At 40.2% G+C, this 68979-nt stretch overlaps 15 protein-coding genes across 15 annotated transcripts; 6 read left to right on the top strand and 9 right to left on the bottom strand.

Moving 5' to 3' along the window:
* Positions 1-16574: 16574 nt before the first annotated feature.
* Positions 16575-20329, top strand: BO82DRAFT_284204 (SacI domain and endonuclease/exonuclease/phosphatase family protein; the record flags this gene model as incomplete). The annotated part of the gene is made up of 7 exons (XM_025631447.1): positions 16575-16896; positions 16944-17148; positions 17203-18841; positions 18901-19200; positions 19257-19366; positions 19424-19758; positions 19851-20329. 7 exons carry the CDS (start codon positions 16575-16577, stop codon positions 20327-20329), a joined length of 3390 nt encoding a protein of 1129 aa, XP_025491613.1.
* Positions 20330-21097: 768 nt separating this feature from the next.
* Positions 21098-23114, bottom strand: BO82DRAFT_365067 (uncharacterized protein; the record flags this gene model as incomplete). Its single annotated transcript, XM_025636984.1, has 4 exons — positions 21098-21246; positions 21330-21642; positions 21695-23060; positions 23110-23114. The coding sequence occupies 4 exons, from the start codon at positions 23112-23114 to the stop codon at positions 21098-21100; spliced, it is 1833 nt and encodes a 610-aa protein (XP_025491612.1).
* Positions 23115-24389: 1275 nt separating this feature from the next.
* BO82DRAFT_336111 (uncharacterized protein) lies at positions 24390-25646 on the bottom strand (the record flags this gene model as incomplete). Its single annotated transcript, XM_025633331.1, has 4 exons — positions 25150-25646; positions 24889-25095; positions 24679-24831; positions 24390-24617 (listed from the first exon to the last, which is right to left on the bottom strand). The coding sequence occupies exons 1-4, from the start codon at positions 25528-25530 to the stop codon at positions 24390-24392; spliced, it is 969 nt and encodes a 322-aa protein (XP_025491611.1). The 5' UTR covers positions 25531-25646.
* A 99-nt stretch (positions 25647-25745) lies between these two features.
* Positions 25746-29103, top strand: BO82DRAFT_374824 (putative AP-3 complex subunit delta; the record flags this gene model as incomplete). The annotated part of the gene is made up of 6 exons (XM_025637441.1): positions 25746-25792; positions 25943-26061; positions 26112-26308; positions 26362-26745; positions 26816-27044; positions 27098-29103. The coding sequence occupies 6 exons, from the start codon at positions 25746-25748 to the stop codon at positions 29101-29103; spliced, it is 2982 nt and encodes a 993-aa protein (XP_025491610.1).
* A 248-nt stretch (positions 29104-29351) lies between these two features.
* On the bottom strand, positions 29352-29677 carry BO82DRAFT_284142 (RAMP4 family protein; the record flags this gene model as incomplete). The annotated part of the gene is made up of 2 exons (XM_025631446.1): positions 29352-29458; positions 29518-29677. The coding sequence occupies 2 exons, from the start codon at positions 29675-29677 to the stop codon at positions 29352-29354; spliced, it is 267 nt and encodes an 88-aa protein (XP_025491609.1).
* Positions 29678-30256: 579 nt separating this feature from the next.
* Positions 30257-31724, top strand: pxr1 (telomerase inhibitor/ribosome biogenesis protein PXR1). The gene is made up of 2 exons (XM_025632392.1): positions 30257-30476; positions 30529-31724. The coding sequence occupies exons 1-2, from the start codon at positions 30454-30456 to the stop codon at positions 31412-31414; spliced, it is 909 nt and encodes a 302-aa protein (XP_025491608.1). The 5' UTR covers positions 30257-30453; the 3' UTR covers positions 31415-31724.
* Positions 31725-32327: 603 nt separating this feature from the next.
* Positions 32328-33878, top strand: BO82DRAFT_354647 (diacylglycerol acyltransferase type 2A). Its single transcript, XM_025635254.1, has 2 exons — positions 32328-32626; positions 32700-33878. Exons 1-2 carry the CDS (start codon positions 32454-32456, stop codon positions 33724-33726), a joined length of 1200 nt encoding a protein of 399 aa, XP_025491607.1. The 5' UTR covers positions 32328-32453; the 3' UTR covers positions 33727-33878.
* Positions 33879-34712: 834 nt separating this feature from the next.
* On the bottom strand, positions 34713-37596 carry BO82DRAFT_284298 (putative kinesin family protein (KipA); the record flags this gene model as incomplete). Its single annotated transcript, XM_025631455.1, has 2 exons — positions 34713-36760; positions 36819-37596. 2 exons carry the CDS (start codon positions 37594-37596, stop codon positions 34713-34715), a joined length of 2826 nt encoding a protein of 941 aa, XP_025491606.1.
* Positions 37597-39772: 2176 nt separating this feature from the next.
* Positions 39773-40992, bottom strand: kin28 (TFIIH complex serine/threonine-protein kinase subunit KIN28; the record flags this gene model as incomplete). The annotated part of the gene is made up of 2 exons (XM_025633330.1): positions 39773-40794; positions 40911-40992. 2 exons carry the CDS (start codon positions 40990-40992, stop codon positions 39773-39775), a joined length of 1104 nt encoding a protein of 367 aa, XP_025491605.1.
* A 279-nt stretch (positions 40993-41271) lies between these two features.
* BO82DRAFT_354644 (mitochondrial 37S ribosomal protein mS41) lies at positions 41272-42413 on the top strand. The gene has a single exon (XM_025635253.1). It carries the CDS (start codon positions 41492-41494, stop codon positions 42227-42229), a length of 738 nt encoding a protein of 245 aa, XP_025491604.1. The 5' UTR covers positions 41272-41491; the 3' UTR covers positions 42230-42413.
* Positions 42414-42503: 90 nt separating this feature from the next.
* Positions 42504-44649, bottom strand: BO82DRAFT_336088 (cytochrome P450). Its single transcript, XM_025633329.1, has 4 exons — positions 44170-44649; positions 43918-44115; positions 42804-43862; positions 42504-42750 (listed from the first exon to the last, which is right to left on the bottom strand). The coding sequence occupies exons 1-4, from the start codon at positions 44413-44415 to the stop codon at positions 42682-42684; spliced, it is 1572 nt and encodes a 523-aa protein (XP_025491603.1). The 5' UTR covers positions 44416-44649; the 3' UTR covers positions 42504-42681.
* A 1203-nt stretch (positions 44650-45852) lies between these two features.
* On the bottom strand, positions 45853-48488 carry BO82DRAFT_392355 (CAMK family serine/threonine-protein kinase; the record flags this gene model as incomplete). The annotated part of the gene is made up of 6 exons (XM_025638612.1): positions 48054-48488; positions 47470-47983; positions 46820-47412; positions 46626-46756; positions 46542-46558; positions 45853-46499 (listed from the first exon to the last, which is right to left on the bottom strand). Exons 1-6 carry the CDS (start codon positions 48093-48095, stop codon positions 45853-45855), a joined length of 1944 nt encoding a protein of 647 aa, XP_025491602.1. The 5' UTR covers positions 48096-48488.
* Positions 48489-49260: 772 nt separating this feature from the next.
* stt4 (1-phosphatidylinositol 4-kinase STT4) lies at positions 49261-56128 on the top strand. The gene is made up of 11 exons (XM_025632391.1): positions 49261-49416; positions 49469-49652; positions 49712-52417; positions 52473-52581; positions 52665-52805; positions 52858-53224; positions 53282-53653; positions 53709-53964; positions 54027-54230; positions 54281-54568; positions 54627-56128. The coding sequence occupies exons 1-11, from the start codon at positions 49406-49408 to the stop codon at positions 55917-55919; spliced, it is 5931 nt and encodes a 1976-aa protein (XP_025491601.1). The 5' UTR covers positions 49261-49405; the 3' UTR covers positions 55920-56128.
* A 577-nt stretch (positions 56129-56705) lies between these two features.
* Positions 56706-57398, bottom strand: BO82DRAFT_336076 (uncharacterized protein; the record flags this gene model as incomplete). Its single annotated transcript, XM_025633328.1, has 1 exon — positions 56706-57398. The coding sequence occupies one exon, from the start codon at positions 57396-57398 to the stop codon at positions 56706-56708; it is 693 nt and encodes a 230-aa protein (XP_025491600.1).
* Positions 57399-59121: 1723 nt separating this feature from the next.
* Positions 59122-60939, bottom strand: BO82DRAFT_284251 (putative YT521-B-like splicing factor; the record flags this gene model as incomplete). Its single annotated transcript, XM_025631450.1, has 3 exons — positions 59122-59625; positions 59706-60280; positions 60354-60939. Coding segments are annotated over 3 exons (1665 nt in total), but the record flags the coding sequence as incomplete, so codon positions are not given.
* Positions 60940-68979: the final 8040 nt, after the last annotated feature.

Here is a 68979-nt window from a genome sequence, read left to right as displayed (position 1 = left end):
ATAATTAAGTTGAAATTAAAATTTTAATAAATAGAATTTTAACAACTTTAATAAACTTATTAGTAGTTATAATATCTTTAGATTAAGTATCTTTAGACTAAGTATTCTTTAACTAAGTATTTTTTAACTAAGTATCTTTTAACTAAGTATTTTTTAACTAAGTATTTTTTAACTAAATAGATATAGTATTTTTTAGCTAGATAGATATAGTATCTTTTAGCTGGGAGATAAAAGTAGGGATTAAGAAAATAATTAAAAAATAAATAAAAAAAATAGTAGAGATTATTTTTTTTAAAAGCAAATATAGCATCTGGTATAGCTATTTATTTATTTAAAAGTATTACTTTTATCTACAGGCTGCTAGATATAAAAATATAACTTATTATTTTATTAAAATTTAAATCCTTAGCTAAAACAAATTTTAAAAAAAGACTTACTTTAATAGTTTTTAAAATATTATAATTTTAGCTTTTTTATTATAGTAGAGTATACAGTCTTTTTTACAGCCTATTTATACTAATATAAAAAAATTCTATTTTAAAATAGTATATAAAATATGTAAAATAATATTTAAAATAATATTAGATTTATTAATTATAAAGATATATACAGTTACTATATTTATTTTAACTATAATTATAATTATCTAATTAATAGTATTTATAAAATACTATATATTAAATAATTAAAGTTTATATAGTATACTGGACTGTTTATATAAAATATAAATATAGTAATAAATAAAAAAAAACTTTTATATATATAAAAAATAAAAATATCGCCGGCTGGAATATATAATTAATATAGATTTTTTTATTTATTAAAATTAGTAAAATAATAAAAGTTTTATTCTACTGTTAATAGCTTATAAATAGCTAGAAGAATCTATATATTACTAAAATAAATATTAGATAGAAACTACTAATATTATTTTAATTTTATTATTTAAAGTATAATTATAGTAGACTAGTTCTTTTACAGTAGGTTAAAATTAGGATTTTTATTATTTAAAAACTAGATAATAAAAGTTTTAGATTTAATAAAAGCTTTTTTACAGGCTATTATATATTTAAAACAGTTAAAAAAAATTATTAACATAAATATTAAATACTTTTAAATAAAATGTGGATAGAAAAGGTTTATAAAATATAGTATAATCTAAAAAGATAAAATAATAATTAAAAGTAATTAAAAAAGTAAAGATTAAAAGTATAAAAGTAGTATAAAAAAAGCTGGGGTTAAAAAAATATAAGTAAATACTTAAAAGTTAAAAGTAAAAGATAGAAAGGTATAAAATAGAATAAAATATTATAAAAAATCTTAATATTATAAAAAAAACTTTTTATATTAAAATATTTTTAATTAATTTATTTATTATACTCTGGCCTATAGCTAGTATATTATACTAAATATTTAATTAACTATATATTATTTTTATATATATAACTGTATATAAATCTAAAAGTAAAAATATAGTTAATTTTATACTTTTTATCTATATCAAGCTGGATATTTTTTTTAACTAAAAAAAATTTAGTATACTAATATTTATATAGATTAGCTTTATTTAGTACAGGCTTTAGTTAGATAATTAATACTATAAAATAAATAAATTAAAAAATTAAAAACTTTAAACAGTAGGCTAAGCAACTAATTTTTTTAAATATAATTAAAAAACTAATATATTAATAATTTAATTTATTTTTTAGTACTTTTATAAAGCTTATTAGAATTATATACTTTTTATAAAGCTGGAGGTAGACCTTATTTTTTTTATTAAACTATATTAGCTTATAATTTTAATTATAAGTTTTTTTTATATTAATTATAATAAAATTATATATATTTATAATATTAAAGTAAATTAAAAAGTCTTATCTTTATAGTAGTTATCTTATAAAATTCTATAGGTTTAAAAGCTTTAATCTAAATATAAGCTTATAAAGGGACGCTTTAGTAGCTGTATTTAATAAATTATTTATTATATTAATAAGTAAAAAAAATAGTTAATCTAATTAGTATATAAATATAGTAGATATATATAGTAGAGTATTATTTTAAGAATTTAATTTATATACTTTATTTAACTATTTATTTAGGGGTGCTATACAGTTAAATATAATTAAAAAATATTAAGTTTTTAAAAAATACCTTTTTAAAATATACTTATAAAATAGGTATTTTAGTTTAAAATAAAAACTTAGGGTATTTTCTAGTTATATTTTTATAAATAAAGTACTAGATACTCTGCCTATTACTCTACTAACTATTTAATATTATTAAAAACTAAATTAGTATATTTTATAAACTTATTAATAAAAACTATTAATTAGTTATACTTATCTATATTCTTTATATTAGTTATTTTTTAATTAAGATGTTTTAAACAGACGGTTAATTAATAATAAAATCTATTATTATAGTATAAAAAAATAGTAGAAAAAATAATTAGCTAAAAATCTTTATAGGATTTATATTAGTATACTTTATTTATTAGATAAAAAAAATAGTATTTAATATATTACTAAAATAAATATCTTTTTTAATATATAGCTAGTCTATTTATTATTTAAAAGTATATATTAAGATTTTAGTAACTATAATTATTATAAATTATAATAAAAATATTTTTAACTATTAATCTTAGTATATAGATTTATTTATTTTTAATAATAATTATATTCTGTTTTTTAGCTTAAGATTTAGTAATATATCTAAATATATAAAAAATACTATTTTTAAAAATATATACAGCTTCCTATTAGAATTATTTTATAAAATTTAAATAATATAGAAGATATAGTAGTTATTAAAATATTTTTAATATAATTTAGCTTTAAATTCTTTTAATATTTTAAAATTTAATATTTTAAAAAAGATAGTTTTATAAATATAAATTAAAATATAATTTTAAAATAGTATATCTAAAAGCAATTCTACTGTATTAACTATAATATAGTCTAAATTAATTAGTTTATTAAAATTAAAAAGAGTAAAGAATATATTTTTTAATAATAGGCAGCTTAAAATATTAGGTAGATTATTTATTTTACCTATATAATAATATATTACTAGATAATATTACTAAATAAAGTAAAAAAGCAGATATTAGATATAGATTTAAATATTTAAATATTATTATATTAAATATAGTTTTTTAAATAAGACTAAGAGTACTAGTATAATTAGTATAAATAATAAAAAATATATAAACTACTTTAATTATACTATAAATTTTTTTAATTATCTAAACTAAATAAAAGACTTTAAATTTAATTAGCTAGTAGTTATATTCTATAAAAGTTAAAGTTTAATTTAAAAATATAATTAATAATATTTATATATAAAATAGTAGTTTAAAAAAATTCTTATATATATAAATACTATCTATAGATATATAGTATAAAACTGTACTATATTTTTTTAATATATTAAAATTAATATATAGTTAATATTTAGAATAATAATATACTAGTATAATATTTATATTAAACTTACTTTATAAGTTAATAAATAAGTCTAATTTTTACTATATAATATTTTAACTAGCTGTAGTTATATAGGCCTTATAATTATAGTTTTTATTACTAAATAATTATTTAAATAGTTATACTTTATACTTTTAAAATAGCTGTATATATTCTATATAATAAAAAATACAGTATTTTAAATAGCTAGTAAGTTTTAAATAATACTTTAAAAAAATAAAAGTTTTAAAAAATTTAAAACTATATATAGCTGTAAGCTTATTTTTTAATATAGTAAGTTCTAAACTACTAACTTTTTAATTAAATAGCTAAACAGAGGGAAAACTAATAAATACTTTATATAATTCTAATTTTATATTTAAATACTATAGATATTAAAATATAAGATAAAAATATTTAATATACTAGTTTAAATTAATAGATATAATTATTAAATTATTAATATATATATAGTAAAATATCTTATACTTTTACAGATTAAAATCTATTTACTATTATATATAAAATACTATATTAATAAATCCTATTATTATTATATAAAATTTTTTTAACTATAATATATAATAACTATTAAATAATTATATTTATTTTTTTAACTAGCTATTAATAAAAGTATATATATATATTAAGAATAGTAATATAAATATATTCAGCAAATATTTAAATAATATTTTTTAATATTATAACTAGATATAAGTTAAAAATAAAAAGTTTATTTATATTTTTAAAGTTAACTACTACTCTACTTTTTATAGTTTACTGGCTGGTTTGTAGATCTGTTATTATTTTTTATATAATAAATACTAAATATATTATTAAAATATGTTTTATTATATAAAATATTTTTTTATATATAAAAATTATTAAATATTTTATCTATTCCCTTTTAATCCTTTTTAAAGACTTAATAAATATATAGTTTAAATTAATTTTTATTTTATTTTTTTATAGAAATATCAAGCTACTAATTCTTAAATAGATTAATAAAACTAATATTTAAATTATTTAGATTTATCTATATATAATATTAAATAAAACCCTTTTTAAAACATCTAGCTGTATTAAAAATATCTATATAAATTATAATACTATTAAATAATCTATTTATTTTTAGTAAATTATTTTATATAGCAGTATTTATAGTAGCGGCCTTAAGTTGGTTATTAATATATATATAATAAAAGTTATATTTTAAAAAATAATATAAATAGTAATACTATTATCTATTAAAAAGTAAATTATTTAAAAAGTTAAAATTATTTTATATCTTTTAAAAAATATAGTTAAAATCAGTTGGGGACTATACTAAATATTATATATATTTTTTAGTTTTATAGCAACTGTTGTAGTTATTATTAAAAATACTATCTAATTTAAAATATTAAAAAACTACTAGATTTTTAGTATTTTTATTTATAATCTAAATAAAAAAGAAATTAGTATCTACCAGATAGATATATTTTATAAGGCTGTTATTACAAATTATTAACTAATTTCTTTTTAGTTTTAACAGATATACTTGCAGTTGTATTGTATAATATTATTATATAATTAGATAAATAAAAATATTAATATATTTTTTTATTTAAATTTTTATATTTATTAATAAGTTTTTATATTTTTTAAAATATACTTTCTATTTAGTTAATTAAAATTCCTTTATAATTTATAATATTTATATTTATAAGTAGATTTATAGTAAAGTTTAGATTATTTACTATAAATATATATATAATAATATATCTAACTGTATAATTAGTAAAGTATTTAATTAATAATAATATAATCCAAAAAAAATAAAGAAAGTATATATTAAAAATAATAAATTCATTTACAAATAGTATAAATTAATGCTATTAATATATATAAATTTATTAATAAATTTAATATTATATTTTTTATATTAGTTATTAATATTTTACTAATTAGTATTAAACTGTAACTTATATTAAAATATATTTTATATAAGTTACTGGTTTTATTTATATTGGTAAATATAATAGTACTTTATTAGATATACAGTATATTAATATTAAGATCCTTTTTATATTAAGTAAAAATTAGAATGTCTTTAGGTCTGATTGGAAACATTAGATAATTTAGAAATATTTAAAATAGTAGATAAAAATATATTATTTTTAAATAAAATATTTTTAATTTTTTTCTTAATATTAAGTTTTATAATACGGGGTATAGAAGTCTTTAAAATAAAAAATATTAAAAATATAGTCTGCAAAACTAAAACTATTAAAGGTATAGTTTATTATAGTTTAGATATTAGTACTAATATTTCAAAGGGTTTTTTTCTACTGTATATATTTTTATACTATATAGTATATACTTATACAACTGGTTTTATAATATAAAAATTATAGAATATTTATTATATAATATAATTATTTCTTCTTTTTTAATAAATAGAAAAGTAAAATATATATAATTATTTTTAGTTTTATAAGTAGTATAATTATACTAATTATAATCTTTATACTAAGTATTTTTATATTTTATAGGTATTATAGCTGTTATAATTATTATAAGCTTTAATATTATTATATTTAATATATTTTCTATTAGTTTTTTATTATTTATTATAATTATTATTTAGTAAAGTAGGGTTGGTTATAGCAGTATATCTAGTATACTACTAAATATTAGTAGTAGATATATTATTTTAAATAAATATTTAATTAGTTTATTAGTACTAGTGCTAATAGTTTTAAAGCTGTTTATTTTTATTAGTATTGACATTACTATTATTACTTTTTATTTTATTTTATAGATAGTTAGCTAATAGAAACTAGTCTAGATATAGCTACTATATTTACTAATTTTAATAGTTTTAAAAAAAATATCTATTAATATTACTGTTATAATTATTATTATAGTTAGTATTATTTTTATAATTATAGTTAAAATTATTTTAGTTAAAATTATTATTTAAATTACTGTTTTAAATTTAATTATTTTAGTTATATCTAAATCTACAGCTGTATCTGTATTTATAATAAAAACTAAATCTATAATTAAAATTAAAATTAGAATTAGAATTAAAATAATTATCTTGCTTTTTACTGAAACTGTTTTTTTGGTTTTTTTATAGGACTTTTATTTAAAATCTAATTTATATTGCTATAATATTATTTTTATATTAAGTTTATTTAAAAAGTTAATTATTTTGGTTGCAGATATAGACTGATTAATATTAGATATAAAATAAAAATATAAATATATTTATATAATAGATATTTAGTTATATAGTTTAATAATTAAAAATACTTAATAATTATAAATAATATTTTAAATAAAAGTTTAAATAAATTTACTATTTTATATCTCAGCCCAGCCATATTAGCTCCTGTTTTATAAATAGTTTAAAGCTTAAATAAAATCTGCTTTAAAATAAAGTTTTAATTTTTTAAAAGTTCCAGTAGTAATAGAAAGTTGTATATATATATATTTTTAATAATTAAATAAAAATAAATACCAGTTAAGGGCGGCTTTATATAGATATCTTTAAATATTAGTTTTTACTGCTAGTTTTCTGTAATAGTATATAGTATTATTAACTCTGTTAACAAATATATTAATATTTTTAAATTATATAGTATTTTCTATCTGTTTTAAATTTAACTTTTTTTTATATCTGGATGGAAGAATCTAATTTTTTTAAATTAGATACTTAACTGTAGATAATTTAATTAGTATTATTAATATTATTATTTTTAGTATTATTTATATTAGTATTATTTTTTTATTATTTCTGTTAACATCTTATTTTTTATTTTATATAAAAATATTAATATATTATTTAATATCTGCTATATATTCTGTAACACCGGCTATTTATTTAATTAAATTATTAATTATAGTAAGTAACTGCTAAAGATCCGGCTGTTTTTAGATACTTATTTTAGCTATATAAAACAGTTTATATTATAGTAAAGAAATAGAAAAAAATAAAAAAATAAATAGCAGTTTAAGTACTTTAAAAAAAATATAAAATACTATTTTTAAATAGGATAAAAAAAAGTATAAGATAAAGTATTTTTAGCTTTACTAATTATAAAAAAGTCTAAGATAATAAAGATATATTTTAATAAATAAATATCTAAAAAACTAAATATATTCAAAAAATAAAGTATATTAATTAATAGATTAAAGTTCTAAGATTTTTTAATACTAGACAGTCTGTTTAGTAATATAATTAGTATAGAAACAGTAGATAGTAGGTTTATTAATAAATCAGCTTTTATAGTAGATATATAGTATAGTAAAATAATTTCTATAAAAGATACAGTAGATATAGATATAGTAAATATAAATATAATAAATATATATAAAATAAGTATAAATATTAGAAGTACTGTTTCTAAATCTATAGTAAAAATAATAAAAAATTGTTAGTATATTAAGTCTGATTTAAATAGTATAGATATTTAGAAAGGTATTTGGGAAAATATTTAAAAAAATATTTAGAAAAAAAAATATATATCTAATACTGCCTGTATTTTTTATATAGGCAGTATATAATTAGTATAGTTTTATTAGTAATAGCTTAGATTTATATACTATAAATATTTATAAAATTTATTTTTATTATTTAGATTATTTAGAATTTTTAATACTAGATACTCTGCTTATAGATCTAAATATAGTATATTTTAGCAGTTTCTTTAGTTTTTTTAGTCTGGTTTAATTAGGCATTTAGTTTTATAGCTATTACTAAAAGTACTATATAATTAATAAATACTTTATAATATAGTAAATTTTTTAAACTATTTTAATTAGTACTAATTAATTAATATTTTAGTTTAGAAAATAAAAATAATTTAAAGTATTTACAGTAAGTATTATAGTATATAAAATATAAATTATTTAATTAACTGTATTATAATTAAACTATAAAATAAAATTATTTGGGAAGGTATATATAAAAAAAGTAATTTAGTAGCCTAACTTAATATACTATATATTTTAATATATATAAATAGATATTTATATAAGCAGTAGATATTTAATAAATCTAAAAATCTAAAATTAATATTACTAAGTACTAATATTGCTAAATATTATAAAGTATAATATAAAATATTAAGTAATAAAAAATATTAGAATATATTTTTTTACTGTAAAATATAATATTTATTTTTTAATAAAAGTAATTTTTTAACTGCCAGACTCTCCGGAGGCCCAGGAGTAAAAAAATTAATATTTTAAAAATATAATTTAAAATATACTACTATTGTTGGAGTCTTTATATAATATAATATCTTATAATTTTGATTATTGTTTTTTTTAGTTAAAAGTAGCTAGTATATATTAAAGAGTGCCCGGAGGCAGACTGTTATAGCAGAACTACCCACACCGCGCCGCAACAGTCAATTATTTTTTAACAATTTTAGATTTTTATTATATATATTACAGACTTTTTACTTAAAGTCCTTATAAAATATATAAAAAACTATTATTTTATTTTATAATATATCTAAATAAAAGTTATTGTTATCGGTGGTGTCTTTAGTAAATAATAGTAGTCTAAATAAAACATGTATAATAAAATAAAGTTTTTTTAGTTTATATATTATAAAAAGTTAAAATAGTTGCAGGTACTATGCTGCTCTGATAAAATAAAAATTTAATTATACTATTAATATTAATATTAAGAAAACTTATTTAATATAGATTTAATAATCTAGTGATAAATATATACTACAGCTTACTTTACTACTTATTTAAGATATCTATATTTTTTAACTGTTTAAAACAGCCTGGATATTTTAAGTTTTATTAGTCAGTAGTTTCTTTTGGTACTACTAAGTTTACAGCTAAAAAAAGAATTAGTTATATTATATATATAAAAAAAACATCTGTTAGCGCCTACTTGGCACTATATTTCAGGCTGGATGGGTCATCTATGGACGTATAGAAAAGTAAACTCCTGTTCTTAAAGTGAGTCAGAACTGGCTTCTGATAAACAATATTCTTAATTGCTTAAAAGCTTAGATCTCTGTATTAGTTGGTTCTGTAACTGATGCTTTTACTGTATGATTTTTTAAATAGTTTTACTAAGGCTGTCTGGAATTATTTTAGTTAGTAAAGTCTTTTTTTACTGTAAGAAACAGATTGCTTTGGTATAAAATAGTATATAATCCTTTAACTAATTAATAAACTAATAAAATAATTTAACTTAGTTAAAATTCAAAAAAAATTATTTTTAAAATCACAGTAAGTTTTATATTAGTAGTAATTATACTAAAGGTATTTATATTCTATTTTAAAAATCTCAATAAATAGAAAATTAAAAAAAACCTTGTCTGTAGATAGGGTGATTTATATTTTTTATATTTATTATAAAATTACTCTAAGTAATTTACGTAATCTTAAAACATACCAGAAAAAAGATAAAATTATCTATATGAATATAAAAAAAATTATATATTTAATAAAAAATTTCTTTATCTGTTGTTAGATATAAGAAATTAAGTTAAAATAGCCTATAAAGTAAACTTTTAACTATATTAAAAATAACTTTTATAAATCTCCAACTGTTAGGATATACTGGCTATTAATAAAATATTTTAATTATATTTAATATAAAAAAGTATACTGTACTAATTAATATAATAATAATACTTATTTAGATTAGTACTAGATATATATTAAAAATAGCTAATATATTGAAAATATAAATAGTAATAATTAAATATAGTTTTAATAATTTATAATTTTTATTATTAATTATAACTTTAATAATAATAAAAACCAGGCCGCCTGACTGTATGAAATTTCTAGATTTTTTATATAATTTATTTTTTATAATTTATTAAAAATATTATTAACTGGCTTCTGGTGTACCGGGCCTAATTTATAGATTTTTACTCTTTTACTTAATTTATTTTAACTATATTTCTATTAGTCTAAACTTTAAAAATTTTTAATAAGTTTTCTAAATATATTCTGTTGTTGCTTAGTACTATAAATAGTAATTCTGTATTAAACCTTTTTTATTATTAATAAGTTAATATTAAATTTCAGTTTAGTTTGGGTTTTTAGTACTGTTAATATAAAAAAAATTCTAGTAAATCTTATAATTTAGTTATTATACAGTATACTATAGTAGTATTAAACTTGAAAATATAATTAAATTATATATAATAATTAATAGTAATTAGCTATAAGAAATTACTTGCTATAATACTAATAAAATTCATATTAACTATATAGGCAAAAAATAGTATTTATATACTGTTTTAATTTAAAAATATAATTTTTATCAGCAGTAAGATTTAGGGATTATATTAATAGAATAATTTTACTATTTATTAAAATAGCTACTTCTTTAATAAAAATAAGTCAATTCTGATAATAATGAGATTTTGATATAATAGTTAAAAAAAGTTGCATTTTAGTAATATATAATATTAATAAAATAATTATTAAAATTAATCTTAAATCTATATAAGCTAAAAATATTATAACTAATAGAAAGATTTGCCTTTAGGCCTTGTATTAGATATATATTTGTATATATATAAATTAATACTATTTTACTATCTACTTTTATAAAATTAAAATAAATGATAGTATATAATAGATATTATGAAATTTCTGCTTAATCTTTGAAATATATATAGTCTGGTCTATAGTAGCTATTAAAATAATAGAAAAATAAGCTGTTACCTAGTATTTATTTATAATTAATATAATATATCTAAAACCTAATTACATAGTATTTATTTTATTATTTATACAAATTTTAATAGTTGTATACTGCTAGTTTATAAAACCTCTTTCTAGTTTAGGTATAATAAAGAATTTGTTTGCATTAATTATAATAATAGCAGATTATATATTTATATGAAACATATATAAATTGTAAATTATTATATATATCTAGTATATTATTAGAAATAAATAATATTAAGTAATCTAAATATTACAGGTATAATATATTTTAATACTTATAATAATCTAATACATTTCTATTATTATAATTAATATTTAAGTAATAAATGTTATTTTTACTATGATTACTATAACTTTATATATTTTATAATTTATTATGTATATAATGAATTTAGCTGCAGTAGGAATATCTAGTGGGTAACGGCCAGGTCAGGTTAGGTTATTTGGAATTGTTATACCTAACCGCCAGATTATAGCCAGGTTAAGGAAATTTTTATATCTAACTATAGTATAGCTAAAAATTAGACAGTTAACTGTTTTAATTATTTTTAGTATTAAGTCCTACCTGCTATACCCCTTTTAGCTTTAGTATAATTAAAATATATTTAAATTAACAGATTATTAATCTAACTATTTTAACTATTGTCTAAAAACATATAAAAAAAGCTTTTTTATATTAAATAAGAGTAATTAAATAAAGTATTACTATCTTCTTTATCTTTATTTCTAAAAAATAATAAGAAATTTTTTATAGTACTAATAAATTCCAGCTTTTTATAAAATTATTACTTTTACAGTAAGAAATATATATAAAAACATATAATTATAGTGCTGTTTAGACTGTATATAATATAATACAAATCTCTATACCTAATATAATCACTCTTTTTAACTTTTCTAACCCTAATAATTCTAAATACTTTATTAATATAAATCTACTTAAGATTTTATATTATACTATCTACTTAGTCTTTCTTAGTAAATATACTTTTTAACAATTATTTAGTTTAATATTAGATACTATATTTTTTATAGTAGGTTCTGTAAAAGTCTTTTTTAGATATAAAAAAAAGATTTTTAATTTATTTAATCTAGTTAGTTCTAAGTATTTATAATTTTAGACTTTAAATATAATGTTCTGCTTATTAAATTTACTAAAATATTCAAGGTGCAGCGGGTGCTTTGGCTGTATATTAAAATATATTAAATTATATTTATATAAAAATATATTTTAAAATAAAATAAACTACTTTTATAAAGTTTTTTATTTTTATTCTTTTATATTTATTGCTTATAGAGTAGCTTTAGAATTATAAGTTAATTACAGTTATTTAGCTTATTTTTTAAAAAATAGTATTAAATTTTATTTTTATTTTTTAAATCTTTACAAACTATAATAATACTTAAACTAAAATAAGCTTTTTAAATTAGATTTTTTTAAATCTTGAGATTATACATGTTGCGAAGAATTAGAAGATTATTTTATATCTAATTTTTAAAAGAATCTTTATTTTTTAAAATTAGTAGTAGTAGATAATTTTTTAAAGCCTATATATAAGCTTAAAAACTGCTATTTTACTTTAATTAAAAAAGTTATTAATAATATAAAACAGCTTTTAAAGAAATATATTATTTTTTAATAAAATCTTTTATATCTACTGTACTGTATACCTTTATATTTTATAATATTTAAAAATTAAAAACTTAGACACTAGTTTTATAAGCTACTATCTTTATAAAAGTTATAAAAAATACTATTAGTTAAATTTAAATAAATAATTAGTTAGATACTAAATATAAGACTATTACAGATATTTACTTATTTTTTTATTTTTTAAAAATAGATTTTTTTAATTATTACTTTTTCTAGGCCTTTATAGCCTATAATAAATAAAAATTTTGAAATTAAATTCTATATTTTATAATTATCTGTTACCTACTATTCTAAACTATTAAATATATTTAATTTAAATAAATAAATAATTTTACTACTTTATTTTTCTACTAAAAACTAAATCCTTTTAATTAAGTATAGATTAAAAAATATTTTTTAAAATTATTAAAAATATATATATAGAGCTGTTATTAAAATTCTTAAATAATAAATAAATATTAATTAAAGTCGACTACTAGATTAGCTTTAATTAAAAAATATTTTTTACTTTAACTAAATATTTTTTAATTAAAGATATAAATTACTATAAAATTTTATTAGACTTTTAATTAGAATCTAGATTTTATACTAATGAAAATCTAGCTATAATTATTTTATTAGTTTTATATAAATATATTCTGGCCTATTAGTTATTAGATATAATAATTAATAATACTAGTAATAATAGTTTAATATTTAGTATAATTTTATCTAAACTCTAAGCCCAGCTTAGTCAGAGTATTTAGCTTTATAATATTTTAATTAATCCTAATCTTTTAAAAATTATTTAAAACTGATATTATATATATATTTTGTATATAATTTAGCTTATAGTTAATACTCTTCTATAAAAACTTTAGATTAAGATTTTAAATAATACTATTAAATATATATAAAAAAATTATAATAAAAGTCTTAAAGCCTCTTTTAATATTTTAAAAATTTTTAAAAAAATATATTTTAGAAGCTATCTGTAAAAGGCTAATACAGACAGCTCCTACTATTTATATTAAAAACTATCTATAGTAGTTTTTTATAAATAGCTTTTAAAGATCTTTTTTAATAATAGCTTATTATACTAATTTTTAATTATAGATTTAAAAGATTATACAATTTATAAATATAAGCTTTTAATACTATAAAAAGTTCCAGCTTATCTAATAATTTAAATCTAAATTAATTTATTATTTTTTTTAAACTGTAAAATCTGCTAAAACTTAACCTATTTTATAATTTACCAGATGCTTAATCTTTATTAAATAATTAAAAGTTTTATTTAGTACTGTAAGTATAGTAATATTAAGTATCTTTATTCTACTATAATTAAGTAGAAATAGATAGAATATTTTTTTAAGCTTTTATATCCTTTTTTTTATATTCTATCTATCTAAAAACAGTAGGCCTACTATTTATATAATTTATAATATCTATAATAATCTTTTTAATTATTTAGATTACTTAATTAATTAACTAGTAAGAAAGCAGGTGCTTTAAAAAAAGATTTTTAAAATTTATAAAATATATATTAAAAGTTTTAAAAATACTACTATTATATCTACTAGGCAGAAGGCTATATTTATATAATTATAACTATTCTAAATCTAATATTAAAACTTAAAAAGTTTAAAAAAATATATAGTTTAATAATAATATTAACTAGTATAATAAGTACCGAACTATTTTTAAAAAGGTTTTTTATTTTTATTATAGTTAGAATCTAGTAATTAATATACTGTTATCTGGCTTTATATTATTATTTAGTCTGGATAAAACCTTTTATAATATTTTTAAATACCAGAGACTCTTACCCGCAGCAGAGATATTTAAAAATCTTAAAATATATCTAAATATTAAAAATATATAATTTAAAATATTTTTAATTAAACTAATACTATTTTAGTTATTATAGGATATACTAATATTCTTATTTACTAAAAGTCTTACTATAATTAGTTTTCTATTCTTTACTAAATAACTAAAGATTTTCTTTTAGTTACAACTAATAGTATTAGTATTAAATATTTATTTAATAATTTTTAAAATATCTGCTACTATTACCGGAGCTGTTTTTATTTTAATATAATTAAAACAGTTATACTTTAATTATATACTAATTATTTTACTATTAGTAAAAAGTACTAGAATATTTTTAATAATTTTAATCCAGATTTAATTATTTTTACATTTAAAAAGTAAAAAAAAATAAGATAATTACTAGTTTTTATATTAGTAAAAATAAAAATATAGATAATTTTAAAGATAACTCTAAAAATAGATTATTATTAGTAATAGAAAAACCAGTCTTATCTAAGTCTTTAAATACTATATATATTTAAATAAAGATAGAAACCTGGTTTTTATAATTTTTATACTATTATAATCACCGTCCTGGACAGTATAAAAAGTAGTATAATATTATTAGTATATTTAATAATAAATACTATTTTTTTATACTAGACTCTATAAAAGTCTTTTATAAAATACAGTATATTTTTTAGATAGAATATATAGTCTAGGTTAATTAGATAAAGCAGATAGAGCAGATAAAGCAGATTAATTAAATTAATTAAATTAATTAAATAAAACAGATTAATTAGATAAAGCAGATTAATTAAATAAAGTAGGTAAAGCAGGTAGAGTAGATAAACTAAAACTAAAAAATATTACTATACTATAATTAAAAATATATTATACTTTGTATATTATTTATATAAAAAGAATATATATATTATAAATTAATCTATAGTTATTAATCTATTTACTATACCTAATCTTTCTAACCTGCAGGTATAAACAGTTAAAGTAATAGTTATATTTTAACCTAACTATAACTATACAGTTAAAAATTTTTTATATCTTAACCTAACCGCCAGGTTATGGCCAGGTTAAGGTTAAGGTATAACAGTCAGGTTAAGCCACTCTAGTAATAAAAGTATAATTAATAAGCTTTTTTTAAACTGTAATTAGTAATAGTAGTGATAGAATTTAAGTTGAAAAAATAAATTCTTAATAATAAAAAGTTAAAATAATACAAAGAATAACAATTAATAAAAAATAAAATTAGTACAGAGCTATAAATAATACAGCTGGATAAAAATTGTATTAATAAAGTAAAATGAAAGAAAAAAGGCCTAAAGGGCCTTTGCTTTATAGTATATATATAGCCACCTGGGTGCCTAAGGCAGCCGAACTGACTCATCTGACGGGCTACAGCACCCGTCGCATGGCCCCAGGTAAGAGCCACAACAAAGTAGCTAATAAGTGTTTATTAAGTACTTTAAATAACTACAGTATATAATCAATTTTCAAGAAAATATAAAAAATTCAAAATTGAGAAACAGTAATTTGCAGACTTGTATAGCATATTTTTGCTTATATAAAGGGCTTGTATATTTACAGCTAACATTCTACATAAGCCCTGCAAAGAGCTCAGGTGAACTGTGTTCACCACATCTAACCCATAGCTACTCACTTTGGATTTTAATCATGGACTTTATAATTATATTCTTTGAAACTTTCTACTTACTGTTTCTCCTCGAATCAATAGTTAGTACTGTAACTAGAATACATAGTCCCATCTGATACCAATATTGGTAAAATGGTTCCTGAATGATCTCTTTCTCGCACCAAAGCTAGAATGACTAGTTACTCCTTATAGGCTGATTTTCCCGGGGAAAAGTCGAGATCATCTTACATCTTGGTGCAATGCTCCATACATTAAATTCAAATAAAATTTTTGAAGCATGGCTAGCCTTCGAATTTATACTCGGAACTTTCCTCAGCGTACTGTTGTTCTTGCTACCTCTGACTACGCGTTGCTATTTAAGTCCGAATCTCCCAGCCAAAGGCGTCGCAACGGCGGCACCGTGCCTCGTTGTCGAGTCGACCTTGTCCCGGTATCCTCTATCCAATTCGAAGATTACCAAATCCAGGGTAAAGGGTTTGGTACTCTCGGACTTATTCACCTGGACGAAGATGTCTTCGTAAGCGTTATCACTGGCTCCTCGAAAGCCGCCACGGTACGACCTGGGGAATCAGTTTTCAGAATAGACAAGGTGGAGTTTTGTGAGGTTTATCATCAATCTCATAAGGAATCTGCTGACCGGGCTCAGTTTGTTTGAGCCACCCCAGATATGAAGATAGACTATATCATGATGTGGACTCCTCTATCCCAGTTGAGGTAACTGAGACGGAAGTAGAGTATGAAATCAGGGATACGGCTATTGATGTCCCTTTTTTGGCTCTGAAGAAATTACTGAGCGATGGGAGCTTTTACTACAGCCTTGATTTCAATCTTACAGCTCGGTTGCAAGATCGGTAAGCCAAGGCGCATTTGTGAATTGATGGTTGTGCTCACGAAGTAATGACTAGATCCGATAAATCGGCAACTTTCGATATAGATTCTCTGGATGAGGACATGCTCTGGAATGCATACCTCATAAACCCCCTTCTCATTTTCAGAAAACACCTAGCCCCGGCCGAGAAGAATCACCTCGATTCTTCGCGCATCTTGACGTGTGTGATACGAGGCTTTTGTGGCACACTAACGATACCATCTTCCGTCCCAATCATTCCCCGGGGACATACGCGACTTCCTTCCTCGCTTACAATTATATCTCGCCAGTCATCTCGACGTGCGGGAACAAGGTTCAATTCCCGTGGCATAGACGATGACGGTCATGTCGCCAATTTTGTTGAGACCGAGACAATACTCTGGATTGCTCCTCATCTTACCTTTTCCTACGTTCAGTTGCGTGGATCAGTGCCGACTTTTTGGGAGCAGGCTACTGGTTTTATCCCAGGACAGCAGAAAATTGAAATAACCAGATCCGTCGAGGCGAGCCAACATGCGTTCCATAAACACTTTAAGAACCTGGAACTGAAGTATGGTGCAATACATGTGATAAACCTGCTGAGTGAACTCAGGCCGGGGGAAGTAGAGCTTTCAAGAAGATTTCGGGAACTTATCAAAGGAGACCGTACAAGTCAAGAAACTGGACTTGGAGCCCTTTCGGACCATAGTCTTCTACAGATCACGGAATTCGATTTCCATGCTGAAACCCGAGGACCAACAGGGTATGGCGCCAGCAACCAGATCAAACCCGAGATATTTCACTCTCTGCAAGGCTTTGCCTACTTTCAAGAAGAGGAATCTGACCTTGGAACCCCCGATCAAAACCAGAAATCGCTGGGTAACACTGTCATTCTACAGCAAGAAGGGGCTTTTCGAACCAACTGCCTTGATTGTCTCGATAGGACGAATCTCATACAAACAATAATAAGCGCCATGGCTCTTGATGCATTCCTTCATAAACAAGGGGGTACAGTCGGCGAAGATCTCCAACTGAGACATTCAACCTTGTGGGCCGACAATGGCGATGCTTTGTCCAAAATCTATGCTGGCACTGGCGCCCTCAAAAGCTCATTCACACGCCATGGCAAGATGTCCTTCGCAGGTGCACTAGCAGATGCCCGAAAAACCGCGGCGCGCATCTATGTCAACAATTTCTCTGACAAAGCTCGCCAACAAACAATAGATATTCTACTGGGGCGATTAACAGGCCAAATTCCCGTACTTCTATTTGACCCGGTTAATGATCGAGTTGCAACCGAGCTGGCTCAGCTATCATCTAACTATTCGTCTACTAAATCGATTCGAATCTGGGCTGGGACATTCAACCTCAATGGGCGTCATCCGGGGCCCAGTACAGATCTACGGCCGTGGTTGCTTTCAGGATTCACTCGTCAGGATGATAGTCCACGGATTTTTGCAGTCGGGTTTCAGGAGATTGTTACGCTAAGTCCACAGCAGATAATGTCGACTGACCCTACAACCCGAAAAGTGTGGGAGCAGAATGTGCAAAGCTGCCTCAATTCCGAAGCGAGCTCCAGAAAACTTCCTAAGTATGTGCTCTTGCGAAGTGGTCAACTCGTTGGAGCTGCTCTCATGGTATACGTGAGGGAGGATAGCCTGAAATACGTCAAGAATGTTGAAGGTAGTGTGAAAAAGGTAGGTTTCACATGACATGTGGGCGTCTACTTTGTCTTTCACTGATTATTTTTATATAGACGGGCCTATCAGGAATGGCCGGCAACAAAGGAGGCTGCGCCATTCGCTTTGATTACTCAAATACGCGCATCTGTTTTGTGACTGCCCATCTTGCTGCTGGGTTCGCTAATTATGACGAGAGGAATAAAGACTATGATACCATCCTACGTGGCCTCCGCTTCTTGAAAAACAGAAGTATTGAGGATCATGACACTATCGTATGGCTTGGGGACTTCAACTATCGGATCGGACTTGGCAGTCAACTTGTCAGAGAATTAGCACTTCAGGGAGATTACCAGAAGCTTTACGACAATGACCAGGTATTTTCCGAGGTCGAGTTTGACGTCGATCTTTGTGCCCCTGACAACTCTCTCAGTTAAATCTACAGATGCTAGCAGGTAGAGCCTTCCACTTTTACACGGAAGGACCTATCACATTTCCTCCAACATACAAGTATGATATTGGGAATGATCATTATGATACCTCGTTAGTGTCACAAGTATGTCATGTTGTCATGCGGCCAGGAGACTGAGACCTCAATAGGGAAAAAGCACGTATACCCGCCTGGTGCGATAGAGTCCTCTGGAAGGGATCGAATCTACGTCAGATTCATTACAGCACTGCGAACCTGCAATTCTCCGATCATAGGCCAGTTTGGGCCGTATTTACATGCATGATCAGCATTGTTAACGAGGAAAAGAAAGCCCACCTGCAGCATAAGCTTTATAGCAAATACCGGCAGAGCACACGCGCTGTAGTCGCGAGTGAGCCCAAAAACGCAGATGCCAATACTGGAAAGCTGTATCACTCAGGAATTGCTACGCGGACTCAGGAGTCAGCTACTAGCGCTGCATATGACAAATGGTGGTTAAGCCATGGTCAGTCACAATGCCATTCTCTGATCTATGAAAGCCCACGCCACCAGTCCAAAATTATCTGTTATACTCACACTTCTCATATCATGAACTAGGCGAGTCTGTGCGGTCACAGGTGGTACCTCCCTCCAACAACCTTATCTGGAATATTCAACGTATACCAAATCCCTTTTCCTGGGACGACAACGATTGGGCTCAAGTATCGCCGTCTACTGCAATCGAGAATAGTGCACTCAAACCCCCTCTGCCACCAAGGATGAATCTTCCAGAGTATGAAAGACATCGGATCTCCTATGAATCAAAGCGAGAGCACATTGCTACTATCGAAGTGCCTGGAGAGCCGTATCAGGATAATCCAAAATCTCAGAAAACGAGTAAAACAGCTTCTTGGATGATGGAATCAAACCATACAAGTCCACCGCTACCGGTAAGCACGACACAAACACTTGCGGGAGACAATTCGCGTGGACCGTACAATTCAGGCCCACATAATATCGCTGAGCGGTTGGTGACCCATACGGTCAGTGAACTCCATGCGTTGATATTTTTCGGTTTACCAGATATATTATACTAAGCCTGTAATTGCATTACAGAAACATGATCTATTGGGCGAAGCCATCAATGATAGGCTCACTTGGGAACCGCTCGATCCCGAAAAATAGAATCTTGTCTTTACCTAGACTCACAGATGATTTAGTACTATCTGATCTGCAGAGCCCGATCCACTGGTATCAAATAAACTCTTGATGTTACATCACCCTGCCACTATTTATAGACGTACTTGGTAAAATCCTGCGGTAACGTAGACCGACTTCTTCGGCTTTACTTCAAGACTCTATAAGTTTAACATAACCATATATACAAGGCTACAGCCAGCATGATGTACCAATGCCAATTTGCGGTAGTCGGAGTATAGGATACCCGCAAACGTTGACTGATTCACCCACTTTTCAAAACCATCTGGAGTAGCTCTGAGGTTAACCTGTTCTCCTAACGGCAAGCAAGCATGCTAGACATCGGAGAGGATGACCACGCATAAGCACAGCCATGGGCATGAGAAACCAATCCCGAACAAGCGGGAGGAAAAGCCATGCACCCCTAAAACAGAGACCCTAATAAGCGACTTAGAAATATCGAGTTCGTCACAAATTGCTGAGGAACAACGGTCAGCTTTGTTGTGGGTCAATCTTGTTGGACCGTTCACTTACCTGATTGTTTGATTACTCCATGGCGAATGGAAGTAGTAAAGACAATGTTATCATAACAGGCAAGCAGTGCAAGATAACCCTGTTGCATGTTATGATACGCAATCTGAGAGCGAATCACAAGTTCCTTAGTCACTTTACATAACACGGCAGGAGATACCGTGCTGGACTGCCTTAGGCTTTTTTCCCATTTTTAAAGCCTTGTTTAACCTTAGGCGATTGCCTCCAACCATCCACATTGCGAAAGCACCAGGGTCCGGAGCCTTTGCCCGTGGCTTTTTGGGACCTGCATAATGTTATTGAAGAGAACATGGTGGCATGCATGCGCATCGTAGAACATCCTTGCACAACGTGATGACAGAGACCTACCTGCTTGGTCGGGTTTTTTCTTGGATACCTCATCGACAACGACTGCAGACTCATCTGTAACTGCCGTAGGCTCAGGTGGAGGGGAGGGTTCTGCAACTACATCTGCTGGTGGGGCAGGCTCAGCGGCTTGAGGTTTCTCTGGTATGGGCCACATATGCATAGTTATGGTCCAATCTGGTTCAATAACAGTCTCCCAAACTTGAGGCAGAATTATGTCGCCATTAGGGCCAACCAGATCATAGTGTCCTTCAGCGACATGAGGACCTATCACCTCGATATGAAGGAATGCCTGTCGTATAAGCTCTTCCATGCCCTGAAATAATGTTTAGCCATAGATTGTATTTCATACATTAAGTCTTCCTCACCTTCCAGGTACAGCACAGGTCGAAGGGAAAACTGAACTTCCTCCCGACTGCATCCTTGAACTTTATCGGCTTCTTTTTCTCCGGAGGTGGAGGGTTCGCAGCGGCTGCTGTTGCAGCCGCGAGCGCTTCTGCAGCTGCCGCATTCGCTGCCTCTGTGGCAGCAGCAGCAGCAGCTTCTACCGCAGCAGCTGCCGCATCTTCTGCTTCTTTCTTGGCTTTTGCGGCTTCCTCCGCAGCTTTCTGCTCGGCCTCCGCCCTTGCTTGTGAGGCAGCGTCCTCCGCAATTTTCTTCTCGTGCGCGGCACGTGCCTCTCTCGCAGCTTGCTCAGCAGCTTCCAGTTCGATCGCAGCCTGTTTGGCAGCCTCTCTGGCTTCCCGAGCTTCGCGCTCCGTCCTTTCCTCCAATATCAGTTTTTCAAGTCTTGCAATAGCTTCATCCTTCTCTGTATCAGCAGGTGCGGGGACAGGGGATTCGGGTGGATCGACTTGACTAGGAGATGGCGCGCGAGGATATGAGTGGTAATAAGGCGGAATCATCCCAGGTACCACATGGTAAGGATCCCTGAAAGGATAATAGGTCCCTGGGCCATATGGTATCATCATGTCGTGGGGGGCATAGGGAGGCGGACCATGTCCTGACATATGGTGTGATATTGAATGTGGGGACGGGTTGTGCCCTTCGTTCCGTCCATGAGAAGCGGCTGCGATAGGGTGTGGTTGATGTCCTGGGTGGCGTTCATGGGCTAGAAAAGGGGGCAGAGGAGGACCAGGTGATTGGGAGTTGTACCCGTACATCGATTGACCATACGGTAATTGTTGGCCTTGATGACCAAGTCTTATCAGTTGGTCCGATGTAGTCGCAACGCCATTGGGGTGCATAAACGCAGCATGCGGTATGGGGTTCCCGTTAGGATAGACGTATGATTGTCGCGGGGAGGAATGATGATTGTACCCTGTGCCCTGAGGCACGGTTGACCAGAATCTCCGCTCCTGAGGCATACGCCCATATGGAGCACCATATTCCTCAGCCGAGTCTGCGCTCTCAGGGGAGTCCGGCGAAGGATTTCGACGAGAACGCCTGAATGAGTCTCTTTCCGGTGCCATGTGATGCCTTGTTGACTGGCGGCGAACGGCAGACGAAGGGCCATGAATTGAACTACGTGCACGTAGGCGGCGTGATGTTCTGGGTCGAGAAGCGGAATCTGATGGTTTTAATTCATCCGGATATGATAGATGCGCCCATTCGTCGTAAGAATCTTGGTATCCATGGCTCTCAGACTCAGAAGGAGGAGAAACCTGCACTCCAGAAGAGTCTTCTTCATCGGAGATAGAGGATTCCGAGTCGGGGTCAATTCTGATATTCAGTCTATTATCTGTCAGGACGCAGATAGCTAGTATCAAGAGCAGCAACGCACGTCATTGGGTTCAACTGATTTTCAGAGCTCTCTCTAACTCTCGTCGTCTTTCGCTGTGTCTACTGTAAATTGACGTCCAAGCTTAGTTTGCGCAAGCAGTTGAACGCAAGCCGACCGGAGATGGAAATTCAGAGGCCAGGATGAATAACCCATGAATTCCTCAAGGTTGACACTGTTACCGGTCGAGGGACAGATGCTCGACAGTCGAATCTTGGGGATGAAGATAAAACTGAAGATAAATTCAAAAATCCCCGATTGCTCTGGACGTTCAGAACGGTGTTCACTATCCTCAAGTGCTATGTGAAGAGCCAGTGTTTTCTTCGCACAATAAGCAAAGTACGATTAGATGCTGGCAGAATTCCAGTCAATAGCTGGCTTCAGTGCAGACACAGGCAGCGGATCAGTACGGGTGCACGAGGGAAGCAAGCATGTACAAGGAAGTTATAATGGAACAACCATACCTCTATGATTCGATGCATTAGATGAAGGTCGCGTTAGCTAGGAGGAGGCGAGAAAGGGGGGTTGGCACTCGAAGATCAAAGGAGAATGAGGGTAAGGGGAGGGGGAAAAGTAGAAGGAGGATGAGGAGTAGAAAGTAGATGGAATCTCGCCGAGGACTGACAACAACGAAGAATGTGAAGAAACTACTGCCTGATCGAGACGATTTAAGGCCTCGCGGTGGAGATTTGGGCATGGCAGGCATTACACCTATTCCCAAATTTGAATATTGTCGTCATTGGTGGTACTATTAGGCACTGAGTTGGCAACCACTTTTCTTCTCTACCCATAAGCAAAAGTAGTGTAGTGCTGCCCGAGTGCCCAATGAAGAATCTAAGTCCATGCCAATGGGTTGTACAAACGGATCGCCCCTCTCCTTTTTCTATGCTCTTCCCTCCTGTTGTTACATACCAGTTATCTATTCGTTTCGCGTCAGATGCCGCTAGTATGTAAATTATTTGCGCGTAGCGCATCAATAAGAATCTGGAAAACCGCACTCGGAGCGCCCAGACTCAATCTGTGGCAGACGCTCGGCTGGCGCTCACTCTGCCGTGGAGCCTGGAGTGGTACTGTACCTACCTTACCTTAATGCAGGTAGGGAGGGCTTGGGGAGACGTTGTCCTCATTGGCCAGTCAGAGACGTCATGTCATGTCTTACAAGCGCCTGCACGCAAGTGACTCATCTACGTTCGCTAGTAGTGAGCGAGACACTAGTTACGTCAGAGATCAGTTTGGCCCTGGCCATCGCTAAAGCATATTTAAGTCCATGTGTTATGTTACATTCAATCGCTAGCGCGACCGAAGCGATCGAGAAGCTCCTTCACGGCTATAAGCTCAGCTTGACCGTGCTCCCATAAGTGATGATCTGACGAACGTCGAGCCACAATTTCCTCGAGACGATTCCTTGCAAATGTGTTGAGACTTTTCAGCGTATCGGTTGATATGGAACTTGCGGAGACTGATGACTCTTCTTGGTAGTCCGTCTTTTTCTCGAGCAGGAGTGATGTTGCCTGTCATGGTATGTATCAGAGGCAAAAAATCGCGGAAAGAAAGATATTGAGGGATACTTACGATAAACAGACCATAGAGGCCTCTCAAGTAATCGCCACAGAGTTCGATACTTCGACAGAAATACCGAATGGATCTGCGTAAAAGATGACAAGCATTTCCTACGTCGGTCGAACTGGCGCACGAATACAAGACTTCTCCTAGCCGGCAATGTACCTGCGACGTGAGTGTCAGCTTTCCGTGAGTGTAGACCATCGACGGCAAAAATCATACATTCCAAGCGTTCGGGACAATCAACAGCGCCTCCTCGAGGCTGAAAACTGCCTGTGAACTCATCCCTTGAGATTGATACATATCTGCGAGTTCACACCACGCCTCCGCATCTGTTGGAACAGCATCCAGAAGTCTTATCAAGCCCGTAATGGCCTCCACTGGTCTATGCAGCGAACGCAGAAGTGCAACTCGGCGTTTTAAAATTGGCTACTAGGTGTATCAGCTTCGGATAGTGCCATGAACATATAGGAAGGTACAGACCAGGTTAACTGGGTCCCTGAACAGTATAGCGTCGTATTTGTGCAGACACTCCTCCAAAGCTGCGCGATCTTCTGCAGTAGCTTCTTCGTGTAAGCCCCGCAATGCTATCAACTTGTCATTCGAAGAACCAAACCGGCTCGCTAGTCTATCAATGCACAAGAGAGCGGATCTATCATCCCCTGTTTGTAAGCATGCAAAAGCAAGTTGCTCCAAGAGATCATATGACTCATGATACTGGCGTTTCAGAAATGGCACAACTAGAATATCATCACCACCTGGAGAGTGCTGTTCAAGTATTCGAGGCGCTTGTTGTGAGAGGCGAGAGATAGTAATCAGATTCGAGCTATGTTCATACTGCATTTCAGGGGTATCATGCGCCATGGTATATCCGTCGCTGTTGGCTGGATAGATGAGAAGATTAGACAAGATACAATTTGTGTTAGCGTGAGCAGGAGACAATCAAAAAGTCGATAATAAGGTAGATAGAAGGTAACAGGAAGAGCAAGGACATACGTTACTATGCGGAGCTACTCCGCACCGGGGATAGTAGAGTTCTGTTCCCGTGACTTGGACGGAGCAGCTCGACGTAATCGCTCATGAACGGTAACGGAGTGTACAACATCTACAAGGCTGCTCCGAACCAGTGAATTGCTCTCAATATCACAGCTCATGATAGTGCAGAAGATCATCAACTTACTTGCGCTTCCTTCTACATGCTGTACACCGCCGAAGCATAATGTTGGTACCCTGGCCCAGAATGAGAACATAAACAACTAACACTCAATACATTAAGGTTCGAAAAGTCACTATATGACCTGATAAAGGGCCTTAGGAGCCACAAAGGAGATGAGGATGGATATATACAGGAATCTCTTCGAGAATGCAAGGCCGAGATCAAATTGCAGGATATGGGTACGCACAGCATAAATAATCTGCGGGACCAAGCTTTTAACATATCCTAGATAAGAAGGCTACGGCTCTCTTGAAACTGATCTACTTGGAGATGTTTGGCTACGACATGTCCTGGGCATCTTTTCATGTGCTTGAAGTAATGTCATCTGCAAAATACTTACAGAAAAGAGCTGGATATCTCGGTGCCGTACAAAGTTTCAGACCAGACACAGAAGTACTAATGCTAGCAACGAATCTCTTAAAAAAAGTATGTGCGCTGTTGAGTATTATAGTCCTTATATGAAGCTAACTGTTGCTTAGGATCTAGTATCATCCAGCATTTCAAATATGTCCCTTCCGCTAATCACATTGCCCAGCATCATCACCACCTCCCTTGCCATGTCATTGCTACCAGATGTTTTGTCTCGAATATCCCACACTCATGCTGTGGTTCGGAAAAAAGCTATTGTGTGCCTCTACAGGCTGACACTTGTCTACCCTGACGCTCTGAAACTAGCTTGGCCCAAAATCAAGGAACGCCTCATGGACGATGCAGAGGACTCTAGCGTCACTACAGCTGTTCTAAACGTGGTATGTGAACTTGGATGGCGACGACCTCGTGACTTTCTACCTCTTGCGCCGAGGTTATTTGAATTGCTTGTCGAAGGTGGCAATAATTGGATGGCCATCAAAATAATAAAGCTTGTAAGTTGTCTGGGTCATCTATATGAGGACCCTTCGGTATCATTGCTCGTCAGTATTCTCACAGTCCTAGTTTGCCACACTTACTCCGCTGGAGCCACGATTGGTTCGGAAGTTGCTTCGGCCTTTGGTGAATATAATTCAAACAACAACCGCCATGTCTTTACTTTACGAATGTATCAATGGCCTGATACAAGGCGGCATACTCGATAGCGATCAAGGTGCTCAAGAGAAAGACGAAATCGCCGATTTGTGTGTGGAAAAACTTCGGGGCATGGTCGTTTCGGATTCGGATCCAAATCGTAGGTGCTTCTGCCTTACGGCGTGAGATAGAAGCTGACATGCAGATATCTAGTCAAGTATGTGGCACTCCTAGCCTTCAACAGAATTGTATCGGCATATCCCGCGCTGGTTTCGATGCACCAGGATGTGATCATGTATTGCTTGGACGATGCGGACATCTCGATTCGACTTCAAGCTCTTGATCTTGCAACCAGGATGGTCACTAGCGACAACCTTCAGGGGATAGTAGAGCGGTTGATCTTACAGCTGGTCAACTCCAGTGAGTCTACCGGGAATGACCGCCCCGGGACTGATGATGAATTCTCTGAAGGAGGCGGGGAAATGAGACGTGATTCAGCTAACCACAAAAAAACAACACCTTTACCACCTGATTACCAGCTTGAGGTGTTGCATCGGGTAGTCGACATATGCTCTTACGGAAATTATGCAAACTTGTCCGATTTTGACTGGTATGTCGGCGCCTTGGTGCGGTTAGTGCAACTTCTTCCGCCGGACGTTGAAGATGTTGGGCTTCCTCATAACACTCGTACGGGTAACGATGCGGATCACCAGTCACATATCACTGGTCGAATCGGTTCTGAGCTACGCAATGTGGCCGTTCGGGTCAAGGACGCCCGCACGGAAGCAACTAGGGCTGCAGCCTCTTTGCTTTCTCTTGCAAATCGGAAATCCCTTTTGTTCAAGGCCCCAGGCGCAAGCAACGGCATCTTCGGGCCGCTCGCGTGGATGGTTGGCGAGTATGCCGAGCACTTGCTATCTCCTGGCCAAGCTCTTTTTTCCTTGATTGAAATGTCCAATTTCTCCTTGCCAGGGAGGACGTTATCCCTCTATGTGCAAGCCATTCCTAAGTTGCTCAACACCTTTCTGCCTGATGAGGGAACATGGGATCGAACAAAGAGGAGCGAAATGTCTCTCATGTTGGCCCGGGTGATTGAGTTTCTCAACTCTCTCAGTTTGCATCCTGACCTTGAAGTACAAGAACGAGCTACCGAATTCCTTGAGGTCATGCGCTTGGCAGCAGATGCTGCACATTCCGGCTCCCACAACTGGAATGAAGTACCGTATCTATTGTCTACGGTCATTCCAAACCTATTCAAAGGACTCGAATTGAATCCCGTCTCTGTGAACGCTCAGAAGAAAGTCACGGCACCAGAGCTGCTTCATTTACACCAGACATTTAATGATAGCCTTTGCGATCTCTTCGATAGCGATCTCGGAACTTCATGCGGAGAGTATGAAGTGCCCAGCCACATGTTCTACTATTGTAGGGAGGGCATGTCATTTGATAAGCAGCTTGGTGACTTCGCCGCGGTTGACGCAACTTATGGGACACAGTACCAGACACCAGTGAGTACCATGGTGGAAGAAGCGTCCACCTACGCTAGAAGGTTGGATAGCAAGGAACGAAGTAGGGATGATCCTTTTTATATTGGGACGGATGACGGATATTATGACATCTTGAGCCCGCACCATCCTTCTTTCACCGTCTCTAATGAAAGCGAATTGGATGTTGATGCCATTCCGATAATCGATCTCAAGTTGCACGCCGGAAGGGAACATCGGCCGCCGTCTATGGCTGAGTCTGACGGCCGGAAAAAAATAGGATCACGTCCCAAACGATATAATGTATTACCCGATGAGATGCTAGGAGACGATGAGGCTGGGGCAGCCAATAGGACGGGTGAATCTAGCAAATGGAAACGGTCTCTGCTTCAGATCGATTCCAGTGGGCTGGAACACCCCCAACTTAGCGAGAACAGACCACTCTCGGATGGTAATCAATCAGTCGTGCGGAAGGTCGAAGATGAGGCAGAGATGGTTTTGGCAATGCGAGAAGTGGAACAATTTCGGCTCAGATTACAGAGAGCCACAGAGCGAGTGAAGCCAATGGGCATCCCTTCGGAGGGAACATTGGTCAAGAAAAAGAAGAAGACGACGAAACCCGTGGTCAATGATAGGCAGGGAACTGGATGGCCTGATGATGAAACAGGTTTAATCAAGGCCAGCAATGACCGACAACAGCAGAAGAAGAAGAAAAAGAAGCGGCCCAAGAACTGATTCGAACCTAGATAGGTTCTTAGTAGGTACTACCTCACTTGGCAGTATGGCGTATGGCTAGGGTCATTGAACTAGGTTGAATCTGACTTGCTGGACTGCGCAGCAGGATGATGGTCACATCAATGCACTCGAAGCATTAGAAAGTATGAGGGTAGGAGGCCCCTGATATAATCGCTTCGACAGTGGCATCGATTTGTCGTGGAAAATAATAACATGCGATGATGCAACATAGCAAGCTGTGTCTATACCTACTGCAACAACTGACTAAAGTTCGTAACAAGAGCGGACCATAACCGAGGCACAATCCCCAGTAATTCGAGAAATATTCCACCACAAACAACAAACGCAAGGATGACTGTCAACTTTCTTAGCCCTACCAGATAATCATTGGCATGACGGCTAATGGGAACATACCAATCCAGCCAGTAGATACTGGAGACCGTGAGTGCTGTTTTGGCTTCGCCATCACCCCTCCTTTGCCACGCTTTGAGGCTTCATGCTTTGCATACCTCTCATTGGCTTTTCTCTGCTGTGGTGTTTGAGCCTGCAATTTGAGATTAGTATCCAACACCATCTGAATGCCAATTTAACACCACATTGCATAGATCTATAGCATACCATGGTGCCACTGAATACGGTTGATTTGGGCTAACTCTGGCCTTAACGTCTGGATCACTAAAGAATGTTTAAAATGGACAGAGATCCTGCTATTTTTATAGTAAGAGAAAAGAGGGCTTTTAGAGCAAATCGAAGGAGGCAAACAGCTGGATCACAATCTAGTATACAGAAGAGGCCACGTTGTGCCAATTATGTTCCGGGAGGCTTTTAAGCACGGAAAAGAGTTGGATCCAACAAGCCCCTGACAACAGCTTATGGCACCCTTGTGCTCAGCTTTGCTACCGCCTCCCCGATCGAGAATTTGAGGAACAACTTCCCGTTATCCATAATTGTATCGCGCCTTGCCCTTATCAGGCAGGCGGCAAAACCAGCCCGTGAGCTGAGCCCGCTGAGCCTTGTGAGTAGTGACCAGCAGTATTTGTACTGTACCATGGCATGTTGTGGGGGCAGCGCCTAAGCCAGTAGGCGGTCAGCACCTGCAAATCTCACATCTAATCTCCGCGAGATTTAGATTTTTTCCACTATCGTGTGTGGAGTGTTACGTTCCAATCTCTCCATTTATCCTGCAAACACCCAAGCACATTTTTCTTCTTAAAAAAACTAATCCCCTGTCTTCTTTCATCTTTTTCTGGTGGCTTGATTAGTACATATCTCGACAATCCGCGGTGGACAAATACTTCGAGCAAAGAAAAAGGATTCCCCTCGGGCCGAGAAATCATCTTGATCTAGCAAATGGGTCTTGCTGCACCCCGAAAGTAGGTAGGGTCTACTTTCCTCGTCCCACTTGGTCTAATGTCCATTGCCTAGGAAATCCAAGATCTCACACGATCCTAACAATACAAATTGGTCGCGCTCAACAACTGGCTTCGGGCACAAGATTCTCAGTTCTCAGGGATGGACCCCGGGTAGCTTTCTAGGTGCACGAAATGCTGCACATGCTGAGTTATTCACCACAGCAAGCGCGTCTCATATCCGCGTAACTATCAAAGATGATACACTTGGCCTTGGTGCGCGACCGAGGCGGGACGTACTAGGCGAACCCACTGGCCTTGATGCGTTTAGAGGCTTGCTGGGACGCTTAAATGGCAAGTCAGATGCAGAACTGGGGATTGAGGAGAAGAGGCGCGAGAATGCCAAGTTGGCTCGATATGCGGCCAGCAGATGGCAGGCAGTTAACTTCATTAGTGGTGGATATCTGGTCCAGGAAAAGGCTGATGTCAGCGAATCTGATGAACCCGCTCAAATCGAGTCAGACACTGAGAGCCGCAGGACTAATAAGAGTGCTACTGAGGTCCAGAGAGGACCTGAAAGTCCCGATTATGTGGACCCTAAGGCAAGTCCTATCAGTACTCAAAGTCAAAATATTGGCAGTTGTGGAAGGCAACTCTCAGACAACCAGGCCTCCTGTAAGAAAAAGTCCAAGAAAAGGAAGAACAAAGAAAGGCAAGAAGATAGCGGTTTCGAACACACAAAGACAGACACATCGGATCAAAGAGACGAGTCCAATTGTGTTTCCCCTACAGAAATGCCTGCATCGACTTCAAAGTCTCTGCCATCAAGGGAACGCCGTCCGATGGGCAGGCATGTTTTCAGAAGCCGTCACATTGCACAGAAAAAGAGAGCTCTCCTCGACGAGAAATCGTTGAATGAGGTAAGAACGTTGCGTTTTCACATGGTCACTTATGCTTACTGATTTGATCTCAGATATTTATGGTCAAGTCATAATACCCTGTCTCTTGGCTCGTGTCGTGTAGAGGCTAGCCTAGACTTTCTCCCACTACTCAAATACCCAATGTGATTATATTTATACACGCTTGTTATTATCATGCCGAGCACATGACCAAGTCTGATCTTCCATCGAGTTCCGCTACAACACATTTTCATAATGGCCGTCTGTTCCTATCATGATGATGCTACTTAGTGTAGCTCTAGAGGAGATTTGGGTTGGCAGTATATGGACTTCCGTTCGGACTGGATAGATTTCTCTACAAACACTTCCTGTGTGTTTTTCCATTGTAGTGATATTCGCATGTGTCCTAGATAACGGAATTAATGGTGCTGTAAACCAAGAGTGCTGCTACCTAGGGGTATGTACAATACCGTACATACCGTTTGAGCCGCATGTGGGCGCATACCTCGGCCCAGCCGGTGGACAATGTATCACTACCACTGTGGGTTGACCCATCGACTGTCATCGGGGTCCAGCTCAGCGTGGTCCAAAAAAAGTTCATCGTAGCCCAAAATTCCAAAATATCATTCACCGCCAGCTGGCAGGATTTTGAACCACGTTGAGCTAACCTTTATTAGTAAGACTTTTAACAACTCTTATCAAAACTACTTTAAAATTAAATGCTTTTTCTCCTTTTTACATTAGGATTATGAGGGTTTTTAGGGGCTGAAGGTTCTTACATTAGAATCTATAGAGTTTTTTTTTTTTTTTTATTAGGGGTTTAAAGTATATAGGCTCTTATACTTAGGATATGCCTAAAAGTTACTTATAATATACCCATCAAAAATACTCACCGCCCTCGGGGCAGAATTTCGGACCACGCCGAGCTGGGCGCCCGACCGTCATCGTCAGCGGCCGTCATGATCTTACTGTCTATGCTTCATGACACATTCATTCCAGATTCGTATCATCGAAGTTCGATCTCTGAACTGAGCTCATATGTCAGCTCATTCCTCTTGCAAGATCACAAGCATCAGGCTCAACCCGTGCTATCAAGCCACCGATGTCTAATTCTGGAAGTTGTGCCCCTGCGGGGACTGGGAATGACAGCCTAGCCCAGCTACAACCATCATCTCTGCAGCGGTCGCCGATAACCATCACTCATGATAGCTTTTCCACTGATGGTAGTAGTTCTGACCGTGCCCGAAGTACCGAAAAGGACCTACGCGAAAGGAGGTATGTGAACGTGTTCAATAAATCTTCTTTGGGGTATTTGTACTAACAGAAATCCTACTGACTGGAGAACTAGAATCCGTTGGGCACCATTGAATATCGGCCTCGAAAGACGCTTACAGACGTTTGTGGTTCTCTGCCATACTTTAACCATCGCTATCTTTTTGACGATGTTTTTTTTCTTATGCGCCATCCCACTCTCATGGCCAGTCCTAATACCCTATCTGATCTACATCTCTCTCTTTTCGACGGCTGCAACATCGGGGAGCCTGCGCGGTCGCTGCAATTGTCTGCGCTCCCTCCGTGTCTGGAAATTGTATGCGTCTTACTTTCCAGCCCGCTTACATAGATCCGAACCTCTTCCACCAACAAGGAAATATATCTTCGGGTATCATCCACATGGAATCATATCACACGGCGCCTTCGCAGCGTTTGCTACCGAGGCTCTTGGGTTTTCCAAGCTCTTTCCTGGAATCACAAACACTTTACTGACACTTGACTCAAACTTCCGAATTCCGTTCTACAGGGAGTACGCACTTGCTATGGGTATAGCCAGCGTCTCCCGCGAATCATGTGAAAATATCCTCACTAAAGGCGGAACTAATGGTGAAGGAATGGGTCGTGCCGTCACAATTGTCATTGGTGGTGCCCGTGAATCACTGGATGCTCTTCCCAACACTTTGCGCCTTGTGCTTAAGCGCAGAAAAGGATTCATCAAGTTAGCCATACGTACAGGAGCTGATCTTGTGCCAATACTAGCATTTGGTGAGAATGATCTCTATGAACAAGTGCGCTCTGAAGACCACCCTATCATACACAAGTTTCAAATGCTTGTTAAACGTGTGATGGGCTTCACAATTCCCCTATTTCATGCACGTGGTATCTTCAACTATGATGTTGGGTTGATGCCATATCGTCGGCCATTGAATATCGTGGTGGGTCGCCCTATCAGGGTAACACAGCAAAAGGACAGGGAGAAGGTAGATGATAAATACATCGATCTACTTCACACAATGTATGTGCAGGAACTAGAAAGGCTGTGGGAGCAGTGGAAAGATTTTTATGCTAAAGATAGAGCATCCGAGATTGAGATTGTTGCATAAGATGTTAAGATGATGGTTCTGGCAGGGTGGCGATAGCAGAGTGAATATATGAAGAACTATTCGGCATATTCAAACAAGCCCCATGTCCTGATGTTTTCCATATTGAATACACTAATCCAGAATCCCAGTGACAAGATTCGACTACATGTGAGGTTCAAATCCCAGGTAAATGCCTGCAGGTCTGGGCTATCGCTTGTATAGGCTCTACACCAAGTCTACTGGCTTGATTATTGGCTGATAGCTTCAGTCAATACCTTGCCGCACAACTAGATCCCTTACTTAAATCGTGCGAGTTATATCCTCTCTGGACCTTTTTTATGTTCGGAGTGATGATTTCGAATCGATGATGAGATAAATGGAATATAGCATGTACCAAAAGCTGAAATCGCTTCGAAAGGGGGACAAGAATGGGTATCTGAAAGTGCTGAATGATAGAAACAACAAAGCGACTGGGCATAAGGCATGTGCGACATGATTGAGAGAAGGAGCATCCGACCTCAAGGAAATATAAGCAAAGCTCCTATGATCGTGTTGTCATGGGTAGCCTTAAAAGGGAAATCGAACCCTGAGACCCAACAGCCCGGTGCATGACAATGGATAGTGTTTTTGGAACAACAGGAGCATGAATTAGAAGTAATTCCTGGGGGAAGCGACGCGTTGATCCCTTCAATATATAAGCGGCGAATTGTCTTGCCAAATGGCGAGGGCCTTCGTCCCCTGCGCGTCGAAAACCAATTGAGATCCGATGACGTTAGAAATTCGGTTTCACGAGGTGATCAGGTCCAGGAGCTAACCGAGCAATTTTGCTTTTAGAACAGCTCTGATCCCCGACGGGCCTTCGAGGCCAGTGCACTCTCTGTCATTGATACATTGTTCGAGAAGTGTCTAAGTGCTCACCCTGGCGAGCAGATTCTCCGGATAGGCTGACTGTATTCCAAAATGATAATGCGAAAATGTCAAGCTTGAGTGCTCTGGCTAGGATGCAGTCAATCGATGTTGCTCGTAGTCAAACTCGCTATTCCGGGTATCGACTCTGATGCTCGACGACTGCTGGTAACGACACGAACACTACCACGCGAGCCTTTGATTAATTGGCCGCTTTCAACACGATCTTGAATCATTTCATCAAGGATTCGAGACATCTCGTCCATACTTTTCCGCTTTCCTTCGGGGGTGCCTTCGAACCGCGGGGAGAAGTTGTTGTCTGGAGTGTAGGTCAAGGCATAGTCACTGTCCCCGAGACTGTGGCGGTGAGATAAAGTTTCTTTCATTCCGGGCCCACAGGCATCGATGGCAACGTGCGCAAGATCCCGATGTCGAGCAGCAGATCGGAGCGCTGTGAGCATTCGATCTTTATCGTCCAATTGTTGACGAAGCTCATTTATTTCCATGTCCCTTTCCCGCAACAAAGCCATTGTATCAGGCAACTCAGCATCTGGACTGCTAGACTTCATGCCTATTGATATACGGGAATGACTCGAGCGGCGTGCTTGCAACAACCGCCTCTCCAACGTGGATATGTATCGATTTTTGTCATTGAGATCAGCTTGAAGGGCCGCAATTTGTTGCTGAGTGCTCGCCTTCCCATCTGCGAATTCGCCGATATTCTCTTCATCATCATGAGGCAAAGAGCTCGCGAGGCGTGCACTGGCTGCGGGATCATAACTATTGACCGAAATGAGAGACATCGGGCGGTTTGAGGGTTGTCCATAGGCGCTCAATGTAGACTGGCTAACTGAAGACCGCAGAGACCTCGTCCCAGTATCGAAGGCGGATTGTCTGGAAAGCCTACCAAAGGAGGGAAGTCCCCCGTGGTTATTCACTCCAGTTGACTTCGAACATAATATAAGGCGATTCAGATGTTCTATACGTTCCTTTAACGCTGTCCGAGCCAGTTGCATCTCTAACATTTGTTCTTCATGACGGGCATGCGCTTCCTTTTCTAGCTGCTGTTCTTCAAGTTTGACTTCTTTCTCAACCTGAGCTTTTGTCTGGCACTCGAGCTGATTACGGAGAGCCTGGATCTCCAAACGATAGCGTTCAAGAAGAACCCGACTTCCTGTGTCAGTGCCACCACTTCCCATTGCCTCCTCTGCTCTCTTAGCATGACTGACAATGCTATTCTTCGCTCGAGCTGCAAACTTCAAGGTATTGAGGGTTTCACCAGCATGCGTTTTAGTTGGACTGGCTAGCTGGATCGTGCAGAGAATGCTGACCAGAGAGTTTCCTGACAAAGCCGGCTGCAGCAGTCTCGTGAGCTTGCTATCGCGATAAGGCAGATGCTTGCCTTCCTTGTCAGTTGCACCACTGGCTTTTTCCTTTGATTCCGAAAGTTTGGAGATGATCGTGCCCAAAGTCAGTAAGCTCTTGTTAATGTGTGCACCTTCTGTCCGACGTTCTTTGTCATCAGCAGCACGCTCTGATCCAGCAAGGTCGATAAGACTGAGCGTGGACACCCTGACCCCCCCAGGCAGCAAACCTGACCGCCTATCCTGGGATATACCTGCGGGTGCTCGTTCCCGACTCTCAACAACGATCTGGACAACCGCATGACTTCGTGAACTTCGAGCATTGAACTGGGTGCTGCCAGTCCTTCTCGCATGGTCTCCCCTTGCGATGACACGGAGAAGTTGAGTCGGGCTCTGGACAATTTCTTCCTTTAATGGAGTCGCATATACACCTCTTTTGCTATCCTCACGTAACTTGATTTCTTCTTGTTGGGCAGTGGAGGGCGCACCGGACACTGACGCTGAAAGCAGGTCATTTATCCTCTCGTTGTAGATTTCAAGGTAGCTCACCCGCAACAAAAACTCCCGGTGCGGCGTCTCTCTGATGAAGGAGAATATGTCTGTAATCGCCAGTGGAATTACCCCTGGGGAGGTTGCGGTTCCTTGCATAGAAAAGGTCTTGCCCGTTCCGGTCATGCCATAGGCAAACACTGTACCGTGATAGCCTTCCATAACCCTCCTCACGAGACGCTTTGCAGCAGCGTCGTAGACTTTTGCATTGTTTTCATTGGCCGAGAAAACGTTATCTGGAGTAGGGATCAGCGCATCATCATTCCGAGCCTGGCGTTTGCAGGATATAGATACCATATAGATAGTCACCACCTTCTTTCCCATTGAAGGAGATGATTGCTCGCCTCCCATCTACCGTCCATTCAGGTGTCTTTGTTGCTTCAACCCCCCCAACATCAGGTCGTACTCGGACGCTCACGATCACATTTCCCTTTGTCGTATCCCTGCTCTCCTTTGATTTAAGAGTGGACTTGGATATGCCGGCTGCGTCATCACCATCCTCATATGTGGTTGCGCTTGTCGAATAAGACTCTTGTGCAGAAGAGCTTCTGCTTTGGGGAGGGGAAGCATCCATGTCCCGTATCTCACAGCTAAGAGCCGATTTCAAGTCCCCGTTTCCGTGGATAAGGGATGTTGTTTTAGATGTTCGGTAGCTACTGATTGTGCTAGTGCTCAGTCTGGAGCTTTTCCGTTCTTTGAGACTTCCGGAATGACGCAGGCCTTGTATTCCTGAGATCGAGGACGCGGTCGAAGGGCGACTTCCAGCCTTAGGTGGCTGGGGGAAGGCTGCGATACTGACCGTTCTTCGCAATGATGTGTCGGGACTACTGGGAACCCGGGTGTTGATAAGGGACTTCGATGGACCAACATATGTTGTTGGACTATGAAGCACGGATCTGCTAGAACTTGATCTAGGACTGGAGGGAGCACGCATACTCGAGGAAGCCTGGGATGAGGAAAGGGTCCTTGGCGTATGTGGTAAAGTTGCTAGGCTCTTTCGTGATCTCGGAGCAGAAAGTTGAGGAGCCGGAGAGCTGGCGGTGGGCTTGGGTGGTGGAGGTAATTCAGACATGGGGACGTTTGGAAAGGCCGATCAACGATCGACATCAATCAAAAAAGGCCCCTAAACGATCGTTCAATCTTCGAGCACGGCTTGAGCGACGACGATATGCAACAACTATTATTTGTATCGTCCATGCACGTTGAAAAGAACCCTGGATCTCACACTCGATATGTTTCGGAAGCAGTGCCTGGAGGAGAAGGCCTGATTAGAATAACTGGAGACATAGGAGAATGATGGTGTCTGAAATTGTATAACATGGGCCGAGACTGGACATGAGACACTGTGCTCGGGGACCATATGAATGTATATGATCCAAGATTGCACCTAGACAATCTCGAGATATCTTCGAGAACCATAACATCGCCCAAAAAGGGCAGGATATAAATGCAACTATGCGGACTTACATGGACCGTCAGCAGGGTGCGGCCGTGGATTTCCCGAGCGGTGCTCAAAAACACCGTTGCGCGCTCCGCGACTCGGCGGTATTGAAAGTTGCCAGGAGCTTAACTGTCACCATGTGGTATTGGTGATTGGGATAAATTGAGACAGATCAGATGACCACTTTTGTATGAAGTGAATATGAATTGATCGGTACGTTGCCATCAAATAGTCGATGTAGGGGAAGAGAAGCATGGATGTGCAGATAAGGGGCGGAGCGGCGGAGGGACGGGAAATTATAGTGTGGACAGAGAAGAAGGTTCTAATGTAGATCAGTCGGGATGTTTAATGAGCTCTAAGTGAGACTGAGACCGCGTGCGCGCGGCGGGGGAGGGGGACCGGGCAGCAATGTGTAATAATGTATGTATCTACTTATTATTCAGTATGAGTAACTACCTAGTAACTAGTACAGTATTACTTGTAATGGCACTACGGAGTGAGTAATCATGAGTGCCTTCAAACGGGGGCGTTGGAGCACTGAGAAAGGGTTGAACTCCAGGAGGTCTCCATTGGCAGGGAGTGAGAAGGGCTTTCCTCCTTAGGCTCCTTCTTCACTATGAATTTACTTTACTAGGCTAGGTAAGCTCCTTAGCTAAACTTGACTGACCAATCTTACCTTAAACCTAAGTCCTTTGCTGTAATAACCAGGGCAAACTGACAAGCCACCTGAGGTATGTACCATAGATAGGTAGGACATGGTACTACGTAATGTACCTTACACTTGTAGTAAGTTAGTGTGTGCACGGTGCGGAACGGGTACCTGGAGCCAACTTGATTGTGGCCTTATGTGAACCAACACAAGGAGCCTTTTCGTCTTACATTACTATCATTATCCTTAAAATTTATTTTCTGCAGATAGCAATTGAGGATGCTTATAGAGATTATGAGACTGGGAGGTTTTTGTTCCCATTACTGGCCAAATAAGCCGCTCGACCTGTTCCATGCCGCTCGACCATTACCTTTACTATTCTTGGGCTTCATTTAGCCTATGAATGTAAAAGCTCCAGTTTCTCTAAATGCTCCTTTACCAGCAGCGCGTGATCAGTATGGAGGGAGTCTCAATTCTCTCCCCGTCAAGTAGGGGTGCCCTTCCGCTCGATTTGTACTGGACAGTACAGTACACCACGGTATGTATCCATAGCGACGACTAGAAAAAACATACTGGACAAGATGCATACCCCCCGCATCGATTTCAATGCCATACGAGGCATAGACTTAGAAAATGAAACCGCGCTACCATGGGATAAGCGAGCATCTTAATAAAAGGTACAGAAGAAAGAATTGATAGTCAGCAGAGATCGGTGTCGAACGCTTCTGGATGCTGTTTGATACTTGTTTTTCCCCTACTTCGTGACGATATCTCGACTGACAGCGGATCGAGAGCCTCGCAATCGCTAGCCCAGTTTCAGGTGGTCTTATATGGGAGAGCTTTAAAATGCCAACTTTGTCAGGTGGGAGGAAGGAAGAGTGTATATCTTTTAGGGAGAAACTACAAGCTCATTGTTATCCTGGTGCTATCAGTTCCCTTCATGCACATCACCGGTAGTTGGAATACCAGAAAACAGCGTTAGAATCTGTATCTGCCGCATGGCTGTGTGCCCCTGAAGCTGGGCTTTCTGCAGTAGATAGACCTTGGACAACTTCGCCCACTGGTAGACAAATGACCTCGCGCGTTGCAGCAAATCACTTTCCTCAAGATTTGCCTGGAATGACTTCGATTCATCGAGTCTGTTCCGGTACTCGTAAGCTAGTCTCTGACCGCAGTAAAATTCAACTGTCGAGCCGCATTCTTGAATGTTGAATCTTCAATTTCTCCCCCTCGCCTGGTCAGGTCTGCGCCCATCTTCTTAATGCCATCAATCTTGCGAGGAAGGTTTTTCTTGTCGGTTGGTTTAGGCTCAGTAGTCCACCAGCCGTGTTGTAAAACCCTGCAAGCTGTGTTTCGCTTCTTAGGGTTCAGGGTGCACATTGACATCAGTAAATCCGCGCCGACAGGACCAGCTGTCGGAAATTGCCTGAAGAAAAATTCTCGGCCCTGAAGAGGGACGACATGGTTGGGATCAGCGGGCAGATAATTAGGTAGTTTGGTGACACCTGGCCAATTGTCCTCATTCGGAGTCCCGAAAGCTTCACAGATCTTCGTAATTTGATCGAGATCGGTATTTCCTGCAACGAACGGAACTCGCAGGAGGAGTTCAGCGAACACCATGCCCATAGACCAGATATCGACAACCCCCGAGTACTGCCGGGCACCAAAGAGCAGCTCTGGGGGACGATACCAGCGTGTAATGACCTGGTGGGTCATATTCAAGTAGGGATCAGCAAACGACCTAGCTAAACCGAAGTCCGCGAGTTTCACTTCCCCATCTGCCGCGATGAGGAGGTTATTAGGCTTGATATCCCGATGCAATATGAAATTCTCGTGACAGAACCAGACCCCTTTGGCGAGCATTCCCATCCAAGCCTTGATATCAGCGAGGCCGTAGTGAATATTCGTATCCTTAATCAACATCTCGAGATCGCCCCGCGGTAGATATTCGAGAACGAGATTGAGATTTTGATCCTTTGATGAGAAGACATCGTGAAGCGCTATTATATTGGGATGTGACAGCTCTTGCAAGTATTTTACTTCTCGAATAGCGTCCATGGAAAGTCCATCTTTATATTCTGCATTGACCTTTATCTTTTTGATAGCGACGAACGAGGATGGATCTGTCCGAAGGTGGCCGAGGAAAACAACCGCATAGGTACCTTCACCGAGCCTTTTATCTATGAAATAATCACGCTCATCATTAACCGTCAAGAACAGCGACAACAAGGTAGTATTGCAAGCAACGAGGGAGGATGCATAGAACCATTCAAGAGAATGAGGCGTAAAATCATACCTTTAATATACTTGTGTCTTACATCGTCGTTTAACTGCTCGGTAATCTCACGCTCATTGGTAGCATGAGAGGGGTTTTTCATATTCGGCATGTATGGTGAGCGTTCAGCGCTATTTACCTCTGACTCTCTTGTCGCATCGGTAGTTTTAGCTGCATGCAAAGCAGGGTTCGGGATTAAAGGAGAAACAGCCATTGTTACTACAACGTAGCAACGTCTGGTTGTCTCTAGTAAAGAAGTAGTAAGAATACCACCAAAGTCTAAAGTGTTTTCAAGATTTATTAGTTAGATGACTGGACACAAGTCACAGGAATTTATGTTCTTGGAAACGGTGTGATTTGGCATCTCGAGCAGGTTGGTAATGGCAGTTTCGGAGTTAAGTTGATCCTGGCTGGAACTGATGCCGCCAAAATTTCTCCTCATTATCCCCGACCCGGAGAAGAGAACCAACTGCCAAACTAGGGTTCCAATAAAACACCTTGATCTCTCAGCTCAGTCATATGTTCAGATTATTGCCTTTTATTACTATTTTCAAGTTCACGACATAATATCTTGGCCGGACTGGGTGATCAGCCCGGCTACAATGGCGATGCACAGTCCATATCTTTTCTCCTTGCGAGCAATGCGACCTATTACCATCGGAAAGCAATGCTTCCGGCACCTTCACAAGCAGGTGCCTTCTGTTGCAATACCTTCACCAACACCATTTGTCCCAGACGTCCAGACTTTCCTTACACTAATCGGCCGTGGCATGAATAAACACACCAGCAAGCTGTCATCTTGGGATAAACTGTTTTCCATTAGTTCGCCAGAGCTTAAAGAGTTGGGCATTGAACCTGCAAGCCAGCGACGGTATTTACTCCGCAAAAGGGAGAAATTTAGACGAGGAATTTTCGGACCTGGCGGTGACTTGCAGCACGTTGTCAATGGTACTGCACAGTTGCGGGTGGTTGAAGTCCCCAAGAAGCCAAAGGATATTGCGGAAAGCCACAAATCCGCAAGCCTCTCGAATTATGCGGCCAATTCCTCCCCAGACACGAGGAAGATTGTTGTCAACCTGCCACCAGATGCCAAAGAATATATCCACAACCAATCTCAGCCACCAAAAAAGATTGCATACATGAGAGTTCACCACGGCAGCACTATAAAGGGCCCTTACCTACAGCCGATCAAGGGCACCAAAGGCAGCGCAGCTTTATTCGAGTTGAAGGAAGGTATGTGGGAGGATCGACTCGGAGTCAAGGTGGATGGTGGTGAAAGACGACGTGCGGAAATCAGAGCGAAACGGAGGAGCGAAGAGAGGCGGAAAGGCACTATCTAAAAACCTAGAAATTCTTAGATGGGTTCACATTAGCTTGTGGTATACCTGTTTCTCCTGTTTTTCTACAAGCTTGCACCAAATTTTGCTGCATGTACTATAGGCATTCATATTTTATTGCTGTCACACTATATTTATAAATCATGCTCGTATTATCTTGCACTACACAATGGACTGAACATAAAACCCAAGGCTTCGGCCCAATAAGCCAAATGCTTTTAGATGTGTTTCTAACTTGTAAGATGTATTTATTACGTATATATACATTAGCTTCTCAGCCGCAGTCCCATAAGCTAACAGCGGGCCCTTTGTTCATTTCTTATTTCATGATGATTAATTGATGAAGCTTAGAGGGAATCTTCTATTAGTTCTGCACAGTATTAATAAGGTAATAAGGATATACATCTACTATTATCTGCTATCATTTGTCATGAGGCAAAAGAGCAGCAGTAGTATTATTTGCTCGCAGGAGCACGCTTTTCGAAATGTATAAATGATTTCCCAGCGGGTTTCGAGAAAAGTGACTAGGCCCAGTAAGTAAAATAGAAGGTACATGCCTGGGTATGAGGATACTTACTGAATAGTCTGTTTCAGGGATACTCTTTACATGGGGTAAATTGCGGAACTTGAACAATCTTACCAGAGCCGCTGCTATGGCACCAAGTTGTACATAGGCAAATTGTTCACCAATGCACCTGTGCCTCCCAGCGCCAAATGGAAGGTAAGGACTGTTTGTGCCCTTGCTAACAAGACCATACCCATAGTCAATTTTCTCTTCATCTTCTGCATTAGACGCAAGGTCCTCATCCCAGCGGTGAGGATCCCACTTCAGTGGGTTGACGAAATACTCCTCAGACCTTGCCGTCACACCAGGTGAAGAGAGAACATTATGGGACGTAGGAATCACATATGGTGTTCCGTCCACAGGCATCGGGTTCTTCACCGCACGTATGATTGAATGGATAGGCGCATGTATACGCAATGTTTCCTTGATGACCTTAGCATGAAGATCCAACTTCTGTAGGTCTTCGTATGTTAGAGGCGGCAAATCAGGGCCGAGGACACGGAGTTGTTCAGCAAAGAGCTCATCCATGATTTCCGGATGTGCCGCAAGGTGTAGGACAATCCAGGAAGCCGTAGAAGCCGAAGAATGCTGACCAGCCATGAGAAGAGCTATCATCATGTGCGCGACTTCCTCGTCGGGAACTTGAGTGCCATCTTTATACTCGCAAGACATCAGGTTCCATACCATGTCTTCAGAGTCTTTCTCAGTTCCAGCATTGCGACGAGCCTTGATGATTTCCATGTATGTTTCTGTCATTTTCCTCTGTGCGGCATCGCGTTTCCGATTATGGGGAAGAGGCGCCCAGGGTAGCATGAAATTGATTGGCGCGAATCCCATGTCCAGGTCATGATATAGCTCAGCAAAGGTGGAGTCAAATCTACTTCGAACTTCCTTGCCTTGGAGAGAGCGTGAAGCTGTATAGATGGTGATTTCAGCAACTATTTTGCACACGTCAAAGATACCACTAGCACCCTGGAAAGCCGGAGAATGCTGGACAAAATCCTCCACTTCATCGGTTATCAGACGAACATAGGAACGTAAGGCGTCGGAGGTAAGACCGAATTTGACGAACTATTCTCCGTGTTGTCAGCGGCAGGACACTCTTCATCCGGGTGTGTCTGATTACCTTCTTCTGCTCCATTAATTTGGCATTTGGGCAGTCATACACAACATTGCTCCCAAACACAGGTGTAGTAAGCGGCGAATAAACTTCCTCGGCACAGACATCTCTTAACTTGCCATTGAGAATGAAGTCATTACCCTTAGTCCCAAGGTAAACAGTCGTCTTCTTGCCAAGAAGAACAAAAGTGAATATATCACCGTACTGATGGTGAATTAGCAAATGAGCTACCCAGAAAACCAAGACCTATGAAACTACCTTCTCACGGCACTTGAAGAAAAATTTGTACGGATCCATGCCATAGCTGATCGTACTGCCAATAAAGGGCACCCAATGAAACACTACAGGTGGTTCTTTCGGGTTCTTGAAAAGCAGTTGGCCCAAGACATTGAGCAGGATAGACACAGCAAGTAGGGCTAGCAGTGTTGTTCCCAGGATGACCAGACTCGAAGACTCCGTGCAATGCTTGCATATAGTATCGAGTAAGACCGCGAGAAAGCCCATGGCTGCGTCGTGCTAGCGGTTGCGAGACAGAACCAGGGGCCAGATAATTGAGCCGTGTCAGATAAGTAACCCCTTACGATTAGAAATAAAAGAAGATTAGGCTCAGAGCACTTCCTCAGTAGAAGCAGTGAGGGTGATCCCGAGCAATATAAAGGCGAGGACTGAGCGAAGAGAAGCGTGCAGGGTGATTGTGGCTGAGAAAAAAGTAGCCTTGACTTGAGCGCGGATTCTGCCACTGTACGGAGATCTGTTGTGTACTAACTTGGTTTCCCTCCCTGACCACCCGTGACGGCAGCTAAACTCCAACAACTTGCCAAGAAATTCACTTAGTAATTAAAAACCAAAATATAGAAACCAAAGCTTGAAATAATATGGAGTAGATATAAGTATAAAGAGCATTTCTATAATTTGGTCCCTCAGGCAAAAGTATGTCATCTTATAGTTGTGATTTTTCTAGCAATTTTGAAGTTATTTCACTGAATTGTAATTTAGCTGGCCAGGGAGGGTAATTGGGTAATAGCTGGTCCCGTACTGTATATACTCCGTAACTGATCTAGAATTGGCATTTGCTGCACGTGTAATGATAGTCACTATTGACACCAGCTGTCTTTCCAATACCAGTATTGCTATTAGAATAGAAAGTTATACCGCCTACTATAGAGGGCTTAACACCTGTGGTACGTATTGGGATTTCGGCTGTGTCAACATTGATTATCCGGGATCTATCAATGTCGGTCTCAATAGCCATTAAGTTATCAATGAGCACATTCTTACCCCTGACTGTTGTTAACTATCGGGGCAGAGTAATTGATATGCAATACGACATATATAGTAGACTAGTGGTAAACTCCCCACGTACCCAAGAGGCAGAGGTAAGGCAGGTCTTTGGTAGTTGCTGCTTGGCAGACATGAAGTTCCAGATCCGACCCCAGGCGAGTCTTTTGTACTGTACCTTGCATCGAAACTAGAACATTTCGAGGGAGGGGAGTTTACGCCTTCCTGAGACTACAACCATAGCTTAGTCCCGCCAGCGAATAAACAAGTTAAGCCGTACGGGTAAGCTGCAACCTTATTCATAGGAGCCATGTTAAATTTATTTGCAAGGCAGTTTGATGGCAATAGACCCTGAGTAAATCACCTACTCCTGACGTCCTGGCTCAAACGATAATCCATACATACAAGGAAAAATCTCTACCAAGTCTACTGCGGTGATTCTCTTGCTGCATGAGGAGATAATAGGTCTCATAAGAGGGGTTTGCCTGCGAGAAACTACCAGTCGGATATAACTATCAAGGGATTAACTAATATGCAGCATTCTATGACAGCTACAAGCTTTCATAGAAGAAATATGTAAACATTGAACCGCAATCCTGTATGCAGAGAGACTTTGATTTGAGACATGAGGGATCTGAGATAAACACCACAGAACGGTTACCTTTACTCGTGACTGGGCCCTGCTTCATCCGGATATAGGAGTGGATCTCCCTGCTCCCCAAGGTTGATGAAGTCTTTAGGTGCGCTGTTGTTGTCGCAGGCCTCTCCACCCTTAATAACCTTGGCAGGATGATTGTGAGTGCGCTTCCCAGTATGGCTATTGTGGAAAACCCGCACGGTAGTGCCGTTGCGCTCCTTGCATTCGTTGAAACTGACATCATTGATATGACTGAGGAGCGTTCTTTCGCGAGCTAATTTACGCTTGGAAAAGTCCAATTTATCCAAGGCGCCGGTCAGCCCATCCGTGCTGTCGGACAAACTAGGGTAAGTTTGTGTGAGCCATGGATGTTCCAAGCATTCATCGACAGTTATGCGCTTGTCAACATCGACCGTGAGCATCTTATCAATCAAATCCAAAGCCGGATCCCCAACAGAATCCCAATATGGTGATGGGTAGTCGAAACGACCCATTTTGATTTGTTGTGCTAGGGTGTAAGGGTTTTCCGGGGTGTAGAGTTCGTCGGAAAATGGCGGAAATCCGCAGAGGCATATGTAGAGAACCACCCCAAGCGACCAGATATCAACTGCTTTAGTGTACTTACGCCGACGAGACTCCTGCAGTATCTCGGGCGCGACATCTAGAGAATGAGCTTGAATTTTTTAAGTGAGAAATGAGGAACTGGGTATCTTACAGCTTGGCGTCCCGCATCTGTAAGACAAAAACTATAGATTAGCAAACATGCTTATCGAAACCACATGTTGTATGTCCGACATACAGAGTAGTTGTGAAGGAATCTTCACCAATTATCTTGGCTAGTCCAAAGTCTCCAAGCTTTACTGTCAATCTTTGATCTGCAACGAGAATATTCTCTGGTTTGATGTCTCGGTGAACGATACCACGATCGTGCTAATACGGATGGATCAGCACCTAACCCAGAAATGATACAGTAAGGGTCCATCGAACACATACCAAGTACTTCAGACCTTCAAATATCTGGATGAAGATATGGCGGGTCTCCGTTTCCGAGAATCTTTGTTTGCTGACGATCAAGTTGAAAAGTTCACCTTCCGAGGCAAGTTCGAGTACAAGATATACCCCATCACTCTCATCGAATGTATCTTTGAGACATAGAAGGTTCGGATGACTGACTCCCATCAGAAGCCCAATCTCTTGTTGCAAGGCGTCGGTCTGTGATTTTTGAGAGTCACTTGAACGTTTCTCGAACAGTTTGACCGCATAATGTATTCCCGTAGCTCGTTCCACGCAAAGGTATACGCTGGCGAAATGTCCTTTCCCAAGTTGTTGAAGAATTCGATACTGTTGACGAAAGCGATTTGTATCCCTTATCCGAGGATATCTGAAAACAAAGCGTGCTTGGTCCAGAATTGTGATCTCGTCACCATCTTCGAGTTCTCGATGTTGGTTACGTCCAACAATTGCATCGTTGACAAAAGTCCCATTGCTAGACAGATCCTCTAGGACAGCAATTGAATCGCCTTTCTTATTCTCAGGGAACAACAGAAAATGACGGTTGGATACAGTGGGAATCTTTAGGACAAGATCTGACTCCTTGTTAGTAATCTGTGCATTGAACATGGTATCATTCATATCTTACTGACCACACTCACGATGGCGACCTACAAGATAGCCTCCCGGTGCCAGCAAACTCTCTCGCTTGTTCTTTGACTCAGGCTCCTTGGGATGCCCCTTTTCTCCTTGCGTGACTCCGGTAGATCGAAGCCCATGGCTCTCACATCCACTCCTTTTGCGCAGAACCAGAGCAGCTGGAACCTTATCGTCGAGGGGAAGGAGATAACCCCAAACCCCTTCCGCAGCTTCGTCTTCAACTTCATCGGCAAATGCTCTAGGTGGATAAACAAATTGAGAGAGGGCCTGTGTATCGTGAGGCGGGGATGGACTCGGCTGAGGAATACCAGTACTCAAGGGCGTACTACACTGTTGGACGCTTTTTTTGTCATTCGCGGTTTCAGCTAGCTCTTTATCGTCGTTTCTTGTGCTCAACTCCTGCTGGACTATAGGCGTAGGTAGGTATAACTGATCGGTTGGCTGTGGTGGTAATTCTTCAGACCGTCGCGCTTTCTTGAGGTGCTTCGAATCATGCTCCTTGTTGGCCTACAGTGAGATTTCATTCAATTAGCCTTGCGTGATGAGGAATTAGCACGGAATCGGTAGATTGATGTACCCTTCCGCGCTTAAGAGAGCTTCTCTCATTTTGTGGTGTCATTGTTCCGCCTTTTACATCATATCAAATTTCCAACTTGCATGTAATATCCTCGGATCCTATGGTCTGCACAAGACTGGTTCGTTCTAAGATTCTGTTTGAGACTAGCTGGAGTTACGGCAGGAGGTTCCGCAATTGACATGTAGTGGCGGCTTTCTCAGAACCCTCGGCCTGCTACATCCACCTGTATAAGGGACAGGAAAGCAAGAGCTTAAAATGGACTCCAGAGAATGATTGAGGAAAGAAGGATAGAGAAAGGGAGAAAAGATAAGGAACCTTGAAGATAAGGAAAGGAAGTGTGGGAAGGAGATGGCGGGCCGACTGGCTCAATTTCGGCGAGGAGCGAGAGAGTGATGGAATCCAAGGGACTTTGAAACGCTCACAATGCGGGAGATACTGCTGTGGACCTGCCGTTAGGCAATCAATGCTACTCAAGCTGCAACTAGCGTGTTACTGACTGAAGTCGTTCTCCGCTGCGCCTGAGACCTTCATCCAAGCTTTTATCTTGTGTATATATAGACAAACCAATGGCACACTACAGGACGAAGTAAATTGGGATGACGGGCTTATAGTCATAGTGATCTACTCATGTGGAAAACTAACCAGCTGGAAAAGCAGATGTGATGGTCAACTATGTTCTGGTAACCAGTTTATCCGGTATACGGATATACGTTAGTGCGAGTGACCTTGGTAGTCTCCAACGTGTGTTGCTCTGAGAGCGATGATAGTACAGTATACGTACAGAACTTTCGACGTCAGATTAAAGAGAGCTTATGGTAGACTGATTGGACAAGTCTTAAATGTATGGAAATCCAGGACATTACTAGGTACGCACGATCGGTTGCTGAAAGATTCACTACAACCTCAAGGTTCCGATTACAAGTTTGCTTTCAAGAGCCCATCCGTTGTTGTGAGCTAAATATCCAAATGGTTTAAGTTACATAGTACCATGGTTTAATTTCGGAAGCATTATGAGCCGTCTAACACTATGCAGCAATTTATAGCCCCCAGAGCTTTTAAAGAAGAACAATCCCCCCCCCCCCCAAATTGAGGCTGACCATTTAGGGGGCGGAAACCCTCAGGGGTAGTAGGTAAGTCTAAATACGGGCCGAGGTACAGTACACCTCCGTAATATTGGATCCACCTACGGAGTGCAACTGCCAGATACGCACTACCTGCGATATATGAATTCGTAAGCTACCCCGTATTCTCTCTATATTAGTCTTGCAGCCACTGCTCTGTATAACTACCACGTCGACTTAGAGAACTCATAATCACGACTGCTCTTAAGTCAATCCATAAGGAGCGTCTTCATGATGGTCGAGTAGGCCAGCCGCAATCCACTCTCATGCTGCAGATACTGATGAATTCCGTAGGCTTCCCTCAGCTATTCGACGAGCTGCGTTGGGAAAGCTTGCAACCCTAGCAGCCCAAGCTCCAGAACACGATGCGGGCTCGATGATAGAGCGCATCACGCAACCGTTGAAACGGCCTGCTAATCGGCCAGAGACCACACTTGGCAGGCCCCTGCCAGGCCAAGGCCCATCACGGACTTCCATGGTATGCTTCGCCCCAATTAGTGAGTACGTTGAGGACCATGAGGACTGACATTCCGGTAGGGTACCAGAGAGTTAGACGTGATAATTGCCCTATGTAGAGCGTCGCATTTCACCGCAACTCCCCAAAATGCATCGAAGATCGCGGCGCAGCTGTGTTCATACCTCCCAGAATCACACAGCCAGTCCTTCCGCTCTTCGCCCTTTTTGCATAACGTGAGACCTTCTCCGTGGGAGGCGCTCACTCATAACCTTACCTCGGCTCTCTTATCATTGGGCTTCAAATATGCAGAGCTGCGTACTGTTGTCTTTGGTGCCCTCAGCGCATACTTAAAAAGTTGCGCCGAGGCCGTCGATGCCGTGGCGCCCTCTCAGCGCTACGAAGCTGAAACAACAAGACACGAGAAAGGGCATGAACTGGCCCGTATCTTATCAATCACCATGTCTCTTGTCGGCTTCATGGGAGCATTGGCCCGCTTCGCTTCATTCTGTTCTACCGACGAGAAACTTTATCTTCTTGAAACATTACACTCAATACTCTCGGGCCAATACATGATAGCCGTGGAGACCGCTTCTTCTACGGTGCGCAACCCAAGTATTTCCGATGCTTTTGTGGGTGACTGGAGACGATACACTCACCGCTATACTACCGATGGACGTCCTGTTGGGGCCATGTTGTTACAGGAAGGCTTAGCACACTTTGTCAAATCCTGCGCCGTGTCTCTGAAAGGAACACATGACCTGTCAGACGAAGACCTTCCGAATGGGTTTCTTGTTGGTCGTCAATCAACCAGGACTCTTGATGACGCCGAGTTGGCCCTCGTCGATAAGCTGGCAACAATTATAGCGGAGGAAATGCGCCTTCTGGAAGATGGATCAGACTACTTGCAGCTTGGCTCGCCTTGGCAGCAGCGGCTTGCCTTCTCCGTGAAAAAGCTCGCCCTTATTGGCTACCTCAATTGTGTCGTTGTAAGCGAGGATACCACAAATAGCGAAGACTTCCTTTCGTGGCTTGAGGCAACGATTGCAGACCCGAATCAGATGTCGTATCCAGACCTAGCGGCAACTACGCTAAAAAGCATTGCGATTATCTCTCGGCTGTCCCCTAGCAGCGCATCGTTCGGCAGTCGTTCCCTCTTGAAGTTTATCGTTGATGGAAGCGTGCCCGCTCGTTCGACTAGCCTTGTTGCTGCACAATGTCTTGCCTATGTTCTAAGTATTCTTTCCCAAGACGCAGTCATAACAACCCTCTATTCGCTGGGAAACGCTTTGAGCCATGGCTCCGGCTCAGACAAACCCCATCAACTACAGCTTCTAGGTGACGGGACAACTCATGGGAGCACGCTTGCTCTCTTGTCCCGAGGCTTGAGTGATAGTGCCATCTCCTCAGCTTGTGATGAGGGAGAAACAGGGCATTATGGTAGAGTGATACAAGCCGTTGTGACGATTGCAGGTAAATGTGATGATGGAAAAATAAGTGCTTTGGCACAGTCGATGCTGCTGCAAAAGATTGGGAAGGTGAATATCACAGTGGATGCTTATATCATAAAAGAATCTGCTGCATTGTCCTTAAGTACTGGCCCGGCTGAGTTCCAGCTTCTTCTGAAATTTTATGATCGTGCGTACAAGGACAGTGTCGCAAAAGGCTATCTGAATGTTGCCGATGCTGTGCAGGGCGCAATGACGTTTCTTTCCGTCACGCTTAAGAGAAACTCCGTCTTGTATAAGATTTATCTCATTCACCTGCTTGAAGGTGTGGTCAATAAAGGCGCCGCTACTGATATCGACCATGACCACCAGAAGGAGATCTTACTCGCCCCTGACGATATCGGCCCTTTCTTGAAACCACTGGCATTGCTTGTATCTTCAGGAAATGACTGGACCAAAAATTCGCAATCAGAAATGTGCTACGATCAAGATGTGCTAGCTCTTTTCCGAGATGCCTGGTTCAACATTGCTATTCACGGTATAACGCTCAATTCTGCTGTCGCTCAGCATCATTGCGAGGAACTGCGCCTACTTGCCAGACACTCGCCTCCTCTCGTCTCCGAAGATCGCATGGACATGCTGGAGAGTGATGTGGAACTGAATACGATGCTCAGGCGCGGAATGAGCCAGCAGCGGATCCTGGACCAAAAAAGGAAGCTGATGGCTGAAGTTCCTGGCCGAGAGGTCGAGATCAAACGCCTCAGCTATCCGCGAGTGATTTTCCTTAGCGCTACCTTGCTAGTTGAAAGTCTTCGCGCTTCATCGGGAAACTGCACGACAATCCTCAGCTATTTCAGAGACCCTGTTCTAGCCACTGCTGAAATGGCTAGCTGCATGGGTGCTATCGCTGAGAAGGTTGTTTCATGCCATCTTTCATTGACGCTTGCTGGGAGATTGGAGCAGTTTTCTGTGCCGTTCCTATCAAGGGAGCTTGCTGGCTTTTTTGTCGCTTGCTGCCATCGTGTGGAACGAGTTCAGAAAATTGCCGTCCTCTGCGCAGACAAAATAATGCGAGAGTGTCCTTCCGCTCTGTGTGAAAGGACATCTCTCTTTGCTTTGCTTGAGCTCTTGACTGTCATGTGGCAGTCTTGTTTTGAAGGCGAACTTGACGAGTACGAATGGAAGCCATCTTTCACCTCTCCTACTGGTCTTGTCCGAGTCAATCTACCCGACAACTATAGCTTCAGAGAGAGGACGCTGGAAGTTCTTTTAGAGCGTGCCCGGACGTGGGTGATCGCAGTTATGAGTATCTCGCCTCTAGATGTGAAAGGACTTCTCCAGGTATGAGATGACAATATTCGGACACAAACAACCCGTAACTAACCCTGCCTTGCAGGCGTATCTTTCCGTATCTGATGGCAACTGCGGAAATGGCCAGATCTCTCTGGGTCGGTCATTCGCTTTGGAAATGGGTGCGCTGATCCCAAGTAGTAATCAACGGCTTGGTACGTTCCAATACATCATTTGCCTGCCAGATCATCTCTTGTGGTAGAGATGCACCGCCACGCATGAAACTGATTTCTCGCAGGATCTGTCAAGAGTGGTAGTGTTGGTGACCTACTGAACATAGCCTCCGGGTTTATATCTCAGTTATCCACACGCGAGCGATACAAGTTATCGGAGACATCGATTCTCGATGGCACCGTGCAGGGATTAGAAAACTGTTCTGGTTAGGCTTCCCCTGCAGCTCGGTGTTTTCCTTGCTAACGTACCAACATCAGACTTTGATGGCTCTGCGCCAGGTTCTTCTAATTTAATCATGGCTAAAACCATGGAAGACAATCTTTATAAACTCCACACACATTTGAGGGATGGAAAAAACGTCCCTATCACACAAATTCGGAATGTACTGCGACAGGCTGCTGCCCTTGTGAGTGACCATGCTGAGAACCATGCTTCTCTTGCCCGTTATCTAGTCATAGTGCCTTTCGAACAATTTTCGCAAGAGTCAATTGACACCGGGGCGTCTCTTTGGTTGAGTGTGATGCATGAAAATCCCAAGATGTGTGTCAAATTGTTATCCGAAATAATAGGGGCATGGGAAAGGTCAATATACTGCAAAAGGAACCTGTTCAATCCATCCTTCAAGTGAGTATACATCTATGAGAAGGTAGACACACATATGCTAACGCAGCCTGGAAAAAGCTGTATGGATCCATTTTTTAGCAAAATTGAATTATTACCCACCGACAGGACCCTTGCAACACGGAACCAGGAAAAAGCCCAGGATGAGCTCATACCACACTTGCGAGTCCTTGAGTTCTTTGAAAGTCATTTCAACGCCACTCGGCTGGCAAACGCTCAAGCCCTGCCTTTGTTTTGCCGTCTTGTTGACGCGACAACGACAGGATTGTTGCACGCTAGTAGTCACCCTCTAGCGCGAGAGCTGCATTTTCGTGTTATCTTGTTTAGTCTTAAAGTTTTGGGTGACTGTGGCTCACAAGATGCGAGTTTCCAATGGAAATTGAAGGATCAGATCTTGTCAGCTGCCTTGACCTGGTTCAAGACCTCGCCAAGGTATTTCACATGCGATCTCTTGGGACAAGCGCCTTTATTAATCTTTGGAATCCAGATGGTCTTTCGGAGGAAACCGCCTCCAGATTAAGGCTGAAGACAACATCCTCCGCGACGTTATTTCTGCCTTAGGGGGAATCTCTGCTATCTCTCGCCAAACACAAGGGGCCTGTAGATCATTGCAATCAAAACAGGATCTTCTCCATGTCTTCATAGAGAATGAAAGATCTCGCCTTAGAGTGTGGCTGTACCCACTGGACTCTGATCGGAAGCACACGAGCCCACAGTCATCCTCACCCAAAGGCCTTACCGAGGTTTGCTACTCTAAAACACTCAAAATGGTGGCCAAAGACAAAACATGCTAACTAGCAGCCAGGAAGCCACGACCCTTTTGAAACTCGCTTGGACTGAACATCCAGGCTTGGCGATCCAGCTGTCAACCCGATTCCCATCGGCGAAGCTCAAGAATGATGTTCGCTGGTTGATGCTTAATTTCCCCGAGAAGGCGATTGACGAGCCTGAAGGTCTGGAGCTGATTTTCGGTACGAATCTTCCTGCTGACGTCTCGAGTCAACTGAAGGCAAGTTCAACGTTCGGCCCTAGTCTATTCGGTAAAGCTAACGTGAGTAGTATTTACTTTACTGGGCTTCAGTCAATCCAACCGAAGCTCTGACCTACTTCTTGCCCGCTTATGGCAATCATGCCTTCATACTACAGTATGCAATGAGGGCTCTAGAGAGTCATCCCATCGACGTGCGCTTCTATTTTGTCCCACAACTAGTCCAAGCTCTGAGATACGATTCCCTGGGCTATGTCGAACGTTACATATTGGAGACTGCTAAGCTGTCTCAATTGTTCGCCCACCAGGTCATCTGGAACATGAAGGCAAATTCCTACAAGGACGAGGATTCGCAGATCGTGAGTTGATAAAACGTGGAGCCACCACGAGTATAAGAGGACTAACAATTGTTTGCAGCCGGATCCACTTAAGCCAACCTTGGACAGATTTATGGATGCTTTGATTGCAAGCTTCACAAATGAGGAACGTGAATTTTACGAAAGGGAATTTACCTTTTTCAACGAGATCACTGGCATTTCAGGCAAGCTCCGACCGTATATCAAGAGAAGCAAGGCTGAGAAGAAAGAGAAGATTGAAGAAGAGCTTCGCAAAATTAAGGTGGAGGTCGGAGTATACCTCCCAAGCAACCCCGAGGGCGTTGTCGTGGGTATCGACCGCAAGTCTGGAAAACCTTTGCAAAGTCATGCCAAAGCACCATACATGGCGACCTTCAGAATCCAGAAGACCAGGACACGAGCACAAGGAGTCCACAAAGAATCACGCTCACTTGCACAAGGTTGCAGCGATTTGTCAATCTCGGGGCAGAGTCTGTCAAGTGACGAGACCTACGAAGTCTGGCAATCGGCCATTTTCAAGGTTGGCGACGATTGTCGTCAAGACATGTTGGCTCTGCAGATGATTGCTGCTTTCCGAAGCATATTCGCAAGCGTTGGGCTTGACGTGTGGGTGTTCCCTTACCGAGTGACCTCTACAGCTCCTGGGTGTGGGGTTATCGATGTTCTTCCAAATTCAATTTCGCGTGATATGCTGGGTCGTGAAGCTGTTAATGGTCTATACGACTACTTTATCTCTAAGTACGGTGGAGAGGATTCTATACGGTTTCAAGAGGCACGCACAAACTTTGTGAAGAGTATGGCTGCTTATTCCGTCATCTCCTATTTGCTTCAATTCAAAGATCGGCATAATGGAAACATCATGATCGACGATGCAGGCCACATCATACATATTGACTTCGGATTCTGTTTCGATATTGCACCCGGGGGCGTGCGTTTCGAGCGCGCGCCTTTCAAACTGACATCTGAGATGGTTGCTGTGATGAGTGGTAATAATCACTCACATAATTCCCCCAGCGGCGGCTCTGGCAGTGGCATCGGCCTGTCTGGAAGTGGCTCTCACAATCCCACTAGTACTCAGCCCTACATGTGGTTCGAATCTCTGGTCGTGAAGGCTTTTCTTGCGTCGAGGCCGTACAGCGCCAAACTTTCTCACATAGTGTCCTTGATGCTCGATAGTGGCTTGCCCTGCTTCAAGCCCGACACGTTGAAAAACTTCCGAGACAGATTTGTACTTGAGAAGAGTGAGAGGGAGGCAGCTGATCACATGCGTGAGCTCGTGCGCAAGTCGTACATGAGCGTTTCGACGAAGGGATACGATCAGTTCCAATTGTTGACCAATGGCATTCCATATTGAATCAAGCGAGTCAGCTTCTCAGCATGTACTGAACATATTTGGTCATGATCTTGTCAGACGAGTTTATACTCTATCTCTATCGACGGTGTCTCAAGAATTTATCCACTTTGTACAGTACATCGGCGTGTGACCAAGGGCAAGAATGGGAATTCACGCTCATCTCAAAGACTCGATAATCTTCATATAGATCAGTCGCGTGATACACTCTGAATATAGACTCACTCGCAATAGGGACGATAACCGTAAATTCTCTGTATTGATCATTTATAAGGAGTGGCCTGGAAATAGGGAAGAGCCGCAAGATAGAATGCTGAACCTGCCAGTCAAAACTGCCCTCGAGGCACAAGCTCAAAATAGAAGCTTTTCTCCGAATGCATTCATTCGGTTTGCCAGCAACTCCCATTGACCGAAGCCAAGGGCGACAAGAGTGTCAACAAGCAGATTAATTGAACGAATAATCCTGGGGAGATGCGTTTTACACAAGTCATGACATGGAGGAACACAGGAGGGAGGGTGAAACATGACCGAAATTTCATAACTGCCTTTTATGACTCATACAGGTTTCAAGGTTTCTCTGGTTATTTACGTCGCCAGCCTGCTTCGTAAATAGGCTCTACAATCTCCTCGGAATCTCTTCTTTGCCGATAACAAATTCCACCTATGAGGCCATGGTATGGCAAAACAGAGTAACAAATTCTGAACCCTTTGCTCTGAAAGACATCAAACGTTGACTACAATTGGGGGCAGTAGCAGGCTCGAATTGGATTGTGAAGTAAACCGGCACCACTAATCCATGAAATCGCCGCGGAGAATCTTCTCCTGAAAAAAATCAGGCTTATTCTGTTTGGGTTGCTTGGGAATTTCGCGAGCCGGTTGCTCCATCGAAGCAATTGAGGTAGCCCGCTGATGGTGACATTGCTGGCCGGAGCCGGTTAAGGGCTGGGTTTGAGGGGCGTTGGGTGAAGTTATTCCCAAGGATGGGGCACGCTCGGCCCGGGTTCGCAGGGCTTCAGACCAGTTGAAGCCTTCGCCTATTTGTCTCCAAGCCACGTTAGACATCTCGATTTCGGGAAGAACGACATTTGTACTTGCAACAGTTGACTCTGTGGGGCTATGGAAGCTTTTGCTACATGTGGGCGGTAAACGTCGCCTGCTAGACACAGGAATTCCTGGGGAAGGATATCTACCATTGCTGATGCTGCCAGCACGAGCATCTCGTAGCGCCTGCGCGCCAAAAGAAAGACGTCGCGCGAATGGAGAGTGAGGAGCGGCACTAGATGGCCCGCCACTCGCGCTGTCTTCAGCGACAGCGTCTTCTAGATTTGCCGTACCGGATTCCACTGAGCTGGAAATGCTGCCATGCCGCATGCTTTTGCTTCCCCATGGGGACGTTTGGTTCGGAGATCCAGCGAGTCCCAAGGTGGTGATGGACAATCGGCGACCTTGATTGGGTTGTGCATTACCCACTGAACTAGCCATAGAGCCCGTGGGTGCGCCCGTAGAATGTCCCTGGCTGCCGGACCTAGATAGATAATCCGTGAAGGTGAGGCCTGAGGCCAAGGATGCTCGGCGTCGGTGCGCAGAGGAAGATGGGACCGAGATAGGGTCGGTTGAACGTTCATTTGACATGATGCCAAGGCGCGCGTCAATTGACCAATAAAGAGGTAGCGAGAATGATATCTTAATCACATAAATCAAAATGATGGCAAAGGATTCGAAGAAGGTATCGTAAGTGAAAGGAAGGGAGAGGGGAGAAGGGGAGGGAGGATAAGAACGAGCAACGCCTTATGCGGAGAAGCACGGTGCGTTTGGGAAGGGAGTAAGGTTTCCTAACTTCAGCAGAAGCCCTCACTCAGGTGATAACTTGCTGTGGACGATATAGCTTGACTCAGGCTGGGAGCCGCTCTAGGTACCGCTCTGGCTGAACAGCTTCACGGCCACACGAGGAGAACGTCGGAAGAGAACTGGAGCAAATCTGCATACATCAGTCGACCCGCCGGCACGTTATGCTGATAGTGAAGAACATCCAGGAATCACTGGGACTCGGCGAGTGGCGGTGGCGACACCAGATGAGATGCCGTGATGGGGGTTGATGAGATAGATGGGATGGCATGGGCTTGACCAGGGGACAATGGGAGGTTGCACGATAGGGCAGAAGTAAAGCGTTGAGACCAATTGTTCAACTCACCGGTCCAAATGAAGCCCAGCCGAGAAACAATCTGCAAATGTTCCGAACAGCCAAGAAGGGGGATGGATGATAGTTGCTAGCGAGGCTGTGAGGTCCTGAAGCTTAATTGTAGAAAGGGAGAAAGGAAGGAAATATAATTAGATCAAAATTGAAATGGGAGGTTTGGGGTGATGGGGACGGATGAAAGAAAGAGAGAAAGAAAGATAAATAGAAAGATAGAGATACTAGGGAAGGGGAAGAAGGGGTGGATGGATTGAAAAGGATAGGAGGGAGGGATGGAGGGAGGGAGGCGGCGGAGGAGGAATTTCAGAGCGGTGGGGAAATATATTAGATAGGAAGATGGATGGATTGAATAGCAACTAACAGGTATGTACTCCGTACGGTGTAACTCAGTGCAGGTTGCTTGGTTTGATGGTTTGCTTTTTACCCCACAAAATAGAAAAGCGGTCTAGCCTTTTCCGTCCGCGAATCTACTTATACCTAGTTCTATACCCCGTTACCCACCCACCAGTTGTCTGGGTCGATGATTCATCATTGGCTTAGTGCATCCATGGTACTTAGTACTAGTAGTTGTTGTTATGTACTGTATGTACCGGATAGGTACAAGTACACAAGTACCCGTACTTATTTATGTACTGTACAGTACTCCGTACGGAATCTTTTTTCTTCCCTACATGCTTACACATGCTATACACATGCTGTGGTATATCTATCTATCCCTGGGAGATCCGAGGGCGATTGATAATCGTGATGATGATTTAAGTTGATACTGTAACCACTTAATATTTGGATCTGAGAAGTGGACGCCCGCGTGGTGTCCAACCAAAGGTGTGAAGGATCGCTTGCCGGGTCGTGATGAAGCAGCCCCTATCAGCTTTCGTTTGCTTGTGTGCCGGTGTGCCTCTCTCATTCTTCCGGGCATATTTCGATTCGCTCTCTTGTATATTCGTCCATTATATTACTCTGTTCTTCTTTTCCTTTTGCCCCTGACACTTCGACAATCGATCCACTCTCTCACTCTTGGGCATTCGAATGAAATAACTGTACGAGTTTCCACCCCACCCCCGGTTCGATCTCGGTTCCATCACGGGCTATCTTGACTTCTCGATTCGCGTTCCACGGATTCCGTAGTCCCCTGGTACGGTGAAATGGAACCCGGGTGCTCGATAGCCATCGTATCCTGAACGGTTTCCCAATCAACTGTGGGCTCGGCTCACTGGTATCCTCCGTCTGTGTACCTGCTCTATCGACTTTCATGTCGCCCTCATCCTCGGATGAATCCGCCTCCCAAAAGATAGTCCCTCGTATAGAGTCATTGATGACTCGTCCCTTGGCGGCAGTCGACGTTGCTGGTGTAGGTGTAATGTCTGGTTCTTCTAGCTTCAACATGTTATTGGGTCGCGGTGGTGCCTCTGTTGCCAAGCGCTCATCGTCCTGTATAGGTGACATCATACGAGCGTATCCGTAGTATTCACCAGACTTATTAGCGGAGAAGATCAGGTAAACATCATCGGTGTTCTACTCAAGGTCATCAGACAGTTGTCAGTTTGGGGATTATTTTGCCCTCGCTCTCTCCTCTGGTTCAGTAATGTCCTCACCTCATAGGCTTGATTCAATTGATCTTCATTGTGAGTTTGTGTAGCCCAGATGTTGGTTTGTCGACTGTGTTCCAAATCTTCCACGGTCAAGCTCTTGACAACGAAGTATCTACTCGTCATTCGGGCACTTGGGCGTCTGGTATCTCCGAATCTCCGGTATGCAACCGACTCGGTATCATCGTCAATCATCAATTGCTTGCTATCGCTCTGGTCTTGAGATGGCGAAGGTGTAGCAGAGCCTATGGCTTCGTGACTCGAGCTGGCTGGTATGGTTCCGTGTCGCAGTCGGCAAACAAGGCGCGCGCCGTGGAACCTAGAATCATTGAATCTTGACAGAGCAGCAGCGCACGCAGCGGCCGTTGTGTAATTGATAAAGGCACAATTACTCTTGGAGATAAGAAAGACGCTTACCAGCTCCTTCATTGCCTCCTGGGAGAAGTGATCTTTTAAGTCCATAATATTGGTTGCGGGAGGCAAATTGCCAACCCACAAAGCATGGCTCGACTGCTTGGGCTTCCTTAAAGGTCCACGCAACGTGTTTGACCCGGGAACCTGGGACGGATGCGAGGCTGCATCTGCTAATCATTAGCCCCCGATATACCCACTTGATTCGGTTTAGTCTGGCGTGGAGTGTTGCTGCCAACCTACCGGTCGAAGAGTGCTGGGAACGCATAGGCGTGGAACCGTCCACTATTGTTTTCGAAACGTCATAGTCCGTGTTGCTGTGTCTGGTTTCCCTCTCCAAATCGGTAGCCTTCTCAGCAATATGACCGCGTAGTGGCCGGTGATTGGAACCCGACATACTTGGCGGTGCGGGAATAGACTTAGATGCTGTCGCGCTCGAGGTCTGCGGATAATATCCCTGGGGATACGAGGGTACCTGACTGGGCGAATGGACATTCAGGTGGCTTGACGCGTTGGGTGCTAACGGTTGATACCCGGGAGTGCTATGTTGGATATGCGGGTCCTGGTGCTGGTGCTGCTGGTGGTGCTGCTGAACATACGGCGCATAGAATGGGAACGGGGCACCGAATGCCATGTTCGCGTTCATTGTAGCTGAAGCATAGGATGACAATGCATGTATAGGGTAAACAACCCCGTGAGGAAGGACGGAGGGGACGTATTGTTGTTGCATAGGATGCTGCTCGTAAAGAATAGGGTGAAGTTGGTAAGCAGGTAGAACTGATCTCGAACCACTTATATTCGAACCCGAATGTAAATTCCCTGGTGCACTGAAGGATGCGTAGACATGACCATCAAAATACGGATGTCTGTTGTCGGTCTGAGCAGCCTGGTTGAAGCGGTATGAACCTGACGAAGAGGTCAATCTGAAATCCTAAGGAGATTCAATTCTTGCTATTTGCTCTCCCCGTTGTCATAACCTTTACTCTTTTCCCTTCTAGCCCATCAAGCAAAAGTGGACGACAGGACTAGAGAAACTCACCCGGTGGTCGATAAGCAATCTCTGCTTCGTTGCCTTTTCCCGGAGATGTCGGTGGTTTAGTGCCATCCGCGACTTCCAGTCTGGTATTTGGCTGGGCCATTGGGGCGCGATCACTTGAGTTAGGCATGGTAGAACGATACAGGCTGAGAATGACCACCAAAAAGGCAAGTCTCACTGTATAAGTATGATCTCTATACATTAGAGAGAGGTGGTCGATAAAGGCAAAAGAGCATTCTGTCACATACCTTCCCCAGGACCTGTAAGCCACCAACAGGTCTTACGGGCTGCTCAAGGGTTGCTTGATGAACGACAAGCGGCTTTTCTGTGTCATTAACGCCGGTTAGAATTTTTTTGTAAAACAAGTCTTGACATACACAAGTCTTCGGACGCGTAAACTTCTGGAATCACAGATGAGTTGGGTAGTGAAGAGGCAGCAGACGGACATGTATAACTATCGGCGCAACAACAGAACAAATTGCAAAGCATATCAAGCTAGGAAGTCTCAACTCTGGCTTAGAACGAGGGCATGCACATAAGTGTAGTGGCTAGTGGGATGGTTACCATAACGCAGTGTTGAAAGGAACAGATCTAGCCCACGCACGCGCGCACACACACACACAAAAATTATGCCAATAATAGGCATTCGATGCCGGGCCCAGTAAGGAAATTGAGAGGAGGGGGTAAAGGAAAAATAAATAAAAAACCGTAAATTACTCCGAATACTTGGACGCCGACAGATTTCTGCGGAAGAATAAGGGTGGGCCGATCTGCCACCTGGGCGTAAATCGTTGTAATACCCTGAAAGAGGACACTCCAGCTGTATGGCCGAAGGACAAGGAGCCACAGAGCCACATTGTCAAGAGTCATGCACGAATCTCAGAGCAGCAGCCTCACATGTAGGGTGGAGAACAGACTAAGCGTCGAGGTGGAAGAAGTAAGAGATGGGTCAGGTTGGGTATGAGGAAACCGCAAGATTGGAGGCCATCTCATAGGCGGAAGTAGGGGGAATAGAAAACGGGGTATAGGTGCACGACCATAAGGGAGGAAAGAAAAGCTTGGGAAAAGGGTAATGGGAGTAGATGGTAGGCACTTGCAAGATGTTAGCCTCCCACATTCAGTAGAGTAGACCGCATCGCTGCCTTAGAGGAGGGAGGGAGGAGAATAAATGTTGCTGTGGACACTAGACAGGCAGAGGGCACCGGCCCGTGGTTAAGTAACTACCTTGTATCATGCCAAAGTAGAAGATCCGTTGCTTCCCACGAAGATCAAAGAAAGTAGAGTATGTCGTGGCCCACAAATATGTTCAAATCCCCAGCCACCAAGGTCATCTTTGTTGAGATCATTCCATCTCCCAAGTTCCAGCTAGAGATTGAGCTGGAACTGGTCGTAACTCAAAAGGTGGAAGAAGCGACGGATGATTTGAGGTTCATCAGGCTTGACTGGCTGACACGCAAATGTCGCCGGTCCTGATTGGGAAGCGGGAAAGGGGAGGGATTTCATTTGAGAACGCGATTAGATGGGAGAGGGGAGGGGAAGGGGGGGGCAAAGAACGGGGAAGGGAAAGCAGCCCAACATCAAAGAGGGAGGGGGAGAAAAGAATCCAGAAACCAAAACAATTCACATCTGAAGACCATCCGCTTAGAGCCCCCAGAAAACTGAGTCCCGCGAGAAAGAGTAAAGACAGCAGCAACAGTCAAGTGAACGTACTCTTGGTGGAGAATAGTGAGGGGGGAAGGAAAGGTGCGAAGCCGAAAGGGTGTGTGCAGCTAACAAGGTGAAAAATTGATAAAAAAAAAAGTGTATCTTCCGGTGTTAAGCACTGGGTTATCTGATACTGGACAGTAACAAGAAGAGGAAGGACAGTACTTGCCATTGAACAGTTGGCAGGCGCAGTATCGGTGAAGGGAAGAAATAATCACGATCATCAAGAAGAGCCCTTGTGTAGACAGTGTAGCCCAAAGACCGAAGCGGAGACTAGGTATGGAGAAGGAACGGCCTTCAAACCAACCAGGTTAGCAGAGCCCTAGGCAATCTAACGGATCTTCTGACCGTCAGAGCTCGGAAGGGCAACTCCTGCACGGGGCAGGTGGGTAATTCAGAGAGGGCTATTCCGAACGGAAATGAAGCAAAGGACGGGGGCCTGTGTATATAGCGGCGAGGGTCTTTTCTCTCCCTCTTCTTGAGGTGGCGCCCCCGGGGGCCGCGACAACGACAAGAGGGGACCGATGAGCCGGGCTGCTCTCGCCCTCCACTCGGTCAGGCTTCTCCTCAAATGAGCAAGTGAATGAATGGGATGTTTCCTTCTCGCCCTTCCCTCTTGGGATTTGGTGGCTGTGGCTGCCTCCAGTCTAGGGGGTATATCCACAGCTTAGAATCGGGTGCTTCGATTCGGATCGGGCCTTGCTTCAACGTTTTAGCAATTCATGCGCGAAACCCAATCAGCTCTCACAGAGGATCGACAAGCTCGATCCTAATACTGTGCATGGCAGGTTTGACTAACACGAGATGTTGCGTCTTATCCTCAGTGGACAGCGGTGTTGAAGGAGCTGAAGAAGCCAGTGTTACCGATTCCGTGACTTACTAAATTCGAACGAGAGAAAGCGTGAGCAGCAGAATCGATCCCTTTTGTATTTACGGATGCGGTTTACAGGCTGAGTGTTTCTTGCTGCCTGGCTGTCTGTCTGCGCCATTTCGTACCGTGTATGGCGAAGAACAATCGCAACTGAATTGTAGCGTTGCGGCAGAGGTCGATCGAACATAGGAAAATATATATCAAGGAATTAAAAAGAACAATTGCGAAAGCGGGAGAACAGAATGAAGGGTTCGGGGCTTGAGGGTCGCAGGCCGTCCGAGAGTACGAAGACAACTCGTTCAATAATCTTCCAAGCCATCATGAAAGATCAACAACGGTCTTGGATGTCAGAACCGAATCAGCCACAGCCGATGTTCCGTGGATTGCTGGAGGACAAGAATAGATAGTCTAGGATCAGCCAGGTACGTAGTGGCTGGAAGGAGTTTGACATCGATTGCATCGATGGCTTCTCCAACTGTTCGTGATTGGGTACCGCTCTTATGCCCCTGACCCAGTCAGATTATTCGATTTCCTCCCTCATGACAGTTTGAAGAAGGGCTCGCTCCATTTCCGAGGATTCCATGAGAAATCGAACCCACCCAGAGGGGTCATTTCATCGATCGAGGAGCGTTCCAGAGAGGTGGCAAACCAGGAGTACGCTCTACACGCATTGGTCAGGGCTTGAATGGGTCCCCAACCCGAGGCGCATGCGTGGCACTGAACCACAAGGGATGATTGACAGCTGCAGGCAGTTTTTATATCTCCATAGTGAAGGTGATCTACACAGTGACCCAATCCGGTGGGCATAAGCCATAAGTAAGGTCGATGATGATGATGATGATGATGATGATGATAATAATATCGCAGCGTTGCCGGATCGATGAGCGCGATGATCTTTGCGTAATAATCGGTATGTGCTCGCAGATGAGCAGTGAGTTGAGTATCATTTGCCCTCATAATGTCGGCATGGAGCATGGTCACAATCGGGTTCGAGTGTGAGGTCGATCGTTTTTGCCGAAAAGGAAAGAAGGTACAGTACGGAGTACTTCTTCCCGCTTTTCGCTTTTCTCTCTAGCCCCTCCCTTCCTTTCCTCCCCGCCTCCCTTCTCTCGTGGCTCAATTTACCCCGACAGGCTAGTTTGCCACCGACGTTAAAAGAATGCCGCCTTAGAGTGGGAAATGGGGCCTGAGTGACGAGGTAACAGTGTATCGGGTTTTGGGGCCTTGAGATTCTTTGTGACTCTCGTTTTCCCGGCTATGGAACGAATGTCATTCTCGGATTGCCCTTCATGATTCAAGGCAGAAATCCCTTCTGGCTAATCACGAATATTCCAGTTGGGAACGAAAAGGTCTGGTACAAGATTTCCAGACCTAAAAAAGGGGAGGGGCATGGAAAAAGAGCGAAGGTGGAGATGTCGACAGAGTTCAATGAATGCGATTCGATAATACAGAGATGTTTGACCCATTGAGATTTGAGACTGGAAAAACTTCAAATGATGAGTTAGGATGGATGGATCTGGACTCCCGCCGCCGCCGCATTACATGCAGCAATCAGCGGCGGAACTCATCGGGTCAAATTCAGACTCTAGATGTTACCGCGCCGGGGACAAGTTATCAGGTAGGGCTATGGATTTTTTATGATTGCATGACTGCCGGAGACAGGGGCGGGGAGGAGACAAAGAAAATTCGTTCAGCGTAAATTGTAGTTCAAGTTGATGTGTGCTACGGGAAGGGTACGTGGGAGAATGGAGGAGACTGCGGGATTGACTAACAAACGGGAAGTAAACAATGTACTCCCAAAGTATCTACTTACATAGTACAGTAAAAGGGGAGGGAGGGCACACACAGTACCTAGTCTAGGACCGGTGGTGGTTCCGGTGCATTCCCACTAGGGCCCGATCCTTCCTCCAAACCCAGTTCAGAACACAGACAGTCCTTATCACTTATAACTTGTATCCGTTAACTTATCCGGTGGGCTTTATGCAGCAGCAGCACTTTCAATAGGAAAGTAAGTACATGGTAGATACTTGTATATATATATTTACCATACACCCTCAGCACCAGCACACAAACGAAGATATTAAAAATCTAGGTGTATTACTTCCAATCGAAGTATCAAAACGATAAATAGTCCATGTGGGAGTCGAGCTGTAGAGCACATGTGCAGGTCACTTAGTGACCTAAGCCGCTACCACTAAAGTACGGACCGAGAGGCACGCCAAAAGAATTGGAACCTAACCTTACCGCGGTCCGTGGATTCTTGAGGGACTAGCAATGGATGAGGTTCCACAGCTGACTTGAGCACCGGATGGAATGCCAGCCAATCAATTTTGGACCACTTCAACCTCATCCCATCCATTTCCGGCAATACTTTCGACCAATCCTAATCTTCACCATTAGTGTGGCTGCCCCCCACTTCGTGCTGTGAGACTGTACTCTGTACCTACTTACTCAGTACCTACTATTCAGTAGAAGTACAGTACGTGGTCATACTCATGTAGGCAGAGAAGGAGATCATGGATAGCTTTGCTACCTTACCGTTGGAGGAATTGGTCTATCTGCCTTCTAAACTACCTTCGTAGTACGGACTACAGAGTACTGCACCTACCTAGTAAATGCACTGCACTTCACTTTCAAACTTCAATGTTGGGAAGTTACAATACAGTAGTTGTGTTGCTATGGCATGTTCTTCCACCGCCCCTCTAAATCCCCCCCCCCCCCCCCCTTGCATCTAGTTTTTCCGAGATTTTTCCCAAAAAAAAAAAAAAAAAAAAAAAAAAAAAAAAAAAAAACTGTGCAGAAAAGAAAAAAAGCTCTTCGAGTTGCGTTTAATAAATTTTTGTGTTTTCGAAAACAGTGGTGGGCACTGGACCAACTGATCACCGATAATTTCTCTATTTTCCTCTCCTCGCCTCGCCTCGCGCACTCGCTCTCTCTTGCTCACTTTGATCTTCTGTTGCCTTTCTGTGTGTAGTTCATTCACCTTTCTTACCTTCGTAACGAGAGTCTTGTCTCCAGGACTCCCCCGCCTCTTACTGCGAGCTTTCTGCTGATGTGGTAGGCTCATCTGCCCTAAACTGAGGAATGCAAGTATACACTTTGCGAATGCGGTGTAGGCGCAGCAGTAATCCTGATCACTTGAGTTTGGTGAGCCATTGTTGCAGAAGCTGCTGACACTCACTTGTCTGTCTGAGCGACACTGCAGCGGCTAAGTGCAGGAAAATCTAGCCCTCTTTACTGATTTATCTAAACTCTACAGATGACGCTTTTGTACTTGACCATCTCGACCCAGGTGACCCTCATGGGCTGCAATTTGCGTGGGCAGCAATGGTGACGGCCTATAAGTTAAAAATCCACGACGCCTTTATAGAGCGGGCAGCAAGCCCCAAATAGCGAGGTCTTAGAAGACCATTCTAAGTACGTGCTGCTGCACTGAATGTGGATCGTGACTGCGCTGAGAGAAGACCACATGCACCAGACACATTTGAATGTCCCTCTATTCATTCATCATTACTGTCCTGTCGAGGTACTACTCTGGGCCATTCTCGTTGTAGAGTAGACTGCTTGTGGTAATTATGATATGGCCCGAGGTATGTACTCATGGTGGCATGATCTATTTGGCGTGCTATAAGATTCGATGAAGCCTTTGCCACTCGACGAGCCAGACACAAGTCGTTCAAGGTTAACGAACGCGCAACCTGTATTTGCCGATAGGAGCCTCCTACTCATTTGCTCCGTAAGGGACAGACTACGGAGGTGGATGAACCAGTTTTCAGGGCCAACTGAGGCGCAACTAGCTTTCGATGCTCACTCAGTAAGTCAACAGATGCGATGATTAGCACTCATTTTGAATTAGGTTAAGTTTTGAGGACCAGTACTCAGTACAGTGTACAGTACAAGGAGGCTTGCCAATTTGATCATGAAAATGGAGAATCCTATTTGACACACCGCCTTCCTGGTCGCCACTCTACCTTTTCTGCCATATGACGTCATACAGTATCGACACTGCGAGAATCTGCGAGAATCAACCAGAAATGAAAAGGTCTCTGTATTGCTTGCTTCGCTTCTTGACACACTGGCCTTTTGCGGCCCTTACAGTCCGTATCGCACAGAGAAGACATTGTGGAAGGTACTATGTGATATGAACTAATCCGAATTATAGCTCCCTACAAGGGGATTGCCTCTGTCGAGGTTGCCAGCTCCACGACCGACCTTTACAAGGCGATACGTGAGTACTACATATTTGTAGTGATCCACTCAATTCGATTTTGTTCAAGGTTGACCAGCCAACGCAGTGGCACCATACCCCCAAGAACAGATATGCGCGTTCTAATCGGCCATTCGAGTGAGGAACGCTGGCCTGACCAGTGTGGCGCCTTCGACATGCTCATGTGCCGCTTACTTCACCCTCCTTTGGCCATGAGAGTACCCCCCTACAACACCACCACCGTCATTACATGGTTCCCTGGGCTCTCTGATAGGTTTCTACCCCCCCTACTGGCCATCCTGTTTCAGCCATCTAAGCCCGTCGTATTGCCAGGTAGGCCCCACTTCATCCACACCTCGAGGCTAGCATGTAGGGTGATGCTATTGTGGCTCATATAGAGTCGTTCGATGCATCCAATGATATTGTTTCGTATGCATGCATCGAGAATTCAGCAGTCAACAGCGGGGAGAGACAAGAGACGGCGCTAGGTTTCGCCCCTTAGCTTACATAGTTGACAAGAAGGACTAACCCATAAATACAATACATTATTTTGTGGCAAAGGCTGATGCGCAGATCATCATTTCCAGCACACCGTATCCATGCTCATTTTGAAGACGGTCTCTGGCGAACCAGCACCACAATCTCAGAACACAGCTTTGGTCGGCCCATGTATCTTGCAAGGGCTACTTACTGCTCGTGATCAAAGTCTTTCGTGTACTGCTGGTCTCTTTTGGACGAGAATGAATTTGTATTCTCTTGCCACATCATAGGTATCTCGGACTATTGCTGACCGCCGTCGAACAGAAGAAATTGAGTTTTCCTGATCCATTCGGACAATTGAATCAAATTTAAGGTGTAGAAGAATCAGGTCTACGAGGGACCCATCTGCTACAGCTCTGATGCGACCCACCGTGATTCACCAAGAACACTTGGCAGCACGTATCACAACCTCAACAGTATGAGCATCGGCCAAGACTGGAACACTGGGAATTACGATTGTCCCAGGAATTGGGATCGCAGTGCGAAGGCGGAAGAAGACAAAGTATGGAAA

This window comes from Aspergillus uvarum (genome assembly GCF_003184745.1).
Source record: "Aspergillus uvarum CBS 121591 unplaced genomic scaffold BO82scaffold_29, whole genome shotgun sequence".
In the NCBI taxonomy this organism is placed as follows: Eukaryota; Fungi; Ascomycota; class Eurotiomycetes; order Eurotiales; family Aspergillaceae; genus Aspergillus; species Aspergillus uvarum.
The sequence above is the reverse complement of the archived record's forward strand: the minus strand, read 5'-3'. Positions and strand labels throughout refer to the sequence as shown.

Excerpts from the sequence above, each read along its gene's own strand:
- stt4 (XM_025632391.1), top strand. Across the intron at positions 54,231-54,280 it reads ACGTCTCGAGTCAACTGAAG|TATTTACTTTACTGGGCTTC; the intron begins GCAAGTTCAACG and ends TAACGTGAGTAG. Across the intron at positions 54,569-54,626 it reads AGGACGAGGATTCGCAGATC|CCGGATCCACTTAAGCCAAC; the intron begins GTGAGTTGATAA and ends AATTGTTTGCAG.
- pxr1 (XM_025632392.1), top strand. The coding sequence starts at position 30,454 with ATGGGTCTTGCTGCACCCCGAAA. Across the intron at positions 30,477-30,528 it reads GGTCTTGCTGCACCCCGAAA|GAAATCCAAGATCTCACACG; the intron begins GTAGGTAGGGTC and ends TCCATTGCCTAG.
- BO82DRAFT_354644 (XM_025635253.1), top strand. The coding sequence starts at position 41,492 with ATGGCGATGCACAGTCCATATCTTTTCTCCTTGCGAGCAATGCGACCT.
- BO82DRAFT_336088 (XM_025633329.1), bottom strand. The coding sequence starts at position 44,415 with ATGGGCTTTCTCGCGGTCTTACTCGATACTATATGCAAGCATTGCACG. Across the intron at positions 43,863-43,917 it reads AATTAATGGAGCAGAAGAAG|TTCGTCAAATTCGGTCTTAC; the intron begins GTAATCAGACAC and ends CACGGAGAATAG. Across the intron at positions 42,751-42,803 it reads TCCCTGAAACAGACTATTCA|TCACTTTTCTCGAAACCCGC; the intron begins GTAAGTATCCTC and ends TACTGGGCCTAG.
- BO82DRAFT_354647 (XM_025635254.1), top strand. The coding sequence starts at position 32,454 with ATGTCTAATTCTGGAAGTTGTGCCCCTGCGGGGACTGGGAATGACAGC. Across the intron at positions 32,627-32,699 it reads AAGGACCTACGCGAAAGGAG|AATCCGTTGGGCACCATTGA; the intron begins GTATGTGAACGT and ends CTGGAGAACTAG.